This window comes from Taurulus bubalis (genome assembly GCF_910589615.1).
Source record: "Taurulus bubalis genome assembly, chromosome: 20".
NCBI lineage: Eukaryota > Metazoa > Chordata > Actinopteri > Perciformes > Cottidae > Taurulus > Taurulus bubalis.
The window spans coordinates 4084542-4152741 of record NC_136608.1 but is presented as its reverse complement, the minus strand read 5'-3'; the positions used below and the strand labels follow the sequence as shown (position 1 = coordinate 4152741).

At 41.1% G+C, this 68200-nt stretch overlaps 7 protein-coding genes across 7 annotated transcripts; 2 read left to right on the top strand and 5 right to left on the bottom strand.

The window, feature by feature from the left end:
• Positions 1-6957: 6957 nt before the first annotated feature.
• LOC306752298 (NXPE family member 3-like) lies at positions 6958-10914 on the top strand (the record flags this gene model as incomplete). The annotated part of the gene is made up of 3 exons (XM_079236047.1): positions 6958-6973; positions 7622-7825; positions 10361-10914. The coding sequence occupies 3 exons, from the start codon at positions 6958-6960 to the stop codon at positions 10912-10914; spliced, it is 774 nt and encodes a 257-aa protein (XP_079092173.1).
• Positions 10915-11715: 801 nt separating this feature from the next.
• LOC306752297 (microfibril-associated glycoprotein 4-like) lies at positions 11716-20317 on the bottom strand (the record flags this gene model as incomplete). Its single annotated transcript, XM_079236046.1, has 11 exons — positions 11716-12014; positions 12236-12415; positions 12874-12991; positions 13859-13950; positions 14081-14111; positions 14273-14347; positions 14484-14545; positions 15802-15870; positions 18401-18447; positions 18895-19045; positions 20233-20317. The coding sequence occupies 11 exons, from the start codon at positions 20315-20317 to the stop codon at positions 11716-11718; spliced, it is 1209 nt and encodes a 402-aa protein (XP_079092172.1).
• Positions 20318-24222: 3905 nt separating this feature from the next.
• Positions 24223-25261, bottom strand: LOC306752295 (GTPase IMAP family member 9-like; the record flags this gene model as incomplete). Its single annotated transcript, XM_079236044.1, has 2 exons — positions 24223-24233; positions 24370-25261. 2 exons carry the CDS (start codon positions 25259-25261, stop codon positions 24223-24225), a joined length of 903 nt encoding a protein of 300 aa, XP_079092170.1.
• A 2945-nt stretch (positions 25262-28206) lies between these two features.
• On the bottom strand, positions 28207-39642 carry LOC306752294 (GTPase IMAP family member 8-like). The gene is made up of 3 exons (XM_079236043.1): positions 39519-39642; positions 37607-38705; positions 28207-29694 (listed from the first exon to the last, which is right to left on the bottom strand). The coding sequence occupies exons 1-3, from the start codon at positions 39532-39534 to the stop codon at positions 28587-28589; spliced, it is 2223 nt and encodes a 740-aa protein (XP_079092169.1). The 5' UTR covers positions 39535-39642; the 3' UTR covers positions 28207-28586.
• Positions 39643-42831: 3189 nt separating this feature from the next.
• LOC306752152 (GTPase IMAP family member 9-like) lies at positions 42832-44312 on the bottom strand (the record flags this gene model as incomplete). Its single annotated transcript, XM_079235862.1, has 1 exon — positions 42832-44312. The coding sequence occupies one exon, from the start codon at positions 44310-44312 to the stop codon at positions 43227-43229; it is 1086 nt and encodes a 361-aa protein (XP_079091988.1). The 3' UTR covers positions 42832-43226.
• Positions 44313-48614: 4302 nt separating this feature from the next.
• Positions 48615-51066, bottom strand: LOC306752151 (GTPase IMAP family member 9-like). The gene is made up of 2 exons (XM_079235861.1): positions 50971-51066; positions 48615-50157 (listed from the first exon to the last, which is right to left on the bottom strand). The coding sequence occupies exons 1-2, from the start codon at positions 50984-50986 to the stop codon at positions 49046-49048; spliced, it is 1128 nt and encodes a 375-aa protein (XP_079091987.1). The 5' UTR covers positions 50987-51066; the 3' UTR covers positions 48615-49045.
• Positions 51067-61179: 10113 nt separating this feature from the next.
• Positions 61180-67117, top strand: LOC306752053 (NXPE family member 3-like; the record flags this gene model as incomplete). Its single annotated transcript, XM_079235747.1, is given in 7 exon segments — positions 61180-61605; positions 62347-62639; positions 64040-64110; positions 65738-65941; positions 66024-66169; positions 66711-66879; positions 66882-67117. Coding segments are annotated over 7 exon segments (1506 nt in total). The 5' UTR covers positions 61180-61218.
• Between the last annotated feature and the right edge of the window lie 1083 nt (positions 67118-68200).

The window sequence follows — 68200 nt, the reverse complement described above, 5'->3', positions numbered from 1 at the left end:
CCAAAAACATCTGTTTCCCATACATTTCTGATGTGAATTAATTTCACGACCAATGCACCACTTCATACACATCATATATGTTCTAGCGAAACGTTTGTTAATACCACAAAACATGTTCCAAAATGACTGTTTAACCCTGTTTGGGGTCCCAATCTGGCCTAAGTAATTCATAGAAGAAATGTACAAGTTTAATACAAGTTTTTTAAATCCCACCAACATTTCCTTATCAATTACAAACAAATGAAACTGCTGCATTGATTTTCCTACTGCCTTACTGAAACAAAGGTCAGGAAAATATTGTAAAGTGCAAAATATATTTGAGCAAAATTCAATTAGATAAAGGCTAGAATAATCAAACATTCTATAATCTCTGGCTTCCAGCTTTGGCTGTACACTACTGTACTCTGAGAGCATTTGAGGAAGAACACACTTCACTTGAGGAAGGCTCTTTGGCTCCAAAGAAATAGCCCAGATCTGTCGAGTAATAACTCAGCTACTGCAGAGATCCTTTATATTGTTCCACATTCACAAGCCGGCTGTGGAGCTGACTCAGCTGAGCAAAGTCCAAACAGCTGTATGCTAATCAAACCAAGTCATCTGAAGTGTATTTAGCTTTTTGAATAAGTCTCTTAAATCTCTCCAGTTGATCCAGAATGCTGCAGCTACTAATGAAAACTAAGAACAGAGATCACATTACTCCTGTATAGCTGCTCTGCACTGGCTGCCTGTAAAATCAAGAATCACATTAAAAATCCTTCTCCTCACCTACAAAGCCTTAACTGGTGATGCACCATCATATCTTAAGGAGCTTATAGTACCGTATTACCCCACTAGAGAGCTTATAGTGCTATACTACCCCACAAGAGAGCTGCGCTCACTGAATGCAGGACTACTGGTGGTTCCTATAGAGTCTTACAAAGTAGGATGGGAGCCAGAGCCTTCAGTTATCAAGCTCCTCGTCTGTGGAACTAGCTTCCACTTCAATCCGGGGGGCAGACACGGTCACCTCAGTTAAGAGTAGGTTGGAGGCTTTCTTCTTTAATAGCGCTTGTACTTCTCAGGTTTGCCCTGGTCCAGCCCCTAGATATGCTGCTGTAGGCCTAGACTGCTGGGACATACATTGAGCTCCTCTCTACTCTTCTCTCTCTCCTTCTGGATGAATTCATGTCTCTTCAAAGCACATTAATAACTATACTTCTTCCATGGAGCCTCTGTGCTTTGGATCGTGGCTGTCTGGCCCTGCTGATGCCCCTCCTCTCTCCTTCTGCTTCATGGATCGTGATTATCTGGATCGTGGTCCATGCCTACTACTCATTATACAAATAATTTCTGTCATATTCATGGAAGGTGCTGCAACTCTGTTACGTTGTTCAATATGTACACAACATATATTGCTTCTCCATCCGGGGAGAGGGATCCTCCTCTGTTGCTCTCCTGAAGGTTTCTTCCTCTTTTCCCCATGAAATGTTTTTTTCTCTTTTTTGGGCGGAGTTTTTCCTAATTTAATATGTGGTCCTAGGACAGGGATGTATGTGTACAGACTGTAAAGCCCTCCGAGGCAAATTTGTAATTTGTGATTTTGGGCTATACAAAATGAACTGAATTGAATTGAATCATCTCAGACTTTTTTTAAATCTCTCACAGCAGTGATTTGAATGTTTATGTAGGGGTTATGTGTGAGGAGGGGTGCCTAAACTAAAGGAAGAGAGACTGTCATATTTAAAAAGAGACAGCATCACGATGACGATGTCATTGTGTGGCTGTGCAGAGGAGACCAGCCGATCTAAACAGCTGGTGTCATGATTGACAGCCCTGAACCATGACAGCAAATTCATAATGAGTGAGTGTGAAGAGTAGGTAGATGTATAAGAAAAAAATTACGATCTTGCAAGAGTATGGTTTTCCGACTGAACGTACGCTATAGCTCCATTAGTTATCTGATATGGTCTCCCAAATTGTAATATCTGGCTCCAGTGGATTTTATGATGCAAATAACTTTGCTGTTGAGGCAGTAACTTTTCAATTCCCGAAAACTAGCTCTCTTGCTAGGACTAGCAAAGGTGTGTTTTTACATACAGCATCCCTCTATACAGCCTCTAACATTTTATTTTATAAGCATGGGCTTTGTAGATTTGTGTGATGTATGACATACTTAAAATCTCTAAATTGAAACAAATCAAATAAATAAAGCACAACAAATACACATTGTTCTATGCATTTCTATTTTAATCATGAAATGTTTAAATGTTAAAAAGAAAACTGATAAAAAAAATTGATGATGTGAAATTGCCATATGAAAGTTAGAATAAAAACATTTACATATCCTTTGCATGTATCCTTCTCTATAAGCCATTTACATGTGTCCATTGCCAAGCTGTAGGTAAGCAGGCTGACTGCGTAGTGTGCAGTAAACTAATTGCAGAAAGGCTGCAGCAGCAAAGCTGCTAAGTTACTAACTATGATGTAGTTATGATGTAGCTGTAATGTAGTTTGTGAGTAACTATGATGTAACTATGATGTAGCTGTAGCTGTAATGTAGCTTGTGAGTAACTATGATGTAGCTATGATGTAGCTGTAATGTAGTTTGTGAGTAACTATGATGTAACTATGATGTAGCTGTAGCTGTAATGTAGCTTGTGAGTAACTATGATGTAGTTATGATGTAGCTGTAATGTAGTTTGTGAGTAACTATGATGTAACTATGATGTAGCTGTAGCTGTAATGTAGCTTGTGAGTAACTATGATGTAGCTATGATGTAGCTGTAATGTAGCTTGTGAGTAACTATGATGTAGTTATGATGTAGCTATGATGTAGCTGTGATGTAGCTTGTGAGTAACTATGATGTAGCTGTAATGTAGCTTGTGAGTAACTATGATGTAGTTATGATGTAGCTGTAATGTAGCTTGTGAGTAACTATGATGTAGCTATGATGTAGCTGTAATGTAGCTTGTGAGTAACTATGATGTAGCTATGATGTAGCTGTAATATAGCTTGTGAGTAACTATGAAGTAGCTATCATGTAGCTTGTGAGTAACTATGATGTAGCTATAATGTACAGTAGCTATGATGTAGCTAGTGAGTAGCTATGATGTAGTTATGTGATGTAGCTAGTGAGTAGCTATGATGTAGTTATATGATGTAGCTAGTGAGTAGCTATGATGTAGTTATATGATGTAGCTAGTGAGTAGCTATGATGTAGTTATATGATATAGCTATGATGTAGTTATATAATGTGGCTAGTGAGTAGCTAAGATGTAGTTATATGATGTAGCTAGTGTGTAGCTATGATGTAGTTATATGATGTAGCTAGTGAGCAGCTATGATGTAGTTATATGATGTAGCTGGTGAGTAGCTATGATGTAGTTATATGATGTAGCTAGTGAGTAGCTATGATCAGTGTTGGGGTAGTTACTCAGAAAAAGTAACTAGTTACACGTTACTTCTGAAAATTTGAACTAGATTACTTTACTAGTTACTGCATTTGAAAAGTAACTTCACTACTATGACAATGTGAACATACACATGCATCATGTTTCTCTACGTGAAGTGTAGACCACGTCATGTAAATTGCATATAAATCCGATGCCGTTCACCGAATGCACGCAATTAGCACAACTTTTCATCATAAGGGTTTGAGATCATCCTTGAACAGAATATTGTAGGATCAGTTCGTAAAAGTACAAACGCTGAAAATGGCGAGAAATAACAAAAAGGTAGAAAATGTCTGAATTACTGTAGCGCCCCCTAGTCTTTAAATTGCACAAACATTTTTGTTTGTGCAATTTATTGGGCTCTCCTCCAATGAATCGTCACCTTAACGTGGTGGAGGAGTTTGAGTGGCTCAGTGATCCTGGGAGCTATGTTGTCCGGGGCGTCAGCCCCTGGTAGGGTCTCCCAAGGCAAACAGGTCTTGGGAGACCTGGGCGAGCCGATCGCTGGCAGCATAGACTAGCTCTAGGGACGTGGAACGTCACCTCGCTAGCGGGGAAAGAGCCGGAGCTGGTGCGGGAGGTGGAGCGGTACCAGCTAGATTTAGTTGGGCTCACCTCCACGCACAGCATGGGCTCTGGAACCAAGCTCCTGGAGAAGGGTTGGACTTTGTCCTTTTTTCCGAACAGCAGTTCGGAGTATCCGGCCTTCTTGGAGTCGGTGGGAGGGGTCCTGGAAAGGGCGCCGCCTGCCGACTCCATAGTTCTCCTGGGAGACTTCAACGCTCACGTGGGCAATGACAGAGAAACCTGGCGGGGCGTGATTGGGAGGAACGGCTTGCCCGATCTGAACCCGAATGGCGTTTTGTTGTTGGACTTCTGTGCTAGCCACAGTTTGTCCATAACGAACACCATGTTCAAGCATAAGGTGGCTCATAAGTGTACCTGGTACCAGAACACCTTAGGCCGGAGATTAATGATTGACTTTGTAGTCGTATCATTTGATCTGCGGCCGTATGTCTTGGACACTCGGGTGAAGAGAGGAGCAGAGTTGTCAACTGATCACCACCTGGTGGTGAGTTGGATCAGATGGCGGGGGAGTCGGTTAGAGAGATCTGGCAAGCCCAAACGTGTAGTGAGGGTGAACTGGGAACGTCTGGCGGAGGATCCTGTCCGGGAGGTCTTCAACTCCCACCTCCGGAAGAACTTCTCACAAATCCCGAGGGAGGCTGGGGACATGGAACCCGAGTGGACCATGTTCAAAGCCTCTATCGTGGACGCGGCTGCTCGGAGCTGTGGCCGGAAGGTCATCGGTGCCTGTCGTGGCGGCAACCCGAGAACCCGGTGGTGGACACCAGGGGTGAGGGAAGCCGTCAAACTGAAGAAGGAGGCCTTTTGGGCCTGGCTGGCCCAGGGGTCTCCTGAAGCAGCTGACGGGTACCGGCAGGCCAGAAGGGCTGCAGCTGCGATGGTCGCGGATGCTAAAACTCGGGCATGGGAGGAGTTCGGGGAGGCCATGGAGAAGGACTTTCGGTTGGCCTCAAGGAAGTTCTGTCAAACCATCCGACGGCTCAGGAAGGGAAAGCAGGGGCTACCCCAGGCTGTTCTCAGCAGGGGGGGGGAACTGCTGACCCGGACTGGGGACATCGTCGGGCGGTGGAAAGAGCACTTTGAGGAACTCCTAAACCCGGCCAACATGTCCCCCGGAGAGGGGGCAGCGCCGGAAGACTTTGGGGTGGTTTCTCCCATATCCCTGGCAGAGGTCGCTAAGGTAGTCAAAAAGCTCCTTGGTGGCAAGGCGCCAGGGGTGGATGAGATCCGCCCTGAGATGCTGAAAGCGCTAGACATTATTGGGCTGTCTTGGTTGACACGCCTTTTCAGTGTCGCATGGGGGTCGGGAACAGTGCCCATGGACTGGCAGACCGGGGTGGTGGTTCCCATCTTCAAGAAAGGGGACCGGAGAGTGTGCTCAAACTATCGTGGCATCACACTGCTCAGCCTCCCGGGAAAAGCTTATGCCAGGGTGCTGGAAAGGAGGCTCCGACCGCTTGTCGAACCTCGGATTCAAGACGAGCAGTGCGGATTCCGTCCCGGTCGTGGAACAGTGGACCAGCTCTTTACCCTTGCAAGACTACTGGAGGGATCCTGGGAGTTTGCCCAACCAGTCTACATGTGCTTTGTGGACTTGGAGAAGGCTTTCGACCGGGTCCCTCGGGGGTTTTTGTGGGGGGTGCTGCGGGAGTATGGGGTGCCGGACCCGTTGGCACGGGCTATCCGGTCTTTGTACGCCTGCAGTAGGAGCTGTGTCCGTATCCTCGGTAGTAAGTCAGACACGTTCCCGGTGGGTGTTGGCCTCCGCCAGGGCTGCCCTTTATCACCGGTCCTGTTCGTGACCTTCATGGACAGGATATCTAGGCGCAGCCAGGGGGCGGAGAGGATCCGGTTCGGGAGTCTCGGGATCGCCTCTCTGCTGTTCGCGGATGATGTGGTCCTGTTTGCCTCCTCGGACTGTGACTTCCAGCATTCACTGGGGCGTTTTGCAGCCGAGTGTGAAGCGGCAGGGATGAGAGTTAGCACCTCCAAATCTGAGGCCATGGTGCTCTGCCGGAAACCAGTGGATTGCTCCCTCCAGGTGGGGACAAACTGCCTACCCCAAGCAAAGGAGTTCAAGTATCTCGGGGTCTTGTTCACGAGTGAGGGCAAGGTGGAGCGGGAGATCGACAGACGGATCGGTGCGGCTGCAGCAATAAAACAGGCGCTGTACCGGTCCGTCCTGGTGAAGAGGGAGCTGAGCCGGAAGGCGAAGCTCTCCATTTACTGGTCGGTCTATGTTCCAACCCTCACCTATGGTCACGAACTCTGGGTCGTGACCGAAAGAACGAGGTCTCGGATACAAGCGGCCGAAATGAGCTTCCTCCGCAGGGTGACCGGGCTCACCCTTAGAGATAGGGTGAGGAGCTCGGACATCAGGGGGGAGCTTGGAGTCGAGTCGCTGCTCCTTCGTGTCGAAAGGAGTCAGCTCAGGTGGTTCGGGCATCTAGTCAGGATGCCTCCTGGACGCCTCCCATTAGAGGTTTTCCAGGCACGCCCAACTGGTAGGAGACCCCGGGGAAGACCGAGGACACGCTGGAGGGATTCTATATCCCTGCTGGCCTTGGAACGCCTCGGGATCCCCCAGAATGAGCTGGAAAGTGTTGCGGGTTAGAGGGAAGCCTGGGTCGGCCTGCTGAACCTGCTGCCACCGCGACCCGACCCCGGATAAGCGGCTGATAATGGATGGATGGATGGATTTTTGTGCATGTTACGAGATGCAATGTACACATATGCTGCACATTTGGAATCGTTAGTCCAAATAGTTTGGAAGTTATGAGTATTAAAAAACAAGACACGCCCCTAAGAGATTAATTTGTCGTTACCTCCTCAACACAATGAGATATCAAAAAGCTTAATGACCACAGCAAGTTTGATATGAATCGGACCAAGCATGTAGGACTAGTTCACATTAATGCGTTTTTCACAAAATTCAAAATGGTGGAAAATCTAAGTAGGCGGAGTTTAGTGGTCTGACAGTCTTTTTTATAGAGCAGGTGGTGATGGACATTCTGGGTCCAACTTCTAGAGGGCGCATTTTTTTAAACACAAATATGACACCTACATCATACCTCTATTTTCACCAGGCCTGACAAGTGTGCAACATTTGGTGAGTTTTTGAGTATGGCAAATACCTCAAATATGCAACCAAAGATCTAAAATAAAACTAAGACTCCCTCCTGTTGCAGTCATCCATGGCCTCGCTGTGGGGAGATGTTTTTCATATGGAACTCTTTTTTCTTTATTTCAGTGACATTGTGAACCTCAGATGACACAGCAATAACATCAATCTTTATTCTTCACCATCCCTTGACTTTAGCAGGTCCTTTTATATCTGTTGTGGCTCACTCATACAAGTTTACATACAAAGAAAAGTAAGAGAAAGATCAGGAAAAAGCTTACTACATTCTTCCGGGTAGCATTCTTCTGAACAGTTTTCAGCCCAATTTCAAAAGAGTGCTAGGAGCATGGAGCATGAGGCTAAAAGTTTAAGAACTTCCAGCTTTTAGCAGTGTTTCTAGTCTCTCAGGAGTAAGGATAAAACACAATAGGTTATACTATATAGCTTGGTGTTGGTCTTATTCTTTAAACTTCCTCTCAGGTCAGGTGAAGGTGAAGAGCAGCAATGTGACATCTGGACCCTCTGGTTATTACTACCAGGGTGTGTGGCGAGCAATAAGTGGCATCACAGTTCGCCAATTCAACGAGTCTTCCATCACTGAGTGTCTGAAAGGCAAGACAGTCCACATGTATGGAGACTCCACCGTCAGGCAGTGGTTTGAATTCCTCAATGCAGCTCTACCAGGTAGCTGATCCACAGTGATTTCTAGCAACCGTTTGGTTTTGTTCCCACTGCAGCTTAATATGTTCCCCTGTCATAATTTCAGGTCTTCAGGAGTTTGACCTGCACAGCCCAAAAAAAGCTGGACCTTACATCTTATTGGACTATGCAAACAACATCTTGGTGATGTCCCGCTTCCACGGCCCTCCCATCCGGATTGTCCCCGTCTCAACCAGCGAGCTTCGTTACATTGTGATAATATAAATCCTTATATTCTGCAGATATTCTCCATTACTCTTCATGCCTATTAAAGTTCAGGTCAGCGAGGTCAGTATAACACAGCTATGCAGCTGGAGTTGGTTGTGTCTATGAAAGGTCCAGTTCTCAAGGGAAGTCAGTCACACGCCTGCACACTTCAACACTCACAACCTGCGTGTTGGCTGTACCACTCACTGCTTTTGCAATTGCAGCGCTGACTACTTTGCTTGTGATCATTTAGTAAATAAATATAGAGAACGAGAGAAGTTGTTGAACTGAGTTCTTCTGGAGGCTACACCAGGCATCCAATAATTAGCACGCATTAACAATTGCCAATGAGCTAGATGGCTTAATCGGAGGCCCCAACACTGTCGTAGTTTTTGGCGTCTGGGCTCACTTCGGCACTTTCCCCATGGAGATATACATCAGAAGGCTACAGAGCATCCGCAGGGCAGTGGTGCGGCTGCTGGACAGGGCTCCAGGCACGCTGGTCGTCATCCGCTGGGAAACCCCAAAGTTTTGACGCTTCCTGTGGCGATAAGCAACAGTGACTGGCACTCACTGCAGTGTAACAAGGTGCTCAGAATCGTGTTCAAAGGACTGAATGTTCATCTGATCGATGCCTGGGAGATGACCCTGGCCCACCACCTGCCGCATGACCTCCACCCACCACCTCCCATTATTAAGAATATGGTAAACCATCTCTTGTCCTATATATGTCCCCAAAAGGGTGGCTAGATGTTTGTGTCTTGGGGGAGAGGAATGGGGAACACTTTCCTTTGATTGTTATTCAAAGACAGAAAAGAGGATATGGATGCAGTGAGGCAACTTCTGCATGAAACAGTCACATATGGCAAGCTTTGATAGTCTAGAGTACACTATTTATTTATAGGAGAATATACAATACATAATATATAAAATGTCCAATGACAAAGGGCAGGCACTTTCAAAAGGAATGAATGGGTTTTATGGTTTAAAAACAGAAACAAAGATTATTTTCATAATGTAACAATCAAATTTAACATGTCAGCTTTTGATATACAGATTATAAGGGTATTTGATTTACAGAAAGGTCTTCATGTAGTAATGAAGTGTACTCATTGTTAATCAAATGGAGTGATTTTCTGTCAGGAATTTAAAGAAATAGACAGATCAAGGTTTCTGCAAACAAATATGTTTTTTGAATATGTATGTCTTTATACGCAGGTGTTTTACAATAGAATAAATGCACTTAGCCTTTCCAAACTGTGATCTGTTTGTGGACTTTCATTAACCTCAATAATGACGTCATCGACCAGTTAACATGAAAAAATTTGTCGTTACCTCTTCAACGCAATGAGATATCAAAAAGCTTAATGACCACAGCAAGTTTGATATGAATCGGACCAAGCATGTAGGACTAGTTCACAACAATGTGTTTTTCACAAAATTCAAAATGGTGGAAAATCTAAGTAGGCGGAGTTTAGTGGTCTGACAGTCTTTTTTATAGAGCAGGTGGTGATGGACATTCTGGGTCCAACTTCTAGAGGGCGCATTTTTTTAAACACAAATATGACACCTACATCATACCTCTATTTTCACCAGGCCTGACAAGTGTGCAACATTTGGTGAGTTTTTGAGTATGGCAAATACCTCAAATATGCAACCAAAGATCTAAAATAAAACTAAGACTCCCTCCTGTTGCAGTCATCCATGGCCTCGCTGTGGGGAGATGTTTTTCATATGGAACTCTTTTTTCTTTATTTCAGTGACATTGTGAACCTCAGATGACACAGCAATAACATCAATCTTTATTCTTCACCATCCCTTGACTTTAGCAGGTCCTTTTATATCTGTTGTGGCTCACTCATACGAGTTTACATACAAAGAAAAGTAAGAGAAAGATCAGGAAAAAGCTTACTACATTCTTCCGGGTAGCATTCTTCTGAACAGTATTCAGCCCAATTTCAAAAGAGTGCTAGGAGCATGGAGCATGAGGCTAAAAGTTTAAGAACTTTCAGCTTTTAGCAGTGTTTCTAGTCTCTCAGGAGTAAGGATAAAACATAAGAGATTCTACTATATAGCTTGGTGTTGGTCTTATTCTTTAAACTTCCTCTCAGGTCAGCTGAAGGGGAAGAGCAGCAATGTGACATCTGGACCCTCTGGTTATTACTACCAGGGTGTGTGGCGAGCACTAAGTGGCCTCACAGTTCGCCAATTCCTCAATGCAGCTCTACCAGGTAGCTGATCCACAGTGAGTTCTGGCAACAGTTTGGTTTTGTTCCCACTGCAGCCTAATATGCTACCTTGTCATACTTTCAGGTCTTCAGGAGTTTGACCTGCACAGCCCAAAAAAAGCTGGACCTTACATCTTATTGGACTATACAAACAACATCTTGGTGACGTCCCGCTTCCACGGCCCTCCCATTCGGATTGTCCCCGTCTCAACCAGCGAGCTTCGTTACATTGCCAATGAGCTAGATGGCTTAATCGGAGGCCCCAACACTGTCGTAGTTTTTGGCATCTGGGCTCACTTCGGCACTTTCCCCATGGAGATCTACATCAGGAGGCTACAGAGCATCTGCAGGGCAGTGGTGCGGCTGCTGGACAGGGCTCCAGGCACGCTGGTCATCATCCGGACGGGGAACCCCAAAGTTTTGACGCTTCCTGTGGCGATAAGCAACAGTGACTGGCACTCACTGCAGTGTAACAAGGTGCTCAGAGCCGTGTTCAAAGGACTGAATGTTCATCTGATCGATGCCTGGGAGATGACCCTGGCCCACCACCTGCCGCATGACCTCCACCCACCACCTCCCATTATTAAGAATATGATAAACCATCTCTTGTCCTATATATGTCCCCAAAAGGGCGGCTAGATGTTTGTGTCTTGGGGGAGAGGAATGGGGAACACTTTCCTTTGATTGTTTTTCAAAGACAGAAAAGAGGATATAGATGCAGTGAGGCAACTTCTGCATGAAACACAGTCACATATGGCAAGCTTTGATAGTCTAGAGTACACTCTACACTATTTATTTATATGATTATATACAATGCATAATATATAAAATGTCCCATGACAAACGGCAGGCACTTTCAAAAGGAATGAATGGGTTTCATGGCTCAAAACAACAGAAACAAAGATTATTTTCATAATGTAACAATCAAATTTAACATGATGTCAATTTTTGATATACAGATTATAAGGGTTTTGATTGAAAGAAAGGTCCTCATGTAGTAATGAAGTGTACTCATTGTTAATCAAATAGAGTGATTTTCTGTCAGGAATTTAAATAAATAGACAGATCAAGGGTTCTGCAAACAAATATGTTTATTGAATATGTATGTCTTCAAACGCAGGTGTTTTACAATAGAATAAATGCACTTAGCCTTTCCAAACTGTGCTCTGTTTGTGGACTTTCATTAACCTCAATAATGACGTCATTCACCAGTTAACATGTCTTCCTCCCGTGTTGACATGAAGAAATTTGAAACCATCAACAATAATCAATCTGCAAAGGCAGCAACACTCTGGAAGTGTGAAATAACCAGTGGGCCCAGGATCTTAAAACGAGAACTGATTTGCACATGGAAAAGAAAGTCCTATTGCTTAAATGTATTACCAGCTTAGATGTGCGACTAGAAAAGCCAGTATGAAGTTAAGTGTGGGTTGGCTCCGCTCACACAGACTTGATCATCATTCTGGTGGCCTTCAGGGAGTACGGCGCAGGAGCTTTCCAGGTATGCCAGTGGAGGCCTGACGCCCAACCGATGTGGTCACCATTAGGATGCCAGTCTCCGTTCAGGCCGGCAGAGCCGCAGCTGCTGTACCACCAGCCCCCACCGTCTGAAGAGGTACAAGCCCTTTGAGCAATGTCACCAAAGATGCATGGGGAGCAGCCGTCGTTGTCGCGGTCGGTGGTGCTGAAGCCGAAGCCGTTCTGGTCAATGCCTGAATAGGCACCACGGATGGCATCACCTGTGGACAAAGTTGGAAACCGTTTCAGCAAGTTCAGGATTCAGTAGGTGCCTTTTGAAATGCAACGTTTACGGAACAGTGGCTACTGTGACCACATGTGGCAGTTACAAGATGAGGCAAAAGATTGTCCAACCAGCATAAATGGAAGTGAAGTAAATGGGATGAAAATGTGTGTATCACTAAAAAAGCAGAGGGTAAAGATGACCAAAAGCCGGCAGTACCTGCATCTCCATTGTAGTCTCCGACATGCAGTTTGAAAGCTGCTTTTTCACTGCCCAACCTGAAGTTTCTGTACTCTGCGAAAGCAGTGACACCGTCGTGGTCGAACAGGTCGACCATCAGGGTCCAGGTCTTGGTCTTGGTCAGAGAGGAAACCCTCATCAGACCCAGCCAGTGGTCCTCTAAGGGAATCGACAAAGCACAAGGAGATCATTCAGTTTTTTCCGATACAACGTTGCTTTGAGTTGTCAATGCTGCAGGATGCAGGGTTTTGAAAGTTCAAGATTGCAATTTCTGAAGTTCACACAATGCTTTTACTCTAGGAGTAGTTGGCACCACAGCCTGATTTGCATACATATATGTGTGGTCGAAAATGTGTAAATTGTGTTTACATTTCTAAACACAGGAGAGCATGTGGCAAAAGAGTCTGTCTCCGGCTGATGTCAATAAGGAATAAAAACATCTGTTCATTCTTGTTTCACCTTAACAGCTAATTGAATTCCAAATCCTGTCTGTTCATCTGCATTCTGGGATATGTACATTCCCTGTGTACTAAGTAAGGCGTGTCACAGTTCATTACAAGTTTGATTTATCGTCACATCCCTGAACAAACGCAACCAGTTTTATATTCTTTACTTACTTGTTAAATTTCCAAAACCCTTTTTGTATGCTGCCCATTTCCTGTTGAAGGAAACCGCTGCTCCACTGCGCCTCTGAAACACCGTCCAGCCGCCGTCTTGACGCATTTCACAGAACACCTGAGCAGGTAGTCCAGTAAACAAATTCACTCACACTACTCCGCTCCTCCACGCCCACTGGTTACCAATGGCCGCCCGCATCCACTTCAAAACGTTGGTACTTGCTGCGAACAAATCGGGTCTAATCTACATCCAGGAAATCCGTACATCCCAGCTTGTTCACTCCGCTCGGCTTCTGCCAATCGGCTTGTAACTCTGTCACTGCAAGCTAAACACTCAACAAAATCACGACTGTTTGCTATCCTGGCTCTTCAATGGTGGAATGAGCTCTCCATTGACATCAGGACAGCAGAAAACCTCTACATCTTCCTCCCTAAACTAAAAAAACATATTTTCCGACTATACTTTGAATAAAGAAAGTAGCACTTAAATGGTTCTTACTGAGAGCACTTTGTGGTTTTGCTTTCTTGCAGAACTTGTACTTTCTTGATTCTTATTGTTCTGAGTTTGTACTCATGGTTGAATGCACTTATTGTAAGTGGCTTTGGATAAAAGCGTCAGCTAAATGAAACGTAATGTAACATGCAGTATGTTAAAAATAATAAATGAAACATGTGCCAGGCTTTTTGTACACTACCTAAAGACCGACATGTCTTCCACAGGGGTTTGGAAAAGACTTTGCATTCTCTATATTTTTTTCTTTACAAAATCTGACAGCACTGTTTATTATTAAAATCAGTCATGTAAAGGATTTCATTTTTATTACACTACACAACAGAAAAGAGCTGTATGATTTAAGATTCTGTATTGGTAAGGACAAGCGTTGCTACAAAGAAGTAACTAAGGGGGTGTGGCTTAGCGAATGGTTAATGACAGTCAAGCCTTGCTATGTACATTACATCTCAGGTTCGGGGTCTTTTGTTATACCTTGAACGGGTCCTTGACTCCAGAAGGCTGGATCCAATAAACCCCACTGGACGCTTGTGGTGAGAGAGTCTTAATCTGTGAGCAGTCTGTGCCTGAGGGAACAAGAGAAGAGAAAAACAAGAGAAAAACAAGAGGAGGAACATCATGAAATCTGAATATACACGACCTTCCAAAATGTGTGCATTGCATGAAAATGTGAGGCGAGAATCACGTTCACCGTACCTTGAGGCGAAATACACTTCCGGTGTTTCTTCTAGCAAAATCAGAGAAACAGTTTTATATAGATTATATAGACTTAAAAATAGGGAAGGTAAAGCCAGAGTGTGAGAATTGAGCAGCTTGTCTGAAACATGTTAAAGACAAAAGAGGAGGAAGACAATGCAGGGAGGAAGAGATATCATGTAGGTGTATTACCTCAGCCTGTCCAGTGCAGCTCAAAAGAAACACCGAGATGAGCACACAATACCCGACCAGACTCTTCATTTTGACCTGCGTTTAAAAGAGAATCTCTTTTTAAAACCTGTAAGTGTTCTTTCTAGCACTGACCTGTGTGTTGGATAAACCTTGTATGCCAGCTCAAATTCCAAAGCAGTTGCACCTTTTCCAAACAACTAAACTACCACACCTCCTTCATGTTTATGATAATTGCCGTCATGTGCTGTCGTGCAGACTGAGCAGGAGCAAAGTCTGAACAACAGACCCAGTCATCTTGTTACTTCAGCCAAACAACAGTCTGAGGCGGACTCAAACTGGATATACCTGCCGTATTGTTGAAGTTCGATACAGTCAGCGCCCACTTAGGAAATTACACACTCCCAATCATGGGCGGACTGGGGGAAAAAAGTGGCCCGGGAGTTACTGTCAGACCGGCCCACTCATTACGGCGCGCTGCCCAGTCAATGCATCGCACGTATCCACCAGTCAGTGGCTTACTTGGAAATATACCCATACACTTAACATTATTTTGGACGATTACAAAGAGATCACATCATATATGTTTTTTTTAATAACATTTGGCTCCACGATACCGGCTATTGAAACACTCCAAGGTAGGTATAGTTTGCTAGATGACTATGCTTAACTCTGGGCTAGTATCAGATGGTTATATATAACTACAGAGCCTAAAGGAATAAACGTCAGCAGAGAAAGACCACACAATAAAGAAACTGGAATCAGAGGGTCTAATTAGTATGAACTATATTGTCGAACAGAATATATGATGGGGTGTGAACATCAGTGGTATCAGTAGCGGTGTGTGTGTGTGTGTGTGTGTGGGGGGGGGGGGGTGAAGGGGTGTTGAAGGTGCATGACAAAACAATAAGTTAAGTCACAGAACCTAAACTAACTCTGCCGACCCAGGTACATTATAGTCACATGGTAATAAAAACAATATCAGTATAGTCCTTTTAAAGGATTAACGCTTTGGTGCCATGCTGTCGAATCACGCTAAAAAACGGCTTCGTCTACGAGCAATTGATGCAAGGTCCCCTTGGTACCGGGCCGCACAGAAAGAATGAAAAAAATAAATAATAATAATAATCGAAAAATATGTTTTATTTTGAAGAATGACCGGATACATTCGTCTGTGCATCTGAGCCTCTTTTGACACATGTCAAGAGGCTACGTGATAACGTTAGCCCAAAAATGAAACTTAAATGTACGTTTCAACTCTGCTGAAGTGCCGGTGTTCTGGATTAAATTAAAGGCAGAATATCCTGAAATCGCCAAAAAGCTCTGAAAACCTGCAATTAACATCGAAACCATGAGTGTGAATACAGATCGCGATCAGTAGTGTTGCATGCTGGGTGTGGAAACCATGAGTGTGTGTACAGACGCGAGGAGTAGTATAAATCTCAGTGATCAGTGACATGTATTAGAGTATATTTAACGTGTTCTGTGTGCCGTAGAATATATTCCTGGCCGGCCCAACGCCGTCGGCCTACCGGGCATCTCCCCGGCGTCCCCCATGGCCAGTCCGCCCCCACCCCCAATCACCCACCATCTCCCCATACCTGCAAAACAGCACGGGACCAAACACCGCAGGATGGATTGGCCCCATATTTTGTACATTCATGGTACCCAGGTGGTGTATACTAGTGACTTTGATGATCCTCTGATTTTTCCTAGAATGCCGCCATTAGGTTGACATTTGTGATTTTGAGTGAAATGTCTTGACAATTGGAGGGACTGCCAAGAAAGTAAGAAGAGTGTCAGGAGTGATTTGTGACAGAAGGGTACCGGCAGAAGTGAAAGGGAAGGTTTCCAGGATAGGAGTGAGAACAGCTATGTTGCATGGGGTGGAGGCGGTGGTACTGACAAAAGACTAGATTCAGGCGGTGCTGAAGGTGGGGGAATTTGAAGATGCTTAGATTTTAGTTGGGAGTGACACGGATGGACAGCATTGAGAATGAGTCAGAGGGACAGCTCAGGTTAGTTTGGAGCAGCAGTCCTGCTCATGGATACTGCTATATTGGTGCCATATTGGTGCCATATTGGTGCCATGTTGGTGCAAAACTGGTACAATATTTAGACCAGTTTATTTCAGTAAATTGAAAACCATTTCCTTTCCTGGAAGCCAAGTTTTTATTTACTTATATTCAAAAGATTACAGGAAGAAATCGGAAGACAATGACGATCCCACAAAAAATATCACCTAAAGTCTTGTGTGTGATTTAGCCTGCTCCATGAGCATTGAGCCTAAAGCTAAAGTACAGCCTAACAGAGCTGTGTCGCCAAGAGGCCTTGGCGACACAGCACCTGGGAGACCTCTCAGGGTGATCTGGGTACTGCTGAGCCTTCCTGACCCACGTCACCTGCTTTCCACCGTCGTACAGAAACAGAGACCTGGCAGCTGTGTTTGTGTCCAATGTCAGCGAACATGCATCTGTACAAAACACCAATATGGTTTTATTCCACAGCAATGATGAGATCCCAGAGCCGTATTAACTCATAGGAGGCCCCGATCTGAAGTATTAAAGGCCATTAAAACTAGATTTTGTCTCAGGACCCCTACTATTATTGTTCTCATAGGCTTTGGTAATGCATTTCATGTTAACAGACAATTACCCAACATATTAAAATATGAATGTCTAATTCAAACAAGTAGACACAGACAGACAGACGCAAGCAACGGAAATGAGGCGGAGAGAGAAAGAAAGAAACTACATAACTTACATAACCCACACGTCAGTTGTACAAATATATATCTCTATCCTGCCATCTGTTGGACAAATGATAATAGCTCAAGCAAAAAGCAAGTGGACGGGCTGAAATATTGCATCACGCACATGTCACATATACAGTATATGTGCAAACAATCAAAACAAGACGGAAACTACAATTAAACTCAGAGAGAAGACATGATTCAGAACTAAACTTCACCATTTGAAGTAGAAGGTTTTACATTTTAAATGTAAGAATAACTCTTATGCCGTGTTCACACCGGACGCGACGCAAATTTGCAGCGCCGCGTCCAACGCGGAAGTTTACTCGCGCGAGTAGAAAGAGGGTGTTCACACCAAACGCGAATTCTCGGCGCGACCAAAGGGGCGTGGCTTAGCTCTGTTGCTTGCCTCTGTGAGAGACAAGCGACGAAGCTTTCATTTCCGCTATCGACCATGGAATAAATAACCACTAGTTCTGCTTTATACTTGTTGTGGAAGTCCCAAACATGTCGGAACATGAAACGCCCTCGTATTTGGGTTCATAACATCATCCGTTGCCGCACACAGCTCGGTGAATTTCACCGACTCCTCCAGGAACAGCGTCTCGCGTATCTCCGTAAAACGATACAGATTATGCCATCCACCATGGAAATAACCACCAGTTCTGCTTTATACTTGTTGTGTAAACTCCACATATGTCGGAACATCAAACTCCATGGTGTCTGGGTTCATACTATTATCCATAGTCCCACAACAGCGTCTCAATGAAGCCGCTGTCAGCGCTGGTTCAGGCGGAGCAGCAGCAGTTTCATTCAGAAACGGGGAGACGGCGGTGGTGACGGGCGGAGCTTCTCAACGCTGATTCTCAACGCTGATTGGCTGCCGCAACTTTGCGTCACGCGATTTCTCCGCCAGAGTTGGGATAATTCAACTCACGCGAATTCGCGCTGCGTCCTTCGCTCTGTTCGCCCCAGGTCAAACGTTCTGTTCGCGCCGCCTCCAACGCGTCTATCTCGCCGCAAATTCGCAAATTCGCGCTGCAGCGTGTCTGTGGATTGACTTTACATGTAAACTGGTCGCGCCGCAAATTCGCGTCGCGTCCGGTGTGAACACGGCATTAGAGGCTTGATTCAGTTTTAAAACCGCTGAAGTCATGCATTACCTAAATACATGTGGTAGGTTTTGTTTTTGTGTAAGAGTCCAGTTACAGCATCTTACACAGCTGTGCGTTGCAGGTACAAAAACTGATCCTGAGTCTGCTGCTGCCAACAACTACAAGGCTTTTGAGTATCGTCTTCTGCCCACATTACAGATTGTTACTGTTTGGCAAAAATGTAAAGTGAAGGAAAATAATATAAATAGAAAATACTGCACTCACGGTTTTTCAGTGTTGATTTCAAGTCGCACTCTGCATTATAGTCCACTCTGTAGACAGGAGAATATACAGTTTAAACATATTAATAGATACATTATGAGGTTTTATGATTATTTATGTCTGGCTTTTCTACCAAAATTCTACATATACTTTATGTTTCACATGTTGTAAAACATGTGGACATGTTAAACTTTGCTTCCTCTGTATGATGCGCTTTCTGTTCCATGCAATGTATCATTTGTGCAGCTCAAGCGCTTGTCTTCTGCAGAAAAAAGGAACTTTAAATGAAACTTTAAACCACAAGACGTGTTGCTTATTTGAAGAAATTCCCATTTGACAAGACACGTGGTCTCGCTTCCTATATTTACAGTAATTTTCTTGAATCAATTTTCTTGGCATTTTAGTTCCATTGTATTGTACTAGGCAACAAATGGAGATATTTACACCCCGAGCCACCAGAAATCCCTACAGACACATCGCAGAGATATATCGTTTACCTTAATTTATCCAGTTTACAGAGCGGGTCGTTCAAATGAACAGAGATGAGCTTCACGCCGGAGTCCTGCAGGTAGTTGTAGCTGAGGTCCAGCTGCCTCAGGCGAGAAGGGTTGGCGCTCAGCGCTGAAGCCAAATAAGTGCAGCCTTTCTCTGTGAGTCCACAGAACGACAGCCTTTATGGAGGCAAGGAGGCAAGTTATGCTGGTGAGAGAAGCTTTACAACTGGCCTTCCTATGCATAGCATTACATGTGTGGGTTCCATTATACTCTGAAAATGGCCAGAAAAAGAGAACTTTCATGTGAAACTCGCCAGTCTGTTCTTGTTCTTAGAAATTAAGACTATTCCATGCGAGAAATTGCGAAGAAACTGAACATTTGTCTGGGCGACCCCAAACTTTTGAACGGTAGAGTGTGTGTGTGTGTGTATATGTGTGTGTGTGTGTATATATATATATATATATATATATATATATATATATATATATATATATATATATATATATATATATATATATATAATGTATATGTACACTTGGGTATCGACAAAAGAAGAATTAAAACCCATAATGATCATAGTTTGTCAGCTTCTCGACGAGTGACTGCCCCCCCGCCCCGCTGGTGTCACCTTTTTCACCCCTCATGAGTTTGCAGGTCTGACTGTAAATGTTAGACCCAGTGACAGGCTGGCATGAAATGGCTCGCATAATACTTAGTAAGGAGGCCATAATAATTTTTGACTCATGGCTGAAGTTAAGTTTCTCCAGTTCTCCCTAGGTTGGCAAAAAAAGCATCTCAAAATGCATCAGGTTGATGCTTTAAAATATGGAATGTTTACATTTTTCTTACGGGGGAGCATGCCCCCGGACCCCCTAGAGGGGTAAAATCCTTCTCACCTTTTTCACCCATGACCCGTTTTCATGCCTGCAGGAGAGAAAAAATCTGATTGGATGAAAGCTTCTCCTTCAAACCAGCTGTACAGCACTACAGGCTGAAGACTGCAGGATTTGCAACAGAGGAAGATAAGGAGATGTACAATGAGAAAATAAGCTAATAGGGAAAAATAATTATAATATATGTAGTGTATTTGTGAAAAACAATTAAATTATAAAATAGCTATAACTTTGCGATTCTGTTTAGGCCAGCAGAGAAGGCTGAGAAGGCCCTGACGGCCCACCACTGCGCTAATGAATGGAAAGTTTACTTTCAACAAGTTGTCCGATGGTTCCCTTGATAAGATCAAAGTGGTATGTGCCATTTGTCATTGTCAACTGAGCTATCATCGTAGCCTATCCAGTCTGAAATACCACTTGATGGCCAAGCACACAGCTGATGCTAACTCTGCGCCCCCTCGTCATAGCCAGACAAGAATGGAGGACAGAAACACATGGACACCTCAACGAAGAACACACTGATTGCAGCCATAGCTAAATGGATGGCTACTGCGTGTAGGCCTGTTAACGTTGTGGAGGACGAGGGTCTAGCTGATATCATACGCATCGCATCCAACGACAGGACAGGCGCTTCACTGTCGTCTGAACATGTCATTGTTCCGAAATAAGAGGCCTGACTGTTATGTTCACAGCTATATATATATATATATATATATATATATATATATATATATATATATATATATATATACATATTATATTTAAAAAATCGCATCAGAGGAAATTTGGCCTTTTCCAAGCCTCAGTAGAAGTCGGGTAGGGAGAGAAGGTGATTCTGGTTCTTCAGAGAATCATCACACTGCATCTCGAGAACAGCTTGATTAAAAAAAGGAAGCACGTGACTGAATTCTGTCATGAGACGTGATGACAGACACATATTTCCCCCTTATAGCAGAAAGTTTGACCTCTGGAAAAGCTCATTTGATGTCAGACAGCGTGGGGAAGAACAGCGTTGACATTGTGCAGTTGTGTCTCAGAGACGAAGCTTCACACAGAACGCTTTCATGTGTGCGTGAGGTTGTGATACCTGTTCTTTGTCTTGCAGGCTCTTGCTCAGTGTGTTGAGATGATAAATAAGATATAGACTAGAAATGCCAGGTCTGCCAACCATAGAGGGTCACTCGGCTCATGAAGAGGTTGGTCCTCTTTCAAAAACTGGTCAATTCTGACCTCAGGGAATAAATCCGCTGCAGCTGGAGCCTCGACTGAGCAGAGCACCTCAGGGTGAGAGAGAGCAGGTCCCGTGTTCAGCTTCAATATCAGGCATCTTTTCCAGGCACATTATTCCTGCGGCTTCAGTGAGGCTCTGTGTTATGAAGTCTCGTCTCAGAGGTTTCCGTGTTTCCTGTGAGCTGAGCGACCTCGTAGCTGCTCGTGTGGCATTTTATTGTGTTTTGTTTGGACGGCAAAAACACGATTGTTGAGCTAGCAGGCTAGCTGCCATTTACCCATAAAACATGGGCCGCGGGCCACAGTTGGCCCGGGGGCCGTAGTTTGGACACCCCTGTGCTAAGGGCTACAGAGTCATAGCCAACATGTTTGGGCCACGTTTGGGAGTGGCTACAACCTTATTTGTGTGAATAAGTAGGAGGTCAGTGATTGATGGTACCAACATAAAAATATTTATTGGCCACATCAACCATCACACAATAATCACAATGGAACAGTGTTATAAAAACTGTTTGTGTGTGTATAGATAGAACAATCAAATTATTTAAAAACAATCAAAACCACAAATATTACACTCGAACATTATTATAAAAACTGTGTGTATATGTAAAACAAGAATCAAAATGTAACATTATTATAAAAACTGTGTGTATATGTAAAACAAGAATCCAAATGTAACATTATTATAAAAACTGTGTGTCTCTCTATTGTTGATGTGCTTTCATGAGTCGTGACCTCGCCCTTGTAACACGCAAAATGGCCCTTAACCCTTTTAGATCTGTAATGATGACGGTCCGCCTGGTCCTTTTTGTCTTATTTATCAATAAATATGTCAAAAAATGAGATTTGGCAAAATTAGTTTGCTCCTTTTTTCAAGAGAAATGTAACTTTCAAAATCTGACAAGTATTTGTCATTACATGTTATAAAGGCTTAAAACACTGTAAAAAGTAAAGAAACTTATTTGAATTTTCATCACATTTCTCTTCTAAACGATTGAAAATGAACATGAGCAAAGCTTTTGAGATTACAGTAATTCAATTAACCTAATTTACATCTTCTCAAACTGTTTTGTTTGTCAAAAGCATTCATGTCCAGGCGTTTTAGAGATTTGTTTATCTCCCTGAAGCAGTTCCTGTCCAGCTGAAGACGGAACCCAATATTGCCCTCCTCACACATCCAGGCAGGCTTTACAGGGAAACACTGAGTACAGTGTTTCCTCCCCAAAATGGCCTTCTATCTGTCTTTTTCCCACTGTCCTTCTTTGTGTTTGTGGGACAGAAAAGTGGCCTTTAGTGGGGGGTTCAGGTGGTCCAGCAAGTGGCAGAACTCTCATAAACTATATTAATACTATTATTTACAACCACAACATATTATTTACAAAGAAAACGCCACTCAAAGTTCAGTGAAAAGCAGTGAAATGCCAATCAAGGTCTCTCCCCTAATCCTCTGCAGCTGTGCTCAGCTCGCTCACTTCCACCCCTCCCCCACAGAAAAACTCAGAATCCGTTGGAAGTACGTTGATTGCGTAAATACTCGAGGAGTTACGGCGATCTTGGTTTGCATCCTGTTTGCATGTTACTTTCTGTCGCCGGCGACAGGCTCCGTACTAAAAGGGTTAAAACAGATTGTTTCGCTGAGAACGGGAGAGAGCCTTCAAAGGGTGAAAAATTATGGCATGATAAAAAATTGCCAGAACCAGAATATCCATCTCAGTACATTTGCATGGAATTGTATTGAACTGTATTGTATTGAACTTGAAGAAATATTGTCTAACAATCATAGATGTGTTTTCAAAATGGATTAAAGTATTTTCAATTAAATCATCAGATACTTTAACAGTGGCAAAAGCCATGACGAAAGACATAATGCAGAAGTTCGGGATACACTAGAAAGAAAAAAATAATATTTGTTTTGCACACACTGAAAAAGGTGAATTGTGAGTTTTGCAAATATTACTGGGTATATTCCATCGCTCAAAAGCACAAATATTAACAATTTGTATAATTTATTAATATTATTATAATTTTTACAATTAATAATATTATACATATATATATATATATTTATTTTTGGTGGCTCAAGGTGGGTGGGGCCAGGCCCCGTTGCCCTCTATTGGCCGGCCGCCACTGCTGGAATGCCAAACGGCGTTTGTCAAGGACCGCTCCCAAATTCTCCTCGCCACTCACTCAGCTGTGAAGGTAGCAGAGCGAGCCACTTGGATGCACGCCAGCCACTGTGAAAAGGTTCCTGCATCCACAGGCTCACTTGACTTGACTGAAAACGTGAGCCCAACTTGAAGACTTGTGACCTTTTGAACTCTTGGTTAAAAAGTAAATTATGACTGAAAAAAGTTTATTAGGAATTCAGTTTAGCATATGAACACGAACAGCATTACATAACTTATGAAAAGAATGATTTGATGACAAACTGTGAGGTTTATTCAAATTTGAATTTACACACTGAATACCTCTTTAGGCCTCATTAAAAGTAAATCTTTAAAAAAGATATCAATCATCATATCAAATATATGTGAGTATAATATGATGCCCGACTACCCAATAGTCTCTACGCTACTTCAACAAAATGACTTTCATTGTCATTAATCCTGGTAAATAAAAACAGGGAATAGATTATAGTTCTGTGGATGAAATCATTTTTATTTCATATATTCCTCAGTGGGAGCTTCTGGAGGATTCTTCTGTATTTTAGATGCTTGAGACAATCAGAATATAAACAAACTCCCAGTTGCTTTTCCTAATTCATTGAATCCTTTAACTATTGCTTTTCCACCCTCAACTACGAATTCACGGTGGGAGGGAAAATAAACCGTACATTTGATTTATACCGTTGGGCCTGTTTTCTGCTCTCTGTTGCACTGCCTCACTCTAGCCTGCCCTAGGGACAACCCGGGCCGTGACACTACAATACTTTGACGCACATGTTCTCTTCCTTTTCTCAGTTTTCTTTGATGCTGTTCCTTCATTGTGATTATCATGTTTGCCATCTCCTTTTCCTTATCCTCTTCCTCCCTGATTCTCTCTCTTCCCTCTCCCGCTTCATTTCCTCCTTTCTCTCTTTCCTCTCCCTCTCTGTTAGCCTGGAGGAAAAGGCAGCAGTTCTCTTAAATTCAACATGATATTTTGGACTTTAAATTGTTTGTTGAGGTATGTAATACATGATGCAATGATTAACAGTAATGACATGATTCAGTTCTTCACTGCAGCACAGGAGCACACAATTACAAAGACTAACAGGAAAACCACATCAGAGAATTGTACAATCTTCATCCCTCTCAGCACGCTGCACTGTTTGCCGTCTCAATCTTTCTCTTTCCTCTTCCACTTCTCTCTCACACTGTTCCTGGAGACATTTCCTCAGATGTTCTATGTGCCTCTTCCTCTCCTCTTCCTCTCTCTCCATTTCTGCTTCTCTCTCCTCCCTCTCCCTCCTTCTCACCCACTCCCTCCACTCCCTCTCCCTCTTCATTTCCTCCTGTCTCTCTTTCCTCTCCCTCTCTCTCTCAGCCTGGAGTCGTTTATTCATTTTGTTCATCTCTTTTTCATATTCCTCCTGTAGTTTCCTCTCCAGTTGCTCTTTCTCTTTGCGTGCTTGCTCTTCTTTCTCTTTCAGGATGCGTTGTATCTCCTCTTCGATTGCCCTCTCTGCCTTTCGGAACATTTTGTTTGTGTAGTGGCGTCCTCCATTACTCTGGACTACATTTCTGATCTTCTGGAGCAGCTCAGTGACCTGAGAGCGATCCTTCAGCTTATTATTGAAGACATGGTACCGGCCATTACATCTGTCCACAAGTTCCTGCAGGTCTGAGCAACCCTCCAAGAAGTCCTCAATAGTGTCTTCAAGGAGGTCACCATGAGTAAAGAGGACCATGCTGTATCTGTCTGCAGCCTGGCCAAAGATTTCTTGAATTTTCTGCACTGTCTGCTTTTCCTCTTCAGTGTATCTGCCCAGCCTGATGACCACCAGGAACACATGGGGTCCAGGAGCAGCGCAAGAAATGCACTGGGCCACATCTAAAGTGGTTTTATCCATGCCAAACCTGGTGTCAAACAGGCCCGGGGTGTCGATAACAGCAACCTTTTGCCCGTCCACTGTAGCTTTGCCCTTGGAACAGTCTACAGTCATCGACTTTCCACTGAACTTTGATTCAAAGCACTGTCGTCCCAGGATGGTGTTTCCACTGGCACTCTTCCCAATCCCAGTCTTCCCCACCATCACTATCCTCATTTCCTCATCATTGTTTCTGCTGCTTCCTGTGTAGAAGAAAGAGTGGCACTGAATAAGAATATACATCAGGTTGTACACACATTGTTCTCAGAGCAACTTGTACAGATATAAAAGCATATAAGCATCCATTCTGCTGCTTTGACAGAGCCAAACAGTTACATTTGTTGAGGTTCTTGCAGACTTTCACTTGAGACAAATGAATGTTCTCATCAGGCTTTCTCTCCCTGATCTAATGTGGCTTCCATTCATAATGTTCAGTTCTGCACTTACAGGAAAAGGCAGTAAGGCTTTTAAACTACTCCCTCTGTCAGCTTAAAGTGGAACTGCAAGGTGGAAACCTGTCCACCTATCCACACTGACACATTTATTTAAGGGGTCTAAGATTTTAAAGATTTTTCTTGATAAAATCAAAATGTAAATAATGAAAACTGTTCATGTCAGTCACATCACTTAATACATCAAAGACAAGGTTCAACTGAACCTCTCTCCCAAATAACAGTACAATGACAAAAACAGAACAAATTAACTTCAGACTCACACTTACAACAAAAACTACATTTATCTGACTATCACTATCATTTTTTTTCTTCTAGTGATCAACAAATCATGATTTTTAAGGGAAAGGTTTTCCAGAATCATCATTTTCTAGATCATTTATTAGCAGTTCTACCCAGTAAGTCTAATTCAGTATTCAATCTCTCTCAAGGAACATCTCATGAAAGTAGATTCAGCAGTGAGTACTGCTACATCACCATACAATCACTCTACTTTAAACGAGGTTACAGGTTCTGACTTAGTTAAGTTTCTGGCCATGTTTGGGTTAAAGAGTGGAGAAGATCCTGCAGCTGAAGTTCAGACGGTTCAGAGTGTGTTTCAAAAACACATACATGACCTCAGGTTGAAAATAATGATTTAAAAAATGCAATCATTTAACTCTGCATACAGTCCTGATAATGACTGGTATATCCCAGATAAATATGAAACTTGTGTGGAGAAAAGTTTTTCTTAATGACCACATGCTGGCTTATTTGTCACAGCGTTTCCTAAAACTTAACTTTGCTTTGAAAGTTCCCACTGTTGTTTGACTTGTATGTTCTGTTTGAATTCTGCCTTTAAAAAAAGGCTGATTCAGTATCACAGTTTGTCTCCTGATTATCTTCTTTATCCGGCCCTGCTGTATTGTACAGAAAGTCCCTGTGTTACATGGACCTTAAACGCTGCTCTCCCCCTCCCTCCACCATTTACAAGAAATGGCAGCACTTCTTCAGAGCAGCACACAGCTCCCCCTCCCCTTCAGTAAACACAGGAAAAGGCAGCAGTTCTATTTTTGTTAGCTCCGCCTAACAAATGAAATGTCTGAAGGCAAATCACTGTCAAAATCCGGGGGCGCAAATGAGCTCCACGCGCGCACGCAGATTAAACAGCCGCGCGTGTAATTTACTTTTTAAAATGTATTTTGTATATCTTTATTTAAAAGGGACCATGTACAGTTAAAACATAAATGTCACCATTTGATGCACTGTACCAGATTGTAGCAACAGCTAATTTGCATCTGCAGTCCCTTGACAGACCATACAAACAGCGAACAGTACAGGATAAAAGACACAATACAGCATTATATGTGGTGAGGAGAACACACAATATAAAGCTACAGTACAGCACATTAAAAGTAAGTAATAAAAACCTTTAAAAGTAAGTAATACAAACCACCTCTCAACTGCCCTGTGCACGTCTCTGCTGCGCCATGCTCGTCGTGGGGCCATCGATTTGGAAACTGTTTGTCAATCAATGTTGTCGTTTTAAGGAAATTGGCGTGCGTGTTGGCTCTCTCTCTCTCTGTGTGTGTGTGTGTGTGTGTGTATAATATACTGCATTGTATTAATAAGATGTCCTTATTATGTCAAAGTGTTGGAATAAATGTTAAATATTTAACTGCAAAGTAGTAATGCGTGATACCTTTTTTTGCTTTGAATCATACTGGGATTAGATGGCCCTACCAAAAAAAAAAATTGCCACCACTGATGATTGCCCAAATGCAGTGCGGCGAAATGGAATGGTGCAGTCTCATACGGATGCTATTCTGGTGGATCTGATGGAACTCACTGAGCGACTGTACACAAGGTCACGCAGTGGAGGAGGGGCCAAACCATTTAGAATTGTATAGACCATGCACAAATTTGAAAATAGTCTAAATTTTACAAAGCTCAGCAGATTGTATTTCTCCAGTATCCTACAGTGATGAAAATCCAATGTTTTTTTGTCCAACGTTTTAAGAGTTTGTTTATATAGGGATTCCAGTGGTCTTATGGTTGTTTCACCAGCCTGCCCCCAACATGTAATGCAATATGATATATGGGGAAGGAGCATGGCATGCATACACATCTTGGCAGCATCCAGAGAGAGACTAAAGTTATTCAGGCTAAAGTTGACAGAGTTTTTTAAAAGACAGATTCATACCAGTATTTTATATTTTCACATGAATGCAATATTAGGAGTAAAATCATATAGAATTTAAATGTCTACCTTTTTTTAACTTCTTATATATAAGCAGAACACAGAATGTTATTTACAGAGCAACTTCAAAACACACAAACGGTAAATGGACCTGTACCTGTGTAGATCATTTATAGTCGTCCGTCCACTCAAAGCGCTTTAACGCTACATGTCATCATTCACCCATTCATACACTACTGGGAGGGGCTACGGTTCTACCTGCCCATCAGGAGTAACTAACATTCATACACACATTCATTATGCTAAACATAATGATAATTGATGACAACATGGCACAGCTAAGGGAGACATTTGTTTGTATGTGTAAATAACTACTGTTTCATATAAAGTAGTGAGTCAAACTTTAGATGAAGACTTGGACCTTTGAACTCTTGGTTGAACAGTTAATTATGACTCTGAAAAAGGTTCTGGTGTTAATATCACATGTTTATTACTAAATCAGTTTAGCATATGAACATGTACAGCATAACATAACTTGTGAAAAGAATGATTTGATGACAAACTGTGAGGTTTATTCAAATGTTAATGATGTAATGTAAAATAATAATGAACATGTAATACTTTGAAACGTTAACTTAAATACATTGAATACGTCTTTGGGCCTTATTCAAAATAAATCATTACAATGGAGATCAATGTGAGAGTATAACATGATGCCCGACTACCCAATAGTCTCTACGCTACTACAAAATTACTTTAATTGTCATTAATCCTGGTAAATAAAAACAGGGAATAGATTATAGTTCTGTGGATGAAATCATTTGTATTTCATATATTCCTCAGTGGGAGCTTCTGGAGGCTTCTTCTACAATCAGAAGTCAAACAAACTCTCAATTGCTCTTCCTAATTCTTTGATTCCTAAAACCACCGCCAAGCCACCCTTGACTATTAATTGACCAGCTTTTACCAGAGGATATAATGGATTCAACTTCTCAGCTTCCTCTCTGGCCACTTCTTCATGCTTTGACTGCACCTGTTCTTTTCCTTCTCTCAGTTTTATTTGATGATTTTCCTTCATTGCATTCATCATGTTTGCCATCTCCTTTTCTTTCTCCTCTTCCTCTCTCTTTCTCTCTGCTTCTCTCTCCTCCCTCTCCCTCTTTCTCTCCTCATTCATACACTCCCTCTCCCTCTTCATTTCCTCCTCTCTCTCTTCCTTCTCCCTCTCTCTCTCAGCCTGGAGTTGTTCATTCATTTTCTTCATCTCTTGTTCATATTCCTCCTGTAGTTTCCTCTCCAGTTGCTCTTTCTCTTTGCGTATTTGTTCTTCTTTCTCTTTCAGGATGCGTTGTTTCTCCTCTTCGATTGCCCTCTCTGCCTCTTGGAACATCTCAGTAGTGTAGTGGCTTCCTCCGTTCCTCTGGACTACATTTCTGATCTTCTGGAGCAGCTCAGTGACCTGAGAGCGATCCTTCAGCTTATTATTGAAGACATGGTATTGGCCATTACATCTGTCCACAAGTTCCTGCAGGTCTGAGCAACCCTCCAAGAAGTTCTCAATAGTGTCTTCAAGGAGGTCACCATGAGTAAAGAGGACCATGCTGTATCTGTCTGCAGCCTGGCCAAAGATTTCTTGAATTCTCTGCACTGTCTGCTTTTCCTCTTCAGTGTATCTGCCCAGCCTGACGACCACCATGAACACATGGGGTCCAGGAGCAGCGTAAGAAATGCACTGAGTCACATCTAAAGTGGTTTTATCCATGCCAAACCTGGTGTCAAACAGGCCCGGGGTGTCGATAACAGCAACCTTTTGCCCGTCCACTGTAGTTTTGCCCTTGGAACAGTCTACAGTCATAGACTTTCCACTGAACTTTGATTCAAAGCACTGTCGTTCCAGGATGGTGTTTCCACTGGCACTTTTCCCAATCCCAGTCTTCCCCACCATCACTATCCTCAGCTCCTCATCAGTGTTTAAGCTGCTTCCTGTGTAGAAGAATGAGTGACACTGAATACAAATCTACATCAGGTTGTACACACATTGTTCTCAGAGCAACTTACAGATAGAAAAGAAAAATATATATTTAAATTAAAGATGCTCGCAGCTTAAGCTAACTTAAACCTTTATGTGCACTTTATGTGCTTCACAAAGACAGGATGTTGGAATGGAGGCAGGTTTTCAGATCTCAGTAACTCTGCTTTGATTTTAATCCAGAACACTGAGTTGTAACAGACTTTTAAGTTTCACTTTTGGGGTAACGTATTACGTAACCTCTTGACATGTGTCAAGATGTTACGTTTGAGGCTACGCACAGACGGATGTATCCGGTCTTTTTTCAAAATAAAACATTTTTCATATGAGGACATTATTGATGATTTTGCATCAAGGAAGGCCAGGAAGGTTAAGTTTTAGTTTTGGTTTGTGTTTTCTGTTCTTAGTGCAATAGTGTAATAATTAGATTTTCTTTAGTGTGTTTTTACATGTGTGTTTATTTATTCTATATTGTATTTGTATATTATTCTTAATATTTTATATTATTGTATCTCTGCTCTTGTTAATTTTTTTCTATATCTGATAGTATATATATTTGGCACTTTTATGCACAGAATTGTGTGCATTGATTCTCTTAAGTGTGTTATTCAAATGTTCTGTTGAAGGATTTGTGCAATTGAGAAATGTAAGTTTATAAGTTTATAAACCGCCACTGCCGGCAGAGTATCCTGAGATAAAAAAGCTCTGAAAATCTGCTTCCATTTCAACATGCTGTCTTTGTGCAGCGGGTTATAAATTAATGAGTAGACTGGACATAAGAACACACGTCGGGTGTCGTTGTCTCCCGTCACCCCGAAACGGGACCCGATCCGTGAAAATATTGTCTTATATGTAACCGGTATATGTATATGCGCCCACTGGACTAGAGGTTGTAGAGGGCAAATGCATAATAGTGTGATTCGCCAAACCTGCTTGCATGGAGTCTGTGTTCCACCACAGTCCCCGATGTTGGTCTCATGATTCATTTTTTTTCTAAAGATAGATTTGATTTTGTAGCAAGTAACGAAGGTTTCAGGGAAAATGTATCGGAGTAAAAGTATCAGTTTTCTTTGCAAAATGTAATGAAGTAAAAGTAAAAGTCAACAGAAATATAAATAGTAAAGTACAGATAACAGTACAGTAACAAAGTTGTTCTACTTCGTTACTATACACCACTGGGAGGAGTGTTATGCCTGGGTAATTTTGTGTTCTCTATCTGTTGCTGTAGTGTTGTCTTGTCTCTCGTTCCAGACTCCTCCCTCCTCGTGTGCCGCCCTCCTGTGTGATTGCAAGCCCCGCCCACATTGTTTCCACCTGCCTCGTTCCCTGTGTATTTAGTCTGTCAACTCCCAGTCCTGTGCCAGTTTGTCTTTTGATGTCCGTGTGTGGTTTTCTGTGTACCGAACCCTGCCTAGTAAGCCTTGTTCTTTTGAAACAAGCTACCTCGCCTTGTTGTCTGCTCGTGGGTCCTGCTCTTAACAAGGAGGGTATAAAAGTAGAAAACATGTAACTTCCTGTTGCCATTAGGCGGCGCTATGACTAGGATTCAAAATGATCATATGGATCTCTTCAGGGTCAGGAGGTCATGACATATGAGAAACATGGAGCCGATTCAGGCCCGGCGCCAGGCACTGATTTGTGGGAGGGGCTTACATTGCTTTCCAACAATCAATGCACACAGCAATCAAGCAACACATTAAGTCCCAAAATATATTGTATTGAAAGATCAGCAGATGGCAGATTCAGTCACAACGAGACATTTAAAAATATTGGCCTAAAAAGGTCTAAAATTATTAGGCTAACACATCCAGTAAAAACAATCACGATAACAACACACTCAACAACAACACACTGTCCGGTGTTTGTCCGAAATGGAGCGGAGCACAGCAGCGCAGCAACGACTAGCCTACAACAGCAATTAAGAAGACATTGCTTTGCATTACATGTTTGTTTGTTTTTCCAAGAAAGAACAAACACAACCAATCATTTAGTCTAGTCCATAGGGCCAGCAGGCTGGATAAGTCCAGATAACTCGCCATTAGCGGAAGATGACGATTGGCCATCAAGTGAAATCTGCGTAGGACAGTGTCCCTCCATTCACTCCTGAACTTCTTTGTTAAGTCCTTCTCCAAAGCATAATCAGGTTGGCCTTTTGTTTGTGGAGCATCGACTGTCTGTGATCAAAATTATTTTGCTATTTTTTTCAGGAGAAATGTAACTTTCAAAATATGGCAAGTATTTGTCATTATGTTATGAAGGCTTTAAACACTGCGTAAAAACTAAAATGTAAAGAAACGTATTTGAATTTTCATCCCATTTCACTTCTATACAATTGAAAATGAACGTGACCAAAGCTTTTGAGATTACAGAAATTCAATTTAACCTATTTTACATCTTCTCAAACTGTTTTGTTTGTATAGAGCATTCAGTGTCCATGTTATAGGCTTTAATATGTGTCCGTGTCCAGGCGTTTTAGAGATTTGTTTATCTCCCTTAAGCAGTTCCTGTCCAGCTGAAGACAGAACTCATTATTGCACTACTCACACATCCAGACAGGCTTTTACAGGCAGCTAGTACACTGTTTCCTCCCCAGAATGACTTTCAGTCTGTCCCTTTCCCACTGTCCTTCTTTGTGTTTGTGTGGACAGGAAAGTGGCTTTTAGTGGGGGGTTTAGGTGGTCCAGCAAGAGGCAGAACTCTCAGAAACTATACCCCAACATATTATTTCCAAAGAAAACACCACTCAAAAGCAAGGCCAGTGAAAAGCCAGTCAGCGTCTCTCCCCTGCTCTCTGCTGCTGCTCTGCTCTCTTCCACTCCTTCCCCCACAGAGAAGCTTGCTGGCGTTTTTTTTAAATTTTTTTTTTACCATTACCATGGACCGCAATGCTACGCTTTTTAGCGTTCAGAATCCGTTGGAATTACATCGATGGCGTAAATATTCGAGGAGTTACGTAATCTTAGTTTTGCATCCTGTTTGCATGTTACATCTTATCGCCGGCGACAGTTTCCGTACCCATAACCGCGCAGTTGCGCTCTCTTTTTTTACGTGTGATAAGTGATTGACAGGCTAGTCCGTCCCGGACTTGAGTTTTTTGCCGCTGCTCTGCACTCACATAGTTCGATATAGTTTTGTTTTAAAATGCTTTGATAACTTTTCCCTGCAAATGTCTCAACATCATATTCCCAGAAGTAGAAATCAATCAGATGTAATCCCTAGTATGAAAAAATGTGGGTACCTTAAGGGACACGATGTTGACATATGCTACAACTTTTGTGAGGATAGGCAAAGTGAGTTAGAAGTTGTGTATTGACGTACATACAACTATAGGGGAGTTATCGAGCTATTTTTTTCCAGCTTTTCTCCGACACCCAAATGAGATTGGTATTTTTGCCGAGTCAGATAGGTGTAGGACATTTTTAAATATGTAGGTTTAGCCCAAGCACCTCTTTTCCCCTCACAATGACCGCAAATAACAAGAATAACAAATCATAAGAAACGATAGAATAACAATAGGTCCTCCGCTCTGACTACGTCAGTGCTCGGGCCCTAAGAAGCATCCATTCTGCTGCTTTGACAGAGCCAAACAGTTAAATTTGTTTAGGTTCCAATTTACAACTTTTCTTGCAAACATCATTTGAGATAAATGTTCTCATCAGGCTTTCTCTTCGTGATCTAATGTGGCTTCTATATATAATGTTCAGTTCTGCACTTACAGGAAAAGGCAGCAGGGCTTTTAAACTACTCCCTCTGTCAGCTGAAAGTGGAACTGCACTCTGTCACTGACATATTTCTTTAAGGGTGTCTAAGATTTTAACAATACACATTTTTCTTGATAAAATCAAAATGTAAATAATAAAACAGTTTGTCAGTCGCATCACTTAATACATCAAAGACAAGGTTCAACTGAACCTTCCTCCAAAAGACCATTCAACCTCCCTCCCAAATAACAGTACAATGACAAAAACAGAACAAATTAACTTCAGACTCAACATTCTTAAGAACAAAAACTACATTTATCTGACTATCATTTATTTACAGTTTTTCTAGTTATCAACAAATCATGATTTGAAGGGAAAATAAGTATTCCATCATTTGTAATCAGGTTACAGTCTTGCTACTAAAGTCAGAAAAACTAGATCATGTATTAGCAGTTCTACCCAGTAAGTCTAATAAAGTATTAGTTTATAGAAGCACAGAGGAACATATCATGAAAGTAGATTCAGCAGTGAGTACTGCCATATCACCATACAATCACTGTACTTTAAAACATGGATACAGGTTCTGACTTACCAAAGTTTCTGGCCATGTTTGGGTTAAAGAGTGGAGAAGATCCTGCAGCTGAAGTTCAGACGGTTCAGAGTGTGTCTCCTGCAGCTCTGGTAGAACGACCTTATATGCACTAAACCACGCCCACAAATAGAAAGTGAAACTAAAGCTTTTTTTTTTTTTAAGATTTTGGTTGTGGAATTAGTTTTTAACTGTATAAGTACAAGTGAAAGCAAGAGACATTAGTTATTCTAGATGAATTAATCAATATAGTCTTACTATTAGCTTAAACATATCACACAAGCTTTGTCACTCGACACATTCAGTTATTACTAGAGCTTTAGGTAATATACATTTTCAGTACTTTCAAATGTTTTGAACGTTGAGCCCTTTAAAAACACGTACATGACCCCATTTTGAAAATACTGATAAAAAAAACAATAATTTACTCTCGATGACCACATGCAGAAAGTCCCTGTGTTACATGGACCTTAAACGCTGCTCTCCCCCTCCCTCCTCCATTTACAAGAAATGGCAGCACTTCTTCAGAGCAGCACACAGCTCCCCCTCCCCTTCAGTAAACACAGGAAAAGGCAGCAGTTATATTTTTGTTAGCTCCGCCTAACAAATGAAAATGGAGCTGCACGGGTAAATGTGTCCAGGATTACAAACATTTTCTTGGCTTTTTTAGGGTAGAGCTCTTATGCAGTTTGATTAACCGCATTTTAATATATTAGATACACATATTTACTACAATACTTTCAAGATTTTACAAATGTCATATGTATATTTGTCTCAGATAAGTATTTTTACGTAAGCCACAAATCAATTGTCAATCAGAGTAATTTGCCAAAGCAGAAACTATTTAGCAGTTAATGTGTCTCTCCACTGTATTTTATGGTAACACCTCTTTAGATTCAAGTGTTAATATGTTGTAACATTACAACATAAACTACCCTTCACCTGCTAACCCCCCTCTCAATATGAGGATATTAGCTTTGTTTTAGTAACTCAGTTTTAAATCCATATGCAATTACTCTATATAATCACCTATATTTACCTACACAGAAGAGACATGTCATTTGATATCGTGATGAAAGACTTGCCTCACAATTGTGTCTGTCATTAAATAAAGCTAAAATGAATACATTTAAAAAAAATACAAACCTGTAAAATAAAACATAAGTGATACATTTCTGAATGAATGAATTGATGAAATGAATGAGTTACTCTTATGAAAGTAAGTCAGGCATAATGCTCCACATGGCAGCAAAAGAGTCTGCTGTTTATCAGACTTGAGCTGCTATTTCCTCTCCCCCTGCAGAACTCCACCCTTCACCCGCTGCTCTCCCCTCCCGCCACCATTTACAAGAAATGTCAGCAGACTGCAGGAAATAGTTCCTAACAGCTCCCCCTGTGGACTGAAGCTGGAAACAAACACAACTGTTAACAGTGTTGTGTCACGACCAACTTTTGTTGTGTGCTGAGGACGTATCATGACTTGGTTCTTGACCTGAGTGGGGCTCAGCTTAACTCTGGTCTGACCCCCTTCAAAGGGGTAGAAGTCTCTCATGATCTCATGATTCATGATGGCAGGACTTCTACACTGCAGGCGGATAAATAAGGGAGTAGCAGCACAGGAAGAAATATATCTCAGTGGTATCTGCTTGTGTGATAGTAAACGTGGTCACAGAGCTGCTGGCAGCTGTGAATGAGGGTAGAGAAGTTCACAAGTCATATCTTAGAAAGAGGTCTAGAAAGTGGTATCAGGTCCTGGGACAGTAAAAACGCCAGGTGCTACAGAGCTAGTGATTGCTAGGAATGACGGTAGACAAGTTCTATGTGTACAGTAAAGTGTCTGATTGGAGCACATTTTCTCCACACTTTTTGTATGCGTTGAATCTGCAAAGCATGGCATGTGCTTTGAACTTGGCTGTGTTTCAGCAACCAGGTTTTATTCAGCTCCAACCTCCTCCACCTCTTAGCCCATTTTTAGAGTTACATCAGGTTCATACTAGATGTGCTTTGTCAATTGTTGCGTGAGCAGAAGCCTGGCTGTTCACAGCAGAAGGCCAAGACGAGAGTCTGATCCTTTGCTGTTTTCTATCGAGCTAATCTGTCTCTCTCTGTGTGTGTGTGTGTGTGTGTGTGTGTGTGTGTGTGTGTGTGTGTGTGTGTGTGTGTGTGTCTGTATGTGTGTGTGTGTGTGTGTGGGTGCGTGCGTGCGTGCATGTGTCTGTTTAGACTTACAAATATGTGGAATAAGCAGGTAATTTAAAAACCACAAGGCTATTAAGATTAAATGTAGTGGATGGATTTTTAAAACTTGATCATGTGGGGGCTTATCACTCCAGAGACCAGCAGGGAGAGAGTGGAGGGAAGTCAGAAGCATGTGTGGGATGTACATTTGATCATTTATCAGAACCAGATCATTTATATCATATATGATGCATCATTTATGTTGTTTATAGCAGTTCATCAGTGTGTTTCCAGACAGATTAGCTCACAGTATGCTGAGAAAATAGATTATAAACCGAAAGGGCCGAAGACGACCGAGAGCAGGCCACGGAACATCTTTGTGAACAGCCTAATTACATAACAATATGATTCATATTTCTGCATAAAAGTTTAATCAGAGCTCCCACTGACGGGGTTTATTAAAAGACAGATTCATACCAGCATTTTATATTTTTACATGAATGCAATATTAGGAGTAAAATCATATAGAATTTAAATGTCTACCTTTTTTTAACTTCTTATATATAAGCAGAACACAGAATGTTATTTACAGAGCAACTTCAAAACACACAAACGGTAAATGGACCTGTACCTGTGTAGATCATTTATAGTCGTCCGTCCACTCAAAGCGCTTTAATGTACATGTCATCATTCACCCATTCATACACTACTGGGAGGGGCTACGGTTCTACCTGCCCATCAGGAGTAACTAACATTCATACACACATTCATTATGCTAAACATAATGATAATTGATGACAACATGGCACAGCTAAGGGAGACATTTGTTTGTATGTGTAAATAACTACTGTTTCATATAAAGTAGTGAGTCAAACTTTAGATGAAGACTTGGACCTTTGAACTCTTGGTTGAACAGTTAATTATGACTCTGAAAAAGGTTCTGGTGTTAATATCACATGTTTATTACTAAATCAGTTTAGCATATGAACATGTACAGCATAACATAACTTGTGAAAAGAATGATTTGATGACAAACTGTGAGGTTTATTCAAATGTTAATGATATAATGTAAAATAATAATGAACATGTAATACTTTGAAACGTTAAATGACTCACTGAATACCTCTTTAGGCCTTATTAAAAGTAAATCTTTATAAAAAATATCAATCATCATATCAAATATATGTGAGAGTATAACATGATGCCCGACTACCCAATAGTCTCTAGCTCTACTTCAACAAAATGACTTTAATTGTCATTAATCCTGGTAAATAAAAACAGGGAATAGATTATAGTTCTGTGGATGAAATCATTTGTATTTCATATATTCCTCAGTGGGAGCTTCTGGAGGCTTCTTCTGTATTTTAGATGCCTGAGACAATCAGAATTTAAACAATCTCCCAATTTTTTTTCCTAATTGATTGATTCCTTGAACTATTGCTTTTCCGCCATCAACTACTAATTGACCAGCTTTTACCAGAGGATATAATGGATTAAACTCCTCAGCTTCCTCTCTGGCCGCTTCTTCATGCTTTGACTGCACCTGTTCTTTTCCTTCTCTCAGTTCTCTTTGATGCTGTTCCTTCATTGCATTCATCATGTTTGCCATCTCCTTTTCTTTCACCTCGCTATCTCTCTTTCTCTCTGCTTCTCTCTCCTCCCTCTCCCTCTTTCTCTCCTCATTCATACACTCCCTCTCCCTCTTCATTTCCTCCTGTCTCTCTTTCCTCTCTCTCTCTCTCTCAGCCTGGAGTCGTTTATTCATTTTGTTCATCTCTTTTTCATATTTTTCCTGTAGTTTCCTCTCCAGTTGCTCTTTCTCTTTGCGTATTTGTTCTTCTTTCTCTATCAGGATGTGTTGTTTCTTCTCTTCGACTGCCCTCTCTGCCTCTTGGAACATCTCAGTAGTGTAGTGGCGTCCTCCGTTCCTCTGGACTACATTTCTGATCTTCTGGAGCAGCTCAGTGACCTGAGAGCGATCCTTCAGCTTATTATTGAAGACATGGTATTGGCCATTACATCTGTCCACAAGTTCCTGCAGGTCTGAGCAACCCTCCAAGAAGTCCTCAATAGTGTCTTCAAGGAGGTCACCATGAGTAAAGAGGACCATGCTGTATCTGTCTGCAGCCTGGCCAAAGATTTCTTGAATTTTCTGCACTGTCTGCTTTTCCTCTTCAGTGTATCTGCCCAGCCTGATGACCACCATGAACACATGGGGTCCAGGAGCAATGTAAGAGATGCACTGGGTCACATCTTTAGTGGTTTTATCCATGCCAAACCTGGTGTCAAACAGGCCCGGGGTGTCGATAACAGCAACCTTTTGCCCGTCCACTGTAGCTTTGCCCTTGGAACAGTCTACAGTCATAGACGTTCCACTGAACTTTGATTCAAAGCACTGTCGTCCCAGGATGGTGTTTCCAGTGGCACTCTTCCCAATCCCAGTCTTCCCCACCATCACTATCCTCATTTCCTCATCATTGTTTGTGCTGCTTCCTGTGTAGAAGAAAGAGTGGCACTGAATAAGAATATACATCAGGTTGTACACACATTGTTCTCAGAGCAACTTGTACAGATATAAAAGCATATAAGCATCCATTCTGCTGCTTTGACAGAGCCAAACAGTTACATTTGTTGAGGTTCCAATTTACAACTTTTCTTGCAAACTTTCATTTGAGACAAATGAATGTTCTCATCAGGATTTCTCTCCCTGATCTAATGTGGCTTCCATTCATAATGTTCAGTTCACCACTTACATGAAAAGGCAGCAGGGCTTTTAAACTACTCCCTCTGTCAGCTTAAAGTGGAACTGCACTCTGTCACTGACATATTTCTTTAAGGGTGTCTAAGATTTTAACAATACACATTTTTCTTGATGAAATCAAAATGTAAATAATAAAGCAGTTTGTCAGTCGCATCACTTAATACATCAAAGACAAGGTTCAACTGAACCTCCCTCCCAACAGTACAATGACAAAAACAGAACAAATTAACTTCAGACTCACACATTTAAGCACAAAAACTACATTCATCTGACAAACTATCATTTATTTTACATTTTTATAGTGATCAACACATCATGATTTGAAGGGAAAATAAGTATTCCATCATTTGTAATCAGGTTACAGTCTTGCTACTAAAGTCAGAAAAACTAGATCATGTATTAGCAGTTCTACCCAGTAAGTCTAATAAAGTATTAGTTCATAGGAGCACAGAGGAACATATCATGAAAGTAGATTCAGCAGTGAGTACTGCCATATCACCATACAATCACTGTACTTTAAAACATGGATACAGGTTCTGACTTACCAAAGTTTCTGGCCATGTTTGGGCTAAAGAGTGGAGAAGATCCTGCAGCTGAAGTTCAGACGGTTCAGAGTGTGTCTCCTGCAGCTCTGGTAGAACGACCTTATATGCACTAAACCACGCCCACAAATAGAAAGTGAAACTAAAGCTTTTTATAGAGGTTTTCGTTGTGGAAGGAATTTTTAACTGTATAAGTACAAGTGAGAATATATACCAAATACATTAAAAACACGTACATGACCCCATTTTGAAAATACGGATAAAAAAAACAATAATTTGACAATCATTTAATCTCGATGACCACATGCAGAAAGTCCCTGTGTTACATGGACCTTAAACGCTGCTCTCCCCCTCCCTCCTCCATTTACAAGAAATGGCAGCACTTCTTCAGAGCAGCACACAGCTCCCCCTCCCCTTCAGTAAACACAGGAAAAGGCAGCAGTTATATTTTTGTTAGCTCCGCCTAACAAATGAAAATGGAGCTGCACGGGTAAATAGGCTCGTTCGTTAGAGCTGCGCCTCGCATGGACTCCAGACGAGAGCAGCGGCCGCAGCAGGAGGCGTTGACAAAAAACTGCAATCAAGTCGGACAGTTATCAGCTGCCTTCAAAGTAAACACAGGAAGTCACAGAAAAAAGTACTTCCTGTTAGTTCCGAATCAGAGTAATTTGCCAAAGCAGAAACTATTTAGCAGTTAATGTGTCTCTCCACTGTATTTTATGGTAACACCTCTTTAGATTCAAGTGCTAATATGTTGTAACATTACAACATAAACTACCCTTCACCTGCTAACCCCCTGACTCATTCCGTTGCAACTTCTCCAGTTTTCTTTTGTACCAAACAATTTCTGTTTGTTTGTTCTGTTTGACTCTGCCCTATATGAAGTGTCTTTGAGTGTTTAGAAAAGCACTATATCAAATTAAAGTTTTATTATTATTATTATTGTGTCTCTCCACTGTATTTTATGGTAATGGTTCTTTAGATTTAAGTGCTAATATGTTGTAACATTTGTGATACCAATAGGGACCAAAGGGGGAAACAACTCTGCGTTTGAAAAGACCTTAAAAGAAATGACGCTGTAAGTAAGTACTTTGCTTACATATTTACTTCATTATGCACATGGCCAGCTGCTTTAAGAGAATGTCACATTCTCAATATGAGGATATTAGCTTTGTTTTAGTAACTCAGTTTTAAATCCATATGCAATTACTCTATATAATCACCTATATTTACCTACACAGAAGAGGCATGTCATTTGATATCGTGATGAAAGACTTGCCTCACAATTGTGTCTGTCATTAAATAAAGCTAAAATGAATACATTTAAAAAAAAAATACAAACCTGTAAAATAAAACATAAGTGATACATTTCTGAATGAATGAATTGATGAAATGAATGAGTTACTCTTATGAAAGTAAGTCAGGCATAATGCTCCACATGGCAGCAAAAGAGTCTGCTGTTTATCAGACTTGAGCTGCTATTTCCTCTCCCCCTGCAGAACTCCACCCTTCACCCGCTGCTCTCCCCTCCCGCCACCATTTACAAGAAATGTCAGCAGACTGCAGGAAATAGTTCCTAACAGCTCCCCCTATGGACTGAAGCTGGAAACAAACACAACTGTTAACAGTGTTGTGTCACAACCAACTTTTGTTGTGTGCTGAGGACGTATCATGACTTGGTTCTTGACCTGAGTGGGGCTCAGCTTAACTCTGGTCTGACCCCCTTCAAAGGGGTAGAAGTCTCTCATGATCTCATGATTCATGATGGCAGGACTTCTACACTGCAGGCGGATAAATAAGGGAGTAGCAGCACAGGAAGAAATAGAGCTCAGTGGTATCTGCTTGTGTGATAGTAAACGTGGTCACAGAGCTGCTGGCAGCTGTGAATGAGGGTAGAGAAGTTCACAAGTCATATCTTAGAAAGAGGTCTAGAAAGTGGTATCAGGTCCTGGGACAGTAAAAACGCCAGGTGCTACAGAGCTAGTGATTGCTAGGAATGACGGTAGACAAGTTCTATGTGTACAGTAAAGTGTCTGATTGGAGCACATTTTCTCCACACTTTTTGTATGCGTTGAATCTGCAAAGCATGGCATGTGCTTTGAACTTGGCTGTGTTTCAGCAACCAGGTTTTATTCAGCTCCAACCTCCTCCACCTCTTAGCCCATTTTTAGAGTTACATCAGGTTCATACTAGATGTGCTTTGTCAATTGTTGCGTGAGCAGAAGCCTGGCTGTTCACAGCAGAAGGCCAAGACGAGAGTCTGATCCTTTGCTGTTTTCTATCGAGCTAATCTGTCCCACTCTGTGTGTGTGTGTGTGTGTGTGTGTGTGTGTGTGTCTGTATGTGTGTGTGTGTGTGTGTGGGTGCGTGCGTGCGTGCATGTGTCTGTTTAGACTTACAAATATGTGGAATAAGCAGGTAATTTAAAAACCACAAGGCTATTAAGATTAAATGTAGTGGATGGATTTTTAAAACTTGATCATGTGGGGGCTTATCACTCCAGAGACCAGCAGGGAGAGAGTGGAGGGAAGTCAGAAGCATGTGTGGGATGTACATTTGATCATTTATCAGAACCAGATCATTTATATCATATATGATGCATCATTTATGTTGTTTATAGCAGTTCATCAGTGTGTTTCCAGACAGATTAGCTCACAGTATGCTGAGAAAATAGATTATAAACCGAAAGGGCCGAAGACGACCGAGAGCAGGCCACGGAACATCTTTGTGAACAGCCTAATTACATAAGAATATGATTCATATTTCTGCATAAAAGTTTAATCAGAGCTCCCACTGACGGGGTTTATTAAAAGACAGATTCATACCAGTATTTTATATTTTCACATGAATGCAATATTAGGAGTAAAATCATATAGAATTTAAATGTCTACCTTTTTTTAACTTCTTATATATAAGCAGAACACAGAATGTTATTTACAGAGCAACTTCAAAACACACAAACGGTAAATGGACCTGTACCTGTGTAGATCATTTATAGTCGTCCGTCCACTCAAAGCGCTTTAACGCTACATGTCATCATTCACCCATTCATACACTACTGGGAGGGGCTACGGTTCTACCTGCCCATCAGCAGTAACTAACATTCATACACACATTCATTATGCTAAACATAATGATAATTGATGACAACATGGCACAGCTAAGGGAGACATTTGTTTGTATGTGTAAATAACTACTGTTTCATATAAAGTAGTGAGTCAAACTTTAGATGAAGACTTGGACCTTTGAACTCTTGGTTGAACAGTTAATTATGACTCTGAAAAAGGTTCTGGTGTTAATATCACATGTTTATTACTAAATCAGTTTAGCATATGAACATGTACAGCATAACATAACTTGTGAAAAGAATGATTTGATGACAAACTGTGAGGTTTATTCAAATGTTAATGATGTAATGTAAAATAATAATGAACATGTAATACTTTGAAACGTTAACTTAAATACATTGAATACGTCTTTGGGCCTTATTCAAAATAAATCATTACAATGGAGATCAATGTGAGAGTATAACATGATGCCCGACTACCCAATAGTCTCTACGCTACTACAAAATTACTTTAATTGTCATTAATCCTGGTAAATAAAAACAGGGAATAGATTATAGTTCTGTGGATGAAATCATTTGTATTTCATATATTCCTCAGTGGGAGCTTCTGGAGGCTTCTTCTGTATTTTAGATGCCTGAGACAATCAGAATTTAAACAATCTCCCAATTTTTTTTCCTAATTGATTGATTCCTTGAACTATTGCTTTTCCGCCATCAACTACTAATTGACCAGCTTTTACCAGAGGATATAATGGATTAAACTCCTCAGCTTCCTCTCTGGCCGCTTCTTCATGCTTTGACTGCACCTGTTCTTTTCCTTCTCTCAGTTCTCTTTGATGCTGTTCCTTCATTGCATTCATCATGTTTGCCATCTCCTTTTCTTTCACCTCGCTATCTCTCTTTCTCTCTGCTTCTCTCTCCTCCCTCTCCCTCTTTCTCTCCTCATTCATACACTCCCTCTCCCTCTTCATTTCCTCCTGTCTCTCTTTCCTCTCCCTCTCTCTGTCAGCCTGGAGTCGTTTATTCATTTTGTTCATCTCTTTTTCATATTTTTCCTGTAGTTTCCTCTCCAGTTGCTCTTTCTCTTTGCGTATTTGTTCTTCTTTCTCTATCAGGATGTGTTGTTTCTTCTCTTCGACTGCCCTCTCTGCCTCTTGGAACATCTCAGTAGTGTAGTGGCGTCCTCCGTTCCTCTGGACTACATTTCTGATCTTCTGGAGCAGCTCAGTGACCTGAGAGCGATCCTTTAGCTTATTATTGAAGACATGGTATTGGCCATTACATCTGTCCACAAGTTCCTGCAGGTCTGAGCAACCCTCCAAGAAGTCCTCAATAGTGTCTTCAAGGAGGTCACCATGAGTAAAGAGGACCATGCTGTATCTGTCTGCAGCCTGGCCAAAGATTTCTTGAATTCTCTGCACGGTCTGCTTTTCCTCTTCAGTGTATCTGCCCAGCCTGATGACCACCAGGAACACATGGGGTCCAGGAGCAATGTAAGAAATGCACTGGGTCACATCTTTAGTGGTTTTATCCATGCCAAACCTGGTGTCAAACAGGCCCGGGGTGTCGATAACAGCAACCTTTTGCCCGTCCACTGTAGCTTTGCCCTTGGAACAGTCTACAGTCATAGACGTTCCACTGAACTTTGATTCAAAGCACTGTCGTCCCAGGATGGTGTTTCCAGTGGCACTCTTCCCAATCCCAGTCTTCCCCACCATCACTATCCTCATTTCCTCATCATTGTTTCTGCTGCTTCCTGTGTAGAAGAAAGAGTGGCACTGAATAAGAATATACATCAGGTTGTACACACATTGTTCTCAGAGCAACTTGTACAGATATAAAAGCATATAAGCATCCATTCTGCTGCTTTGACAGAGCCAAACAGTTACATTTGTTGAGGTTCCAATTTACAACTTTTCTTGCAAACTTTCATTTGAGACAAATGAATGTTCTCATCAGGATTTCTCTCCCTGATCTAATGTGGCTTACATTCATAATGTTCAGTTCACCACTTACATGAAAAGGCAGCAGGGCTTTTAAACTACTCCCTCTGTCAGCTTAAAGTGGAACTGCACTCTGTCACTGACATATTTCTTTAAGTGTGTCTAAGATTTTAACAATACATATTTTTCTTGATGAAATCAAAATGTAAATAATAAAGCAGTTTGTCAGTCGCATCACTTAATACATCAAAGACAAGGTTCAACTGAACCTCCCTCCCAACAGTACAATGACAAAAACAGAACAAATTAACTTCAGACTCACACATTTAAGCACAAAAACTACTTTCATCTGACAAACTATCATTTATTTTACATTTTTATAGTGATCAACACATCATGATTTTAAAGGAAAATAAGTATTCCATCATTTGTAATCAGGTTACAGTCTTGCTACTAAAGTCAGAAAAACTAGATCATGTATTAGCAGTTCTACCCAGTAAGTCTAATAAAGTATTAGTTTATAGGAGCACAGAGGAACATATCATGAAAGTAGATTCAGCAGTGAGTACTGCCATATCACCATACAATCACTGTACTTTAAAACATGGATACAGGTTCTGACTTACCAAAGTTTCTGGCCATGTTTGGGTTAAAGAGTGGAGAAGATCCTGCAGCTGAAGTTCAGACGGTTCAGAGTGTGTCTCCTGCAGCTCTGGTAGAACGACCTTATATGCACTAAACCACGCCCACAAATAGAAAGTGAAACTATATAACTATAACTGTATAAGTACAAGTGAGAATATATACCAAATACATTATACAGTCGAATCATTTTGGATGAGTATATGTACTCTAACAAAGAAAGCAAGAGACATTAGTTATTCTAGATGAATTAATCAATATAGTCTTACTATTAGCTTAAACATATCACACAAGCTTTGTCACTCGACACATTCAGTTATTACTAGAGCTTTAGGTAATATACATTTTCAGTACTTTCAAATGTTTTGAACGTTGAGCCCTTTAAAAACACGTACATGACCCCATTTTGAAAATACGGATAAAAAAAACAATAATTTGACAATCATTTAATCTCGATGACCACATGCAGAAAGTCCCTGTGTTACATGGACCTTAAACGCTGCTCTCCCCCTCCCTCCTCCATTTACAAGAAATGGCAGCACTTCTTCAGAGCAGCACACAGCTCCCCCTCCCCTTCAGTAAACACAGGAAAAGGCAGCAGTTATATTTTTGTTAGCTCCGCCTAACAAATGAAAATGGAGCTGCACGGGTAAATAGGCTCGTTCGTTAGAGCTGCGCCTCGCATGGACTCCAGACGAGAGCAGCGGCCGCAGCAGGAGGCGTTGACAAAAAACTGCAATCAAGTCGGACAGTTATCAGCTGCCTTCAAAGTAAACACAGGAAGTCACAGAAAAAAGTACTTCCTGTTAGTTCCGAATCAGAGTAATTTGCCAAAGCAGAAACTATTTAGCAGTTAATGTGTCTCTCCACTGTATTTTATGGTAACACCTCTTTAGATTCAAGTGCTAATATGTTGTAACATTACAACATAAACTACCCTTCACCTGCTAACCCCCTGACTCATTCCGTTGCAACTTCTCCAGTTTTCTTTTGTACCAAACAATTTCTGTTTGTTTGTTCTGTTTGACTCTGCCCTATATAAAGTGTCTTTGAGTGTTTAGAAAAGCACTATATCAAATTAAAGTTTTATTATTATTATTATTATTGTGTCTCTCCACTGTATTTTATGGTAATGGTTCTTTAGATTTAAGTGCTAATATGTTGTAACATTTGTGATACCAATAGGGACCAAAGGGGGAAACAACTCTGCGTTTGAAAAGACCTTAAAAGAAATGACGCTGTAAGTAAGTACTTTGCTTACATATTTACTTCATTATGCACATGGCCAGCTGCTTTAAGAGAATGTCACATTCTCAATATGAGGATATTAGCTTTGTTTTAGTAACTCAGTTTTAAATCCATATGCAATTACTCTATATAATCACCTATATTTACCTACACAGAAGAGGCATGTCATTTGATATCGTGATGAAAGACTTGCCTCACAATTGTGTCTGTCATTAAATAAAGCTAAAATGAATACATTTAAAAAAAATACAAACCTGTAAAATAAAACATAAGTGATACATTTCTGAATGAATGAATTGATGAAATGAATGAGTTACTCTTATGAAAGTAAGTCAGGCATAATGCTCCACATGGCAGCAAAAGAGTCTGCTGTTTATCAGACTTGAGCTGCTATTTCCTCTCCCCCTGCAGAACTCCACCCTTCACCCGCTGCTCTCCCCTCCCGCCACCATTTACAAGAAATGTCAGCAGACTGCAGGAAATAGTTCCTAACAGCTCCCCCTGTGGACTGAAGCTGGAAACAAACACAACTGTTAACAGTGTTGTGTCACGACCAACTTTTGTTGTGTGCTGAGGACGTATCATGACTTGGTACTTGACCTGAGTGGGGCTCAGCTTAACTCTGGTCTGACCCCCTTCAAAGGGGTAGAAGTCTCTCATGATCTCATGATTCATGATGGCAGGACTTCTACACTGCAGGCGGATAAATAAGGGAGTAGCAGCACAGGAAGAAATAGATCTCAGTGGTATCTGCTTGTGTGATAGTAAACGTGGTCACAGAGCTGCTGGCAGCTGTGAATGAGGGTAGAGAAGTTCACAAGTCATATCTTAGAAAGAGGTCTAGAAAGTGGTATCAGGTCCTGGGACAGTAAAAACGCCAGGTGCTACAGAGCTAGTGATTGCTAGGAATGACGGTAGACAAGTTCTATGTGTACAGTAAAGTGTCTGATTGGAGCACATTTTCTCCACACTTTTTGTATGCGTTGAATCTGCAAAGCATGGCATGTGCTTTGAACTTGGCTGTGTTTCAGCAACCAGGTTTTATTCAGCTCCAACCTCCTCCACCTCTTAGCCCATTTTTAGAGTTACATCAGGTTCATACTAGATGTGCTTTGTCAATTGTTGCGTGAGCAGAAGCCTGGCTGTTCACAGCAGAAGGCCAAGACGAGAGTCTGATCCTTTGCTGTTTTCTATCGAGCTAATCTGTCTCTCTCTGTGTGTGTGTGTGTGTGTGTGTCTGTATGTGTGTGTGTGTGTGTGTGGGTGCGTGCGTGCGTGCATGTGTCTGTATAGACTTACAAATATGTGGAATAAGCAGGTAATTTAAAAACCACAAGGCTATTAAGATTAAATGTAGTGGATGGATTTTTAAAACTTGATCATGTGGGGGCTTATCACTCCAGAGACCAGCAGGGAGAGAGTGGAGGGAAGTCAGAAGCATGTGTGGGATGTACATTTGATCATTTATCAGAACCAGATCATTTATATCATATACGATGCATCATTTATGTTGTTTATAGCAGTTCATCAGTGTGTTTCCAGACAGATTAGCTCACGGTAGGCTGAGAAAATAGATTATAAACCGAAAGGGCCGAAGACGACCGAGAGCAGGCCACGGAACATCTTTGTGAACAGCCTAATTACATAACAATATGATTCATATTTCTGCATAAAAGTTTAATCAGAGCTCCCACTGACGGGGTTTATTAAAAGACAGATTCATACCAGTATTTTATATTTTCACATGAATGCAATATTAGGAGTAAAATCATATAGAATTTAAATGTCTACCTTTTTTTAACTTCTTATATATAAGCAGAACACAGAATGTTATTTACAGAGCAACTTCAAAACACACAAACGGTAAATGGACCTGTACCTGTGTAGATCATTTATAGTCGTCCGTCCACTCAAAGCGCTTTAACGCTACATGTCATCATTCACCCATTCATACACTACTGGGAGGGGCTACGGTTCTACCTGCCCATCAGCAGTAACTAACATTCATACACACATTCATTATGCTAAACATAATGATAATTGATGACAACATGGCACAGCTAAGGGAGACATTTGTTTGTATGTGTAAATAACTACTGTTTCATATAAAGTAGTGAGTCAAACTTTAGATGAAGACTTGGACCTTTGAACTCTTGGTTGAACAGTTAATTATGACTCTGAAAAAGGTTCTGGTGTTAATATCACATGTTTATTACTAAATCAGTTTAGCATATGAACATGTACAGCATAACATAACTTGTGAAAAGAATGATTTGATGACAAACTGTGAGGTTTATTCAAATGTTAATGATATAATGTAAAATAATAATGAACATGTAATACTTTGAAACGTTAACTGACTCACTGAATACCTCTTTAGGCCTTATTAAAAGTAAATCTTTATAAAAAATATCAATCATCATATCAAATATATGTGAGAGTATAACATGATGCCCGACTACCCAATAGTCTCTAGCTCTACTTCAACAAAATTACTTTAATTGTCATTAATCCTGGTAAATAAAAACAGGGAATAGATTATAGTTCTGTGGATGAAATCATTTGTATTTCATATATTCCTCAGTGGGAGCTTCTGGAGGCTTCTTCTGTATTTTAGATGCCTGAGACAATCAGAATTTAAACAATCTCCCAATTTTTTTTCCTAATTGATTGATTCCTTGAACTATTGCTTTTCCGCCATCAACTACTAATTGACCAGCTTTTACCAGAGGATATAATGGATTAAACTCCTCAGCTTCCTCTCTGGCCGCTTCTTCATGCTTTGACTGCACCTGTTCTTTTCCTTCTCTCAGTTCTCTTTGATGCTGTTCCTTCATTGCATTCATCATGTTTGCCATCTCCTTTTCTTTCACCTCGCTATCTCTCTTTCTCTCTGCTTCTCTCTCCTCCCTCTCCCTCTTTCTCTCCTCATTCATACACTCCCTCTCCCTCTTCATTTCCTCCTGTCTCTCTTTCCTCTCTCTCTCTCTCTCAGCCTGGAGTCGTTTATTCATTTTGTTCATCTCTTTTTCATATTTTTCCTGTAGTTTCCTCTCCAGTTGCTCTTTCTCTTTGCGTATTTGTTCTTCTTTCTCTATCAGGATGCGTTGTTTCTCCTCTTCGATTGCCCTCTCTGCCTCTTGGAACATCTCAGTAGTGTAGTGGCGTCCTCCGTTCCTCTGGACTACATTTCTGATCTTCTGGAGCAGCTCAGTGACCTGAGAGCGATCCTTCAGCTTATTATTGAAGACATGGTATTGGCCATTACATCTGTCTACAAGTTCCTGCAGGTCTGAGCAACCCTCCAAGAAGTCCTCAATAGTGTCTTCAAGGAGGTCACCATGAGTAAAGAGGACCATGCTGTATCTGTCTGCAGCCTGGCCAAAGATTTCTTGAATTTTCTGCACTGTCTGCTTTTCCTCTTCAGTGTATCTGCCCAGCCTGATGACCACCATGAACACATGGGGTCCAGGAGCAATGTAAGAGATGCACTGGGTCACATCTTTAGTGGTTTTATCCATGCCAAACCTGGTGTCAAACAGGCCCGGGGTGTCGATAACAGCAACCTTTTGCCCGTCCACTGTAGCTTTGCCCTTGGAACAGTCTACAGTCATAGACGTTCCACTGAACTTTGATTCAAAGCACTGTCGTCCCAGGATGGTGTTTCCAGTGGCACTCTTCCCAATCCCAGTCTTCCCCACCATCACTATCCTCATTTCCTCATCATTGTTTCTGCTGCTTCCTGTGTAGAAGAAAGAGTGGCACTGAATAAGAATATACATCAGGTTGTACACACATTGTTCTCAGAGCAACTTGTACAGATATAAAAGCATATAAGCATCCATTCTGCTGCTTTGACAGAGCCAAACAGTTACATTTGTTGAGGTTCCAATTTACAACTTTTCTTGCAAACTTTCATTTGAGACAAATGAATGTTCTCATCAGGATTTCTCTCCCTGATCTAATGTGGCTTCCATTCATAATGTTCAGTTCACCACTTACATGAAAAGGCAGCAGGGCTTTTAAACTACTCCCTCTGTCAGCTTAAAGTGGAACTGCACTCTGTCACTGACATATTTCTTTAAGGGTGTCTAAGATTTTAACAATACACATTTTTCTTGATGAAATCAAAATGTAAATAATAAAGCAGTTTGTCAGTCGCATCACTTAATACATCAAAGACAAGGTTCAACTGAACCTCCCTCCCAACAGTACAATGACAAAAACAGAACAAATTAACTTCAGACTCACACATTTAAGCACAAAAACTACATTCATCTGACAAACTATCATTTATTTTACATTTTTATAGTGATCAACACATCATGATTTTAAAGGAAAATAAGTATTCCATCATTTGTAATCAGGTTACAGTCTTGCTACTAAAGTCAGAAAAACTAGATCATGTATTAGCAGTTCTACCCAGTAAGTCTAATAAAGTATTAGTTCATAGGAGCACAGAGGAACATATCATGAAAGTAGATTCAGCAGTGAGTACTGCCATATCACCATACAATCACTGTACTTTAAAACATGGATACAGGTTCTGACTTACCAAAGTTTCTGGCCATGTTTGGGCTAAAGAGTGGAGAAGATCCTGCAGCTGAAGTTCAGACGGTTCAGAGTGTGTCTCCTGCAGCTCTGGTAGAACGACCTTATATGCACTAAACCACGCCCACAAATAGAAAGTGAAACTAAAGCTTTTTATAGAGGTTTTCATTGTGGAAGGAATTTTTAACTGTATAAGTACAAGTGAGAACATATACCAAATACATTATACAGTCGAATCATTTTGGATGAGTATATGTACTCTAACAAAGAAAGCAAGAGACATTAGTTATTCTAGATGAATTAATCAATATAGTCTTACTATTAGCTTAAACATATCACACAAGCTTTGTCACTCGACACATTCAGTTATTACTAGAGCTTTAGGTAATATACATTTTCAGTACTTTCAAATGTTTTGAACGTTGAGCCCTTTAAAAACACGTACATGACCCCATTTTGAAAATACGGATAAAAAAAACAATAATTTGACAATCATTTAATCTCGATGACCACATGCAGAAAGTCCCTGTGTTACATGGACCTTAAACGCTGCTCTCCCCCTCCCTCCTCCATTTACAAGAAATGGCAGCACTTCTTCAGAGCAGCACACAGCTCCCCCTCCCCTTCAGTAAACACAGGAAAAGGCAGCAGTTATATTTTTGTTAGCTCCGCCTAACAAATGAAAATGGAGCTGCACGGGTAAATAGGCTCGTTCGTTAGAGCTGCGCCTCGCATGGACTCCAGACGAGAGCAGCGGCCGCAGCAGGAGGCGTTGACAAAAAACTGCAATCAAGTCGGACAGTTATCAGCTGCCTTCAAAGTAAACACAGGAAGTCACAGAAAAAAGTACTTCCTGTTAGTTCCGAATCAGAGTAATTTGCCAAAGCAGAAACTATTTAGCAGTTAATGTGTCTCTCCACTGTATTTTATGGTAACACCTCTTTAGATTCAAGTGCTAATATGTTGTAACATTACAACATAAACTACCCTTCACCTGCTAACCCCCTGACTCATTCCGTTGCAACTTCTCCAGTTTTCTTTTGTACCAAACAATTTCTGTTTGTTTGTTCTGTTTGACTCTGCCCTATATGAAGTGTCTTTGAGTGTTTAGAAAAGCACTATATCAAATTAAAGTTTTATTATTATTATTATTGTGTCTCTCCACTGTATTTTATGGTAATGGTTCTTTAGATTTAAGTGCTAATATGTTGTAACATTTGTGATACCAATAGGGACCAAAGGGGGAAACAACTCTGCGTTTGAAAAGACCTTAAAAGAAATGACGCTGTAAGTAAGTACTTTGCTTACATATTTACTTCATTATGCACATGGCCAGCTGCTTTAAGAGAATGTCACATTCTCAATATGAGGATATTAGCTTTGTTTTAGTAACTCAGTTTTAAATCCATATGCAATTACTCTATATAATCACCTATATTTACCTACACAGAAGAGGCATGTCATTTGATATCGTGATGAAAGACTTGCCTCACAATTGTGTCTGTCATTAAATAAAGCTAAAATGAATACATTTAAAAAAAATACAAACCTGTAAAATAAAACATAAGTGATACATTTCTGAATGAATGAATTGATGAAATGAATGAGTTACTCTTATGAAAGTAAGTCAGGCATAATGCTCCACATGGCAGCAAAAGAGTCTGCTGTTTATCAGACTTGAGCTGCTATTTCCTCTCCCCCTGCAGAACTCCACCCTTCACCCGCTGCTCTCCCCTCCCGCCACCATTTACAAGAAATGTCAGCAGACTGCAGGAAATAGTTCCTAACAGCTCCCCCTGTGGACTGAAGCTGGAAACAAACACAACTGTTAACAGTGTTGTGTCACGACTCAGAGCTGCTGAGTGAAAGGGGCCACAATATAGATGGAAGTTTTGTGTCGTTTGATAAAAAAAAAAAAAAAAAAAAAAAAAAATATATATATATATATATATATAATTAGGAGTTTTGTGCATGCTATTACCTGAAACCGATCAAAGACATCTTTTATTGACACACTTATCGGCTTGTGAGTGACAGTGCAGGTGTTGTGATGTTTGGTAGATATGTGGCATGGTTGAGAATTTTTACTTTTGTTTCTCAGCCCCCATGTCAGATCTTGTTCACATCAAACTATTTAGTAAATGTTTGAAAATAAAATACAAACAGCACAGAAGTTTGTGCATAACCATATTTGTTTATTACCAGATTATTGCACGCAGGTTTATGGCTGTATAGAAGAACAGAACATAGAAATAAAGCGAGAATCGGTTTAACATCAGAAATGACGGAATTAAGAAGTTATCCTGCAAGTATCTGTCACTCTACTTTTCGTTCAAAAGCACTTACACACAGTGTGTGGAATGATCTGTACAATAAATATGCATACCTGCTTCACATATCACTTAAGTTACATCAGTGTAATCAAAATGCACACGTAAACACACAAGATACATGTGAGGGGGAGTGGATGTCAAAGGATGAAAGGTGTGTGTAGTTTGTTGGGCCAGAAGCACACACACACACACACATTACAAACACCAGTAGCACAGATTTTAATAAAGCATAGTTAAGTAATAGCCTGGTGTCTGCAAAGTGCTGCAAACTGAAGCGTAAACATAAAGAATTTACATGACAAAACCAGGTAGAGTTTCTTCCTTTAAAAAGCAACAGATCTCTCACTCTCACACACACACACACACACACACACACACACACACACACACACACACACACACACACACACACACACACACACACACACACACACACCCTATAAAAATGTAGGAAGTAAATCATCTTTATTCATTTTATAAATATTGCCCCTGTAGCTACTGTTAGTCAATTAAATATAATTAAAAACAGTGAAAAAATTAACAAAAAAATAAATAAAAAATTAACAAAAAATTCTCTTTTTCCCTTGGTTTTTACTATATTTATTGGGGGAGTTTTTCCTGATCCGATGTGAGGTCCGGGATAGGGATGTCATGTGTATAGATTGTAAAGCCCTCTGAGGCAAACTTGTATTTGTGATGTTGGGCTATATAAATTAAACTGAATTGAATTGAATCCTGTGTCTCAAATATCCCTGAATTACTTTTCTATATGGCTATGGCTGTAGCGTTTTGACAGCTGAAAGCCATTCTGTATGAATGACCACGGAAACACATTTACAGCCGTTATCAGTGGCTACTGCAAAGCTGCAGTTAATCAAAGGCAATGCCCACCCTCTGGTTAAGCTATTGAAAAGGAATCCTCCTCGCCAGGATATTCCTCGAGTGTTCAAGAATTGACAGAACAGGTTATATTACAGTTAAGGTTATTTATTTAGCAATTACACACATACATGAAATGCATACCTAATACAAGGCCTTGGACTCAGCTCCCCTGATGGTCTGCTCTGCATACAGTCTGCACACAGCCAGCACACCCCCAGAATGAGAGTGGGCACCGTTCTCTAAGAACAATGGATATTTTTCCCATTTCTGTGAGACTCCCCCTTATCTGACTTTCATATTTGTCTCAGTCTTAGTAGCGAAAAAGGGAGCTGAGTCCTTCTGTAATTCAGACATCTAAAGGTCACAGGGTGAGCCACACTGAGCACAAAGGCGGAACCTCCCACCCACGACAGGAGCCAGACAACGTCCCTGTGCCAGACCGATAACGGCCAAAAGCAAGCTTTATGTGTTAATATGCGGTAGCAATGGCATATAAGGCCACAGCGGCCTCTTTCTAATTTAGCCAAGGTCAAGAGCGACTGAGAACTCGACCAGTTGTGGCTTCTCAGCTTCGCTCAGCTTCGAGACACATTCTTTAGTACAAGCGAGACGTGAAACTTTAGTCAAAGTAAGGCAGTACAACATATAAATCATTAAATTCTCTTCACTATCCACCTAAAACATCTGAGACACAGCCCGCCCAAACCTACCTCTATTTATTATAGTCAATTCATTCATTTATTGACGTATTACTTAGTGTTCATTTAATGATGAAGGCCGTAATGTGATTATTCTTTAATTTATTATTATGTATTCCGGAGTCCTTCTATATCCACTGAATGGTGAGATAAGATAAAAAGGTCTTCTTTGTTTAACCTCCTCTGGTCTGACCCATAGGAAACAGGTTGTCAGTGCAGAAACTGCAACAACGATAACTGTTAGACATCCTGACTGATTCCTGGTTCCACCAATGAAGGCCAGACAGGAAGCTTCAAAGGACGGCTACCAACTAAGTGGTAGCGTAAACAACGTAAACAGTATTATCCAGTGGTTTGGTGATGTTTGGTTGTTAACCGTACATGGATCTGACGGTTAAGAAGCTCAAAGTGAAGATGTATGAATAGGGAGAGACAACAAAGTATCTGGGTCTTTGTATTTATTTCTACTTTTGAAGTCCTTGGGCCAAAACCAAGGTTATTTACTTAATATTGTATCATACACATTTTGTAACTGGTAGTATTATTTTTATTGTCAAAAATAAATAGAGTTTGATGCTCTGCTTTGAGCATCAATATTTTGAGCATCAAAGTAAAACCCCTGAGTGTACTGAAAGGTCCAAAGAGTGAGTTTTATTGTTAAGAATTCAACTTTTCATTTGTGAGAGGATGAATGTGTTGTGCTTGAATAGTGCGCTGTGTGTGAGCTGTGCAGCTTTACCTTCTCATCGTACAGCTCCCCTCTCAGAACTTCAGGGGCCATCCAGTAGGGGGAGCCCACGATGGCCAGAGGCTGCTTCCCCACTCCACCACTGCAGAGAGAGCAAGGCGCTCATTCAGAGTCACTACAGGAGTCGGGATGAGCTGTGAGCCTGAGCTATCATCTTATCTGTATTATTTTATATGTTCCAGCCACAGCCCTGCAACATCTCTTTGTTGAGCTTGTAATGCTTAGTTGTGTTTACACTGAGGCTATGTTCAACATTTTGTTGTTGTCTTGGTTCATATTATATTGATTCTTTCCAATCCCTGTTCCCAACAAAGTATTAGCGACATTTCTGTACCAAGAACCACCAACTGATGAAAGCATGTCGTCATCTCCGGAGTCGGATGAAGACCTGGTTATACACAAGGAGTCATTCATCGGCATATGTTGCACAACAGAGAGACTGAGATGGGTTCAGCATAAATAGCCTCTGATAATTACAGATTAATACTGGACACAGAAATAAATCAGCTGTCAGCTCACAACACTTGAACATAAATAATGATTTAGGAGTCATCTTTTGGCAGCTGTGGTTGTACGTACAGCTAGAGGGGGTCACAGTCCAGCACACAAATACACAAAAAGTACAAAATACCTGGAGTAAGGTGTGACCCCTGCACCTTTCACCTGAATCTCCCATCGCCCGTGGGTGCCCGTCTCCACCTCCCCCAGGTACATCACCGCTCCATCTCCCAGTTGTCCGGCAAACAGCCCGAACTGGTGCCCGCTGTAACAGTGCGCGGCGGGCTCAGAGCCGCTCAGATACTCCGGGCCCGCGGGGTCGCTCCACACGTCCCGCGCGCTCAGGTCGAGCAGAGCCAGCGCCGGCTGGGACAGGGCTACGAGGGTCGGACGAACCAGGGGCTGCAGAGACCGAATCCTGGAGAAACACGCCGCCGGGACCGCGCGGGACACCCCGGGCTCCTCTGAGTCATCCACCGGCAGCTTCTTCAGCGCGGTGTTGGTGAAAGGAAGCCGCTCCAGAGCCGTGGACACGCGGCGGGAGGGCTCCATGAAGGCGGCAGCGTGACGCGACCCGGCCGGGCATCAGCGGTGTGGTGGCGCTGCAACGTGAGGGCGCTTTGTGACCCAAAGACAGGGTGCAGGACGCATGGAGCAGGTGCAGGCAGAAATGAAATAGAAGAAGGCAGATTTAGTCCACAAGTAAGATGGAAAACCCCATCCCATCACAGTAGTTTGGACAAATCTAAACTTTAAGGCTTTACAATAGAAAACTGTGTTTTCAAATGAATGTGTAAGGCAAAGAATCTCCAGCAGGTGGCGGTAACAACAACAGCAACAACAAACAATTCAGCATATGAAAGCATATTGTCATATGAGTGTTGTGTGTGCGCATACTAATAGTAACATGGCTTTTAACTTTGACCTTCACTATTTCAACCTTTTACTCCCTGATTTTAACATCTTCCAGGCTCTTTCCTCACAAGATGAGAGGTCATTTCAAATAATCTATTTACTCATTTCTTATAAAACAGCTTCAATGATAAAAAATAAATGTTAAATGAAAAAAATCTATGTAATATCGTCTCTGCTTCCTCTGATTTCATGTATTTTTATGTATCCATCTTTAACCCTTAAATGGAACATCTGAACACCCATGTGCCGACCTCTTTCTTTCCCCTTTTTGTTTACGTCTCCATGCAAAGTCTGCAGAGATGCTGACTTACAGAAAGGGTTCATACAAATGTCTGCAAGAGAACCCTCAAAAACTCGACGATTTGACAGTGGGACCACCCTAAACCTCAGGGTTAGTTTTTAATACGGAAGTTTTCCTCACACCTCAGTGATCATACAACTGTCTTAATGACATATGCAGTGGGCATTATAGAGAAAAGGAGCAAATAAACTCTACTGAAATATGTATTATGCCTATTATGTCCGTGAGTGTGTAGATTGTGATTTGGCCGTAGACAGCATTTATTTTTTGTTACATAACAATTATTATTTTTGTGTCTTATCATAAATCGTTTTTCATGTATTTCTTGTATTTGTATTTCATTCTTTACTACCAGCCTGTCAAATAAACTCTATATTGTCTCTATTGCAATGTTTGGTGCAGCTCTCTTGGCACATGGGAGTGTTTCAGAAAATAAGTCAATCAACAACCCGAGTTGCAGTTTTTTTCGATAAAAGCAGATTCATGGTACAGCGCAGGGTGCTCATACCCTCAAATGCAAAACCTGGAGGTTGAGAAAGAGAGCAAAGTTTCCAGGAACCAGCGGGAGATAAAGTGACAGTCAAACGAATCTCTCAACGATTCTCTGCTGAGGTAAGACACACGCAATGCTTAATAAACTACGTATATTCTAATTTAAATGTTATAATGAAAACTAAATGCTGCCAGTAACCTAATATACTACATATGTGCAGAGGTGTCAAGTAACGAAGTACAAATACTTCGTTACCTTACTTAAGTAGAAATTTTGGGTATTTATACTTTACTGGAGTATTTATTTTTCAGACGACTTTTTACTTCTACTCCTTACATTTTCACGCAAATACGTAGACTTTCTACTCCCTACATTTTAAAAATAGCCTCGTTACTATTTCACTTTGGCTTGTCATCGTTCAAAAACACACAAAAAAACCTCTCCGCCCCGTTGACCACAGATACGTGCGCGCGCACACAGGTGAGCGCTGAGCACACACACCAGCGGACAGAGAGCGTCGAAAAATATGTCGCGTGAAAAGTAGACCGCTACATCTGCGTTTTAAACGCTCCCAGGGTGAAGATGCAACAGCAGCTCTCCTGTGAGGAGCAGCGGAGTTCTCCTCGCACCGGAGCGGCTCTCTGAACCCGGAGCGGCTCTCTGAACCCGGAGCGGCTCTCTGAACCCGGAGCGGCTCTCTGAACCCGGAGCGGCTCTCTGAACCCGGAGCAGGAGGTGAAACGAGCCACGGTGCTCGTGTCTCCTACCAACAATGAGCTGCTGGCTTCACATATTACAAAAGTACAAAGTACACGGATATAAAACTAAGTCATTAATAAATACATGTACAAATGCCTGTACTTTCGCCGTTAACAGGTTACGCTTGCGCATACGCGATTTGACGCGACGCCGTGAGCTCGTCTTTTCCTGCTGTTGCGTTTCTCAAAATAAAAAAACAGATCTAAGCTCAATATTGAGCATGAATTGAGAGAGGCCGTATCAAATCTACAACCCCGTTTATAACATGTGTGTCAAGGAAAGCAGGTCACTGCACCCACTAATATGGATACAACCTGATGGCTCACATATCTGCACTCTTTCTGTTTTGTTTGGCAAAAAAAAATAAAAGCTTATTGTTTTCCACAATGAGCTATTTAGTAGTAACTAAATATAAGTAATTTTTTGCACAGATTGAACTTACACAAAACATTGTCTGATAGGGCAATCTGATTTACTTGAAAGTGATTGCAATTGTCTTTATTCTGTTATTTATAAAAGCACAGATGAGTCACACAATTATGTTATTTACAGAAAAAGTTTGAGAACCACAGCTTTAAGTGTTTGTGTCGGAGTCGCCGCCGCCGCCTATTTTGCACTATTACAATACTTATAGGCAACTAGTTATCATGTCTTCCGCTCCATGAAACGCATGTTAATGCTCAGTAGTACACATATGGTACTTATGGTCATTATGGCCTTTATAAAAATTATTGTTTTGGGGGAGGTGGGGCAGTGCACTATAGGCCCCTGAGAGGCGGCTTAAGAGTTTGTCCTTAATGGAAAAAAAACATTCCTTTTACATTACTTTTACTTTTATACTTTTAAGTAGTTTTTAAACCAGTACTTTTACTTAAGTAAAACACTTGTGTTGATACTTCAACTTTTACAGAAGTATTTTTAAACCCTAGTATCTATACTTCTACTTGAGTAATGAATGTGAATACTAATGGCACATCTGCATGTGTGAAATGTTGAGATACTCACATTTTACTTCATCTGTTTTATGCTATTAAATACTCCACTACTGCTTTGTACTCGATTTCATTTACTTAACTGTACAGTCAACGGATACTTTGTCAATTACATAGTTAAAAACATATGATCAGTTTATAAAAGGCACACATTCAAAACTTGATACAAGTAAAAGTAGTACAATCATGATATACTTTAAGTGGCTAAAGTAGAAGTACTCATTGGGCAGAAGGCCCTTGTCAGAATTATATTATTATTGTTATATATTACTGATTTATATTCCCCCATAGTCAATACTGCAGTATCTGAAAGCTGAACTAAGCTGAACTTCATCCGTCTGTTTGTTCTTGGCAGATTGCTGTAGTAACAGTTTAACAGGATATTTCTAATCATGTAAACACTCAACAGTCATTTTACAAAATTTGAATTGACTGTACTGGACAAACCAGTCTGCATTAATTAAATTAAAATAATTTAAATTAAATTCAGTTTATTTTGTATAGCCCAAAATCACAAATACAAATTTGCCTCAGAGGGCTATACAATCTGTACACATACGACATTGTATCAGGAAAAACTCCTCTAAATAAAGATAGTAAAGATGTGTATCTCAAATAAGTGTATCTCAAATAGATGTGTGTTTGTGTGTGTGTGTGTGTGTGTGTGTGTGTGTGTGTGTGTGTGTGTGTATATATATATATATATATATATATATATATATATATATATATATATATATATCACCTTTTTAGCTTCTTAAATTAACATTTTTAAGTTATATTGTTTGCTGTATGATGGCTCGACCATAACGACGCACAAGTTTTCATAGTTTCCTCAAAAGTATTTTGAGTATTTGCAAATGTGGCACAATATATTTGCACTCAGACTGTGTAGCCATGTTGTTTTAATGGTTTACAACTAATGTGAAAACAAAATGTATTTCTTTGGAAATCTATTTTCTTTTGGAAGCTTTACGTCTCTGAACGGTACACTTTTCTTTTGTATAACAAAGTGCTTTGTTTATTGTTTATTTTCTATTTAGTACCAGAGAAAGTGGTTAAAGTGATTTGCTGCAGCCAGAGATGAGGCATGATCCCCAATTATGAAAGCCAAAGCTTGTGTAAGAAGGGAGTACGGCGCCATCTTCCTCTCTCTGGTTGTCTTTGTCCTAATCTTTATGCTACGCCACGTGAACGATCTGGAGGTGAGAACTTTTAAGCAATAGTGGTATGAAGGGAGGACCCTGTTTGAAGAGTTTGATATTATGTTTCTGGATCTGAAGAAATGGGTTGCAAATATATTATTAAAGAGCCAAGAGATCCCCCAAAACAGCTGGGGACTGAAGGGAGGACTATGAGGTGCAATGGCAAAGTCAATGTTGACAACAGAGGAAGGGCCATGGGGGAAGTTGAGAAGGGCAGAAAACGTACATTTTAATCATTCTTATCAAAGTCCTTTTGAGTGTTGGGGTGGGAAAGATATTCCGTCTTTGCACTTTTGCTGCATTTAGTGAAGTATTTGTTGCATCTTTGTCACCATCTCTCTCTCTCTCTCTCTCTCTCTCTCTCTCTCTGCCAGTTTCAGAGAGTCAACTTCACCATCATCGCCTCGAGAGTCTCCTCTCACCCTGACATGAGTCGCAGCTTCTGCACCTTCTACCCGCTGTCCCCTCAGGACGCTCTGGAGGAACGCCTCATACTAGACTCCACTGCTTGGCCTGAAACTCCACTTTTGCCAGCTCTTATTTCCTTGGAGCAGACCAGTGATCCAGCTCACAGCAGCTTCACCATTCTCCCAGGGAGGAGAGGAGGACAGTGGCATGTAGGGGATCAGCTGGAGGTCATGATACAAACCTCTGACTTCCAGGGTCGTCCCAAGAAGTCTGGGGGGGACTTCCTACTCGCCCGGCTGCACAACCGGAAGCCTGAAGCAGGAGTTGCTGGACAAGTGGTGGATCTTCTGAATGGGAGCTACTCTGCTGTATTCTCTTTACTCTGGGAAGGAGACGCACAGGTTGAGGTGATTGCTAAAACCATTATGTTCAATGTGATGTGTTTTTAATATAATTATTCATTGTTCGCAAAGACCTGACTCCTTAATTACTGTTGCTATGCCTGTTAACTTTCACCTCTTGCACGGCACATATGCAGTTTGTGAAGCTAACAGGGACAGATTTACCACTCAAAATCTGAGTAATTTGAGACTCTTTATTTTCAGACGAAAGCAGATTCTCATGGTTGTAGATTCTTTCAGCTGCAAACTGTCACTGGTAGATTTATTTACCCGAAACTAGCTAGTTAGTCTGACCGAGTGTTAAGTATCATGGAAAAATGTATAACATAAATTTGCCTGATGTGGATGCAACGTTTCCAATGAAACAGGACAGCGCTGCCAACTTTAGTCGACTCTCTAAAAGCAGCACCTAGAAGGCTCACACATATTGGGGAAATACTACACAGTAGCTGTGCTAGTTGTGAACGTAACTTACTTTTTTTTTTTTTACCTGACCTCTATACTTCTTGGTGTTAGAAGTAAGGCTAGGTCATTACATTATGTTGGTTGTTAGGTTATGTAGGTAGCAAGTTGGTCAGCTTTTCATGCTAAAATGATCAGATTACATGAAAGCAGACAAATAGAATGGATAGACAATTCTCCAGAGTTTATCATCAGACGTCAATCTGCAGAACTTGAAGAATTCACTTCATTTGTCTTGTTTGAGATGACAGAACATGAATTAAATTCTGGTTTCTATCCAATCAGGTGACGCTGGTTCACCCTGGTGAGGCCATCTCAGTGCTGAACAGGCTGAACAGAGAAGAGCCAGACAGGATTTACTTCAAGAGCCTCTTCCGCTCAGGATCACTCTCTGAAACCACCATCTGTGACGTCTGCCTACGTCCAACCCAGCTGCTGTGCAACCACACTGACCTCCGTACAGGTGAGCCTTGGTTCTGCTATAAGCCGAAGAAACTGAGCTGTGATGCCAGGATCAACCACGCTATGGGAGTACATAACCAACAAATCACGGACCAGGAGAAGAAGCTCTTTCAAAGGTGAAGGAGCAGAGATACTGGTATTTTGTGTGACGTCTAAGTACATATATACAGTTTTACCTATGTATCTCTTTTGTGAACTTCAGAAGTTTGTAACTACAGGCAGTTAAGATTGAATATAAAGATGTTGTAAAGATGTAAGGTAATGCAAATCACATCTTTGCAATATGTGTTTGAAAGACATAACAAGATGTCAAAGTGATTCAGTAGCAGTGGCGGGCAGTGCATTTTCGATCTTGGCCTTCAGTGCCGTCTGATATTGTTTACATAAATACGCACATGACATGGTTCTGCGTCATTAACGGACAATGCATGTAGTTCACATCAACAAGAACCTTTACATTTAGTTATGTAGCCGAGGGTTTATCTTGCGCCTATACTTCACTTTATTAATAAAAACAACAACACAATGCTGCATAGTTTGCACAAGATGGCAACCATTTTTATTCTCGTTCCACACTTCACTAGAACATTTCCTCTCCTCCTCTCCATTTTTCCCTCCACAATAAAAGCCCCAGAAACGTGCATCAGAACAATGCTTCCTAGAGCGCTGTTCAAATACTCAATATAATAGGTCACAGTTATAACAAAACATGACAAAACAATCCAACAAAACTGCGGCACACCGCACACACAAGAGCAATAGCCGATCAGAATGAAGGATATTAACTACCGTAAAATGCGGGTTATAAGCAGCTATTTCAATTTTTTTTCCTCAACTTTGACCCGTGCAGCTGATTTATATCTTTTTATATTTTTATCATATGAACCCCACATGAGTTCTAATAGTTGTGTTATTTTATAGAATTTTTTTCAGAATTTAGTTGTAAAACTATTTTATTTTTTCAAATAATTCACTTTTATGACATTTTTTTTATCATAACTATGAACATCCAGCATGATATGAGCAAGATTTCCCAAAAATGCCTTCTCGAGCAGTCCCCAAGTTATTCCAGATGCATGCTTCATGTCACATGTGAACCATTAGTGCATCATCTATAAGTCCTTAATTGGTTTGTAATATATATTACTTAATTTACAAATGGAGAATCCATCATTTATAAAGTATGAAAACCCAATCATGAAGCGCATAATAGTCAAGCTTATTAATCAAGAATAAAACATTTATAACTGTCTTTATGAATTGCATACTAATGAGTTCCTAATGAGTGTTGGAACAATGCTTTATAAATGATGAAATAAGTGTTTACTAATGCTTTACTAATGCTAAATAGCGTGTAGTTATTATAAAGTTTTACCAAACTTTCTAGCAGTTGTTTAAAACTTTTGTGCTTGATTTTTCTAATTTGATTAACTCATTTCAAATGTTTGTCCTCTTGTATTTATGTCCTTAATGTTAAAATGTATTTCAGAGATATATTATGTGCACTTTTCTTCAGTGGTGTTAACTTGAAAGTCTACATTCGGGCTTCAGGACCTGCTAGTGTCACCGTGTGGCCACAAAAAGAAGGTAAAGCATATCTATATATTTCATTTCATATGTATAATTACTGTTACTGCCACCACTGCCTATAATAATAATTCAAAACATAATGTGCTACAGACAATGGTCCTCATGCAAGAACCACTTGTACAAATAGATTTGCTCTTGATGTCATAAGCTTATGTAATCAGTTTGTAATGGGACATCCCAGAATAAAATGTTAGAATCATTATGTATAGTAATTTATATAGGTATGTCAGACTCAATATTGTCTGTTACGACAGATCGGGACTATTGTTGAAAATATCAAAACATTTAAATTAGAAGAAAGTTCTCCAAAATCCCTCGTACAAGCCACTTAATGAGGAAACATGAAAAATGTGTAGGGAGTTTCATGAGCATTTGAGCATTCTAAGCCACTACACAAGGAGTAATACATCATAGTATAAAACATTTCATTTTATTTTGCCAGTAGGTGGCGCTATGACAATGTGAACATACACATGCATCATGTTTCTCTATGTGAAGAGTAGACCACGTCATGTAAATTACATGTAAATCCGATGCCGTTCACCGAAAGCACGCAATTAGCACAACTTTTCATCATAAGGGTTTGAGATCATCCTTGAACAGAATATTGTAGGATAAGTTCGTAAAAGTACAAACACTGAAAATGGCGAGAAATGACAAAAAGGTAGAAATTGGCCGAATTACTGTAGCGCCCCCTAGTCTTTAAATTGCACAAACATTTTTGTGCATGTTACGAGATGCAATGTACACATATGCTGCACATTTGGAATCATTAGTCCAAATAGTTTGGAAGTTATGAGTATTAAAAAACAAGACACGCCCCTAAGAGATTAATTTGTCGTTACCTCTTCAACGCAATGAGATATCAAAAAGCTTAATGACCACAGCAAGTTTGATATGAATCGGACCAAGCATGTAGGACTAGTTCACAACAATGTGTTTTTCACAAAATTCAAAATGGTGGAAAATCTAAGTAGGCGGAGTTTAGTGGTCTGACAGTCTTTTTTGTAGAGCAGGTGCAGATGGACATTCTGGGTCCAACTTCTAGAGGGCGCATTTTTTTAAACACAAATATGACACCTATATCATACCTCTATTTTCACCAGGCCTGACAAGTGTGCAACATTTGGGTTTGAGTTTTTGAGTATGGCAAATACCCCAAATATGCAACCAAAGATCTAAAATAAAACTAAGACTCCCTCCTGTTGCAGTCATCCATGGCCTCGCTGTGGGGAGATGTTTTTCATATGGAAATCTTTTTTCTTTATTTCAGTGACATTGTGAACCTCAGATGACACAGCAATAACATCAATCTTTATTCTTCACCATCCCTTGACTTTAGCAGGTCCTTTTATATCTGTTGTGGCTCACTCATACAAGTTTACATACAAAGAAAAGTAAGAGAAAGATCAGGAAAAAGCTTACTACATTCTTCCGGGTAGCATTCTTCTGAACAGTTTTCAGCCCAATTTCAAAAGAGTGCTAGGAGCATGGAGCATGAGGCTAAAAGTTTAAGAACTTCCAGCTTTTAGCAGTGTTTCTAGTCTCTCAGGAGTAAGGATAAAACACAATAGGTTATACTATATAGCTTGGTGTTGGTCTTATTCTTTAAACTTCCTCTCAGGTCAGGTGAAGGTGAAGAGCAGCAATGTGACATCTGGACCCTCTGGTTATTACTACCAGGGTGTGTGGCGAGCAATAAGTGGCATCACAGTTCGCCAATTCAACGAGTCTTCCATCACTGAGTGTCTGAAAGGCAAGACGGTCCACATGTATGGAGACTCCACCGTCAGGCAGTGGTTTGAATTCCTCAATGCAGCTCTACCAGGTAGCTGATCCACAGTGATTTCTAGCAACCGTTTGGTTTTGTTCCCACTGCAGCTTAATATGTTCCCCTGTCATAATTTCAGGTCTTCAGGAGTTTGACCTGCACAGCCCAAAAAAAGCTGGACCTTACATCTTATTGGACTATGCAAACAACATCTTGGTGACGTCCCGCTTCCACGGCCCTCCCATCCGGATTGTCCCCATCTCAACCAGCGAGCTTCGTTACATTGTGATAATATAAATCCTTATATTCTGCAGATATTCTCCATTACTCTTCATGCCTATTAAAGTTCAGGTCAGCGAGGTCAGTATAACACAGCTATGCAGCTGGAGTTGGTTGTGTCTATGAAAGGTCCAGTTCTCAAGGGAAGTCAGTCACACGCCTGCGCACTTCAACACTCACACCTGTTTATCAGTATGTTGACATTAGTGAAGCAGACGGGTCGTTGCACGGTCCAGTCTTGTGAGAAAAGATGAGAACACGGGATTCTCCTCCTCTTGACAGGATAGAGCCAATCAGATATTAGGACGAGGCGGGATGAACCTGTGACGATAACCTGTGTATGAAAGGCCCCACTTCCGTTTGGGGGGCAGTGGTTCTGGACCCAACCTGCGTGTTGGCTGTACCACTCACTGCTTTTGCAATTGCAGCGCTGACTACTTTGCTTGTGATCATTTAGTAAATAAATATAGAGAACGAGAGAAGTTGTTGAACTGAGTTCTTCTGGAGGCTACACCAGGCATCCAATAATTAGCACGCATTAACAATTGCCAATGAGCTAGATGGCTTAATCGGAGGCCCCAACACTGTCGTAGTTTTTGGCGTCTGGGCTCACTTCGGCACTTTCCCCATGGAGATATACATCAGAAGGCTACAGAGCATCCGCAGGGCAGTGGTGCGGCTGCTGGACAGGGCTCCAGGCACGCTGGTCGTCATCCGCTGGGAAACCCCAAAGTTTTGACGCTTCCTGTGGCGATAAGCAACAGTGACTGGCACTCACTGCAGTGTAACAAGGTGCTCAGAGTCGTGTTCAAAGGACTGAATGTTCATCTGATCGATGCCTGGGAGATGACCCTGGCCCACCACCTGCCGCATGACCTCCACCCACCACCTCCCATTATTAAGAATATGGTAAACCATCTCTTGTCCTATATATGTCCCCAAAAGGGTGGCTAGATGTTTGTGTCTTGGGGGAGAGGAATGGGGAACACTTTCCTTTGATTGTTATTCAAAGACAGAAAAGAGGATATGGATGCAGTGAGGCAACTTCTGCATGAAACAGTCACATATGGCAAGCTTTGATAGTCTAGAGTACACTATTTATTTATAGGAGAATATACAATACATAATATATAAAATGTCCAATGACAAAGGGCAGGCACTTTCAAAAGGAATGAATGGGTTTTATGGTTTAAAAACAGAAACAAAGATTATTTTCATAATGTAACAATCAAATTTAACATGTCAGCTTTTGATATACAGATTATAAGGGTATTTGATTTACAGAAAGGTCTTCATGTAGTAATGAAGTGTACTCATTGTTAATCAAATGGAGTGATTTTCTGTCAGGAATTTAAAGAAATAGACAGATCAAGGTTTCTGCAAACAAATATGTTTTTTGAATATGTATGTCTTTATACGCAGGTGTTTTACAATAGAATAAATGCACTTAGCCTTTCCAAACTGTGATCTGTTTGTGGACTTTCATTAACCTCAATAATGACGTCATCGACCAGTTAACATGAAGAAATTTGAAAACCATCAACAATAAGCAATCTGCAAAGGCAGAAACACTCTGGAAGTAGGAAATAACCAGTAGGCCCAGGATCTTGAAAAGAGAACTGATGCACATGAAAAAGAAAGTCCTATTGCTTAAAATGTAGCCGCCCTGCGCCTCTTATCAGACACGAAAATTGCAACATTTTCTTTTACATTTCCTTAATTATCTCCGGAACCACAGCATGTTTTACTTCATTTAAAGTGCTTAAAATACCGTAAACCCTTGTGAGAAGAGAAATATGTGGTAGAAAATAATTAAAGTAACCGTTAAATTGGAGTACTTGCGTAATCTCCAACGACCCTACGTCACATGCCGCGGTGGCCAAAACAGTTTCACAAGATCCTTCATAATCTCCGTAATCGTACGGGCTTGTTCTAACACAGCAATCCATAGGCTTACAAACCACCTATAAGTACCTGAAATAACACAAAACGGCAAAAAGTAAAAAAATTAATAAAAATAACGCACCATCTTGATTG

What these genes read in the sequence shown, in the direction of transcription:
- LOC306752294 (XM_079236043.1), bottom strand. An exon ending in GGAAAAAAAATTGGGAGATT is followed by an intron (nt 29,695 to 37,606) that starts GTTTAAATTCTG and finishes CTACACAGGAAG; the next exon opens with CAGCTTAAACACTGATGAGG.